Source organism: Saccopteryx bilineata, chromosome X, assembly GCF_036850765.1.
Source record: "Saccopteryx bilineata isolate mSacBil1 chromosome X, mSacBil1_pri_phased_curated, whole genome shotgun sequence".
NCBI classification, from domain to species: Eukaryota; Metazoa; Chordata; class Mammalia; order Chiroptera; family Emballonuridae; genus Saccopteryx; species Saccopteryx bilineata.
In genome coordinates, this window is record NC_089502.1 from 30,531,391 (window position 1) to 30,603,479 (window position 72,089).

The 72,089-nt window shown below is 42.7% G+C and overlaps 1 protein-coding gene across 1 annotated transcript; it reads right to left on the minus strand.

Annotated features, from left to right (window-relative positions):
• Positions 1–11,807: 11,807 nt before the first annotated feature.
• LONRF3 (LON peptidase N-terminal domain and ring finger 3) lies at positions 11,808–50,131 on the minus strand. The gene is made up of 11 exons (XM_066248938.1): positions 48,984–50,131; positions 46,163–46,281; positions 43,767–43,889; positions 36,153–36,399; positions 35,286–35,376; positions 24,158–24,272; positions 21,539–21,660; positions 18,094–18,252; positions 17,276–17,438; positions 16,146–16,295; positions 11,808–12,806 (listed from the first exon to the last, which is right to left on the minus strand). Exons 1-11 carry the CDS (start codon positions 49,789–49,791, stop codon positions 12,651–12,653), a joined length of 2,253 nt encoding a protein of 750 aa, XP_066105035.1. The 5' UTR covers positions 49,792–50,131; the 3' UTR covers positions 11,808–12,650.
• Between the last annotated feature and the right edge of the window lie 21,958 nt (positions 50,132–72,089).

Sequence of the window (72,089 nt, forward strand, 5' to 3'; positions counted from 1 at the left end):
CTGAGTGAAATAAGTCAGGCAGAGAAAGACAAATGCCTTATGATTTCACTTATGTGTGTAATCTAAAACACAAAATAAGCCAACAAGCAGAACAGAAAAACAGATTGGCTTCCCCATTTCTGAACACTTGACTCACTACTCAAAACATGTCCACACCCCAATCCCCACTTTTCTTCCTCTGGTCCAACCAGAGGTAGTGGTACTTAAGGCACTTCCTGGGCCCAGTACCAAGAGTCAGACTATGCCAAGAGGACTACCCTAGTGGCTACCCTATGAACCTGACTTGGTCAGTAAGCTGCTTCCTCACACACCAGCCCTCTCCCTGTCTCCCAGAAACTTGTTACACAGGTCTGCCCAGAGACCAACTGGTGGCTTTTTTTTTTTTTTTTTGGATAAAACAAATGTGAGAAATTGGGCCCTGTTTATCTGTCAGAGACTGCCATCCCTTGAGCCCTGTGCTCTGCCAGGCTGACTGCTCACAACATTCCCTACAACTGGCCAAGGCTCTCTCTATGGACCACCAGATTTTTTTTTTCATGTGTTGTTTCTGTCTGGCACGTTTTACTCTTCTTACATTTCAAAATTCAGCTCCTGTATTACCTCCTTCAGGAAGCCTTCTTTGAATACCTTCCCAAACTAGATAAAGTACCTTTCTTTTGAGATGCTACCATGTTCTCTAATGCTCTGTGTTTTCTTTCTTAGGCTGTAGGCTTCTCAAAGGAATAGTAGTGTTTTATTCCTCTGTGTAGCCCAATGCTAGCATACATGTGTGTTGTAAATATTTGTAAATAAGTGAATGAATTGGAGGTGTTAATCCCCTCATGGGGCCTGACTAGGACTTACCATTGCAACTGAATCTCTGTTTTCCTGGTAGTTCTTTTTCTTTTCTTTTTTTCCTGGTAGTTCTTATAAGGAGATACCCACCCTTCTGAACTTTGAGGTCGACGTAAGCACTAGAAGACTCCTTTCCCACTTTAGTTTTTGCACACATGTCAAACATTTTGTTCAACTCATTAATTAATGGGGAAACCAGTAAAATGTCACAACTTGTTTCAAGGAAAACCCTTTTCCACTTTAAAAATTCTTTCATATATGGATTTATAGTCATGATCTCATCTGGCCTTCAGCAGGAAAGATTGAGTTGATGGTTTCCTTTTCTTTGTGAAGTTGTATAACTAAGGGGCTTTAAAGACATTCAGGAGAGATGGAAACAGGCCACTCAATGGGGTTGTTGGACCTATGAACCAACCCTGAAATCTCTTGCTCCTGGTTTTCCTGCTAAACAAGATAATAAATGTCTATTTGTGTGTGTGGTGTGGGGGAGGGGATATAAAAAGCCTTTTGATGATCTTTCCCTTGGAAAGCAAGGCTGAATGTGTTTTGATGATCTGCTTGGAAAGAGCCATATTTTGACAAGTCAGAATGATGAGAAAAAGCCTGCGATCTAGCAGGTGACTAATGGTTGAGAAGCTAGCACTTATTGAGTGCTTGCTGTGAGCCAGAGTTTGAAAAGCCTGAATTTGTATAATCCGTGCAACAATTTTATAAGCTGTATAGTCTAATTAACATCATTATACACCTTTGGAAACTGGAATATAGAGACCTGAAGTAATTTCTTTAAAGTCACCTAGGTGATAAGTGGTGGGACCTAAAAAGTCTGACTTTAGAGTTTGTTCTCAACCACTACACTTTACAGACTAATATTTAATGGATAGCTAAATGAATTAATGTTGGAGGAAAGCACTGTGGGTTGCTGGGCTGTTTGTACTGGATCAGGATCCCAAAATCTAATTTTCTTCCTTACTGGGATGTAGATCTCAACTCTTTCCATGATTACCTGAATGATTGGGAGTGGAAGGGTGTCTCAGCTGCCAGACGTGATTCTCAAGGACCCCTCTTGCTCATCCTAAAGCAGCCTGCCTTAGACCTACTGAATCCAAACTTCTGGGGAGGGTGTAAAGTTCTCCCATGCAGCAAGTTGTGTGAGAGAAAATCTCCTTGAATAGAGAAGCAATTTAAATAGAAAAGGAGTAGGGTAGGGGAGTCAGAGAAAGAGTAGTTAAATTTGCTTACAAAGCTAAGCAGAAATAGGTAAAGATATACAGAGAAGCAAAGAATGGAGGTCATCATTGCAACCTATAATACTAGTCCTGTCTGAGAGAAAAATAAAAGTTTTTTTGTGAATGAAGAGCTTGAGAGCATCTAAAACTTCACTTCATCGTGTAACTCCAATGAAAGTCTCAGAGGTCTGATACCAAGGAGGCAGCTTGGTTATAACTTAGTAAAAATAACTGTAATCAACTGTATTATACATAAATGAAAAGAAAACCTATGAGCTAAAGCAGGAATATCAGCTTAGTCAATGGTTGACCAAGTAGAGTGCTTAAATCCATTTGGGTATAGGAAGAAAATGTTAAAATCTTTACTTTTACATAGAATTCTTACCAAATACTCAGCTGCTGATTAAAAAAAAATATTCTTCCCAATGAGAGCCCCATTTCTAAGACAGCCCATCAGAACATTCATGAAGTAAGGAAGGGGAAGCTGTCAGCCTCCTCTTGAGTGCAGAGTGTGCATCAAATATTAGGCTCTATGTTGGTCACCACTTCATGGAATAACCTTGAACACTGCACAACTACAGTTCTCTTATCTGAAGAATGAAAGAACAATAGCAGCCAAGAGCAGGAAGTTGGGCTTGATGATATCATAAGGCAGGGGTCCCCAAACTTTTTACACAGGGGGCCAGTTCACTGTCCCTCAGACCGTTGGAGGGCCAGACTATAAAAAAAAAAAAAAAAACAACTATGAACAAATCCCTATGCACACTGCACATATCTTATTTTAAAGTAAAAAAAACAGAACGGGAACAAATACAATATTTAAAATAAAGAAGTAAATTTAAATTAACAAACTGACCAGTATTTCAATGGGAACTATGGGCCTGCTTTTGGCTAATGAGATGGTCAATGTCTGGTTCCATATTTGTCACTGCTAGCCGTAACAAGTGATATGACGCTCTTCTGTAGCCATGACGCGTGCATCCCGTGTCACCGGAAGTAGTACTGTACGTGAACGATGCCTCACATACAGTGACCACCAATGAAAGAGGTGCCCCTTCCGGAAGTGCGGTGGGGGCTGGATAAATGGCCTCAGGGGGCCGTAGTTTGGGGACCCCTGTCATAAGGCCTCTTCCACCTCTGGGATGTATAACTGTAGAACTACAAAGTTGCAACATTCCAATATTCTTACACATTTTACACTTTGAATCGTCACAAGAATATTCAAAACAGCTCAGGGGAAGAGTGAGCTGGGCAAGCTGTTTTGACAATCATGAAGCCCCTGAGTTTGTATTTAAGGACAGAGGCCGTCATGGAGGAGGGCTCCAAAACTCAAAGAAGGGTAAGATTTTGGGGAACTTGAATGAGAAAAGATTATGTTAGAACACAGGAATCAAGGCCCAAGAAGTGAGGAAATTGGTGGGCTTCCTGAGAGTCTGTTTAACTTGCAGAGTAAGAATGACTGTGGGGCTTGACAGCCTGGATGCCAAGCCCAGCCTCCCTGCTTCCCGTCTATGTGGCCTTCCTTGCTTTGTTTTTGTGAGCTACAGCATCCTCTTCCATTCGAGCTGGGCAACAATAGCACCTACCTCAGTACTAATCAAGACCACGCTGAGCATAATGCCCAGCCTAGAGTTTACATTCACTAGGAGCTGCACTTGCTGCTCATTTGCTGTCATCATTCCTGGAAGTCTCTCACTGGCAATCTACGAGCTGATTTGTTCTCCTGGGTCTATGACACTGCAAGATGGGTAGCTCTAACAGCTATTAAGAGTGTGGGCTCTGGAATCAGACTGCCCATGTTTTAAATCCGCATGATCATAGGCAAGTAACAACCACCCTGTGCTGCAGTTTACTCACCTACAAAATGGAAATTGAGATCTACTTCATAGATTCATAGTGAGGGGCTAATGGGAAGCTAAATGTTATATATGGGTATTGATCTGACCCATATTTTCATTTAGTTACTATTATATTTTTTAGGTGAGAGGAGGGGAGATAGTGAGGCAGCCTCCTGCATGTGCTCTGACGGGGATCCACCTGGCAACCCCATCTGGGGCAGATGCTGCAATCAACCAAGATATTTTTGGCACCTGAGGCTGAGGCATTTGGACCAACCTAGCCATCTTCAGTACCCAGAAACACACTCGAACAAATCAAGCCACTGGCTGCAGGAGAGGAAGAAGAAGAGAAGGGGGAGAGGAGGGGGGAAGAAGCAAATGGTTGCTTCTCTTGTGTGCTCTGACTGGGAATCGAACCTGTGACATCCAGACTCTGGGCTGACAGTATCCATGAAGCCACTGACAGGGCCCATTTAGTTATTTTTTAATGATTCTTTTTTTATTGATTTTAGAAAGAGGGGATAGAGAGAGAGAAAGAAGTAGGGGGCAGGGAAGAGTGGGAAGCATCAACTCGCAATTGCTTCTCATGTGTGCCTTCACTGATACATATATATAGCTAGAAAAGAGCCTGGCACAGAGTGAACACTGAACGAACATTAGCTGGGCCTTTGGCTGTCTAAGAGTGCAAGAACATGATCCATATTTTCTGAAGACATGACTGCAGTCTTGATGTGAGCATAAGTAGCATTCACAATTGGAATGGAAGATCAAATCCAGTCAGGAAAGACGATGCATGGAGTTCTGCCCAGAAGGAGGTGAAAAGGATGCCACTTCGGTTGTCATGATTATCCATTTCCACAACTCTTGTCTTCCTTCTTCCTTCCCTCCAACTGGAATTATTCCCTGTAAACTGCTTAAACAGAAGAATTTAACTCCATTTGTGGACATAATGTTCCTTCGACCTTAACTACTGTTGCTCTGATAAAAGTGCTCATTTGGGCTTGTAGGAAGAGCACGTGGTCCTGAGAAAGTAGTTGCATGCTAGTGGCAATGGGCTTCCTGATGGACCAAAGGGTAGTGATCTCTCTGTTCCCATGACTGTGCTGAATACTCTCATGATGCACCTCCAAAATCCAAAGGAAGCAAGATTTTTAGAGCAAAACTGAACTTAGTGTAAGTGGGCTATTTTGAGATTTAATTTTGTTGCACTTGAGGCATCCAGAAATTGTTGCCATTGACTTACTGGAAAGAAGGTAGGCAGCATTCTTCCAGCAGGTTTAGAAGGGAGCATTTCAGTAAGTGGAGGAAAGGGTCTTTTAGGGCTCTCTAATGCAACAGTGACATTTGCTATTCCATGTGTATAAGTGGACAGTAAACACAGAAGGCCAGTCAATGTGAGCATAGGTTGAAAGGGGGAAACCAGTAACAGAAAACTGGAAAGATTTGATGGAGTGGGTTCAGAGATCTAGAGCCAGGGCTCTTTGGAGCCTGCACTATCTGCCTTGACCAGGGGCATGTGTCTACTGGGCTGACCACGGTCAAGTTTGGCTGGAAACTGTCTGAATTACCTGAAAGAAGTCAATATTGGGGATTATCACCACTAGTCCCTTCCCATCCCACCTTAGCTCCTCCTGGAAGTGGAGAAATCAAACATAAGAGAGGAAGGGAAAGTTTAAGTGTCTGGAAACCTGTAGGCCCAGGGCATTTTTCCTTCCCTTCTCTTGCACCTGTCTCATTTTGAGGTTGGCAGTTGTTTCTAGAGAGGCTTCTTCAGCCCTGGAGATCTCAAATTTGCCAGGTGGGTCCCAGAGGAGAGAAAAAAAGTGTTGGTTTTGGCTTTGTTCAAGGCCTAGGGGACAACTGCAACAAGCCCTACTTTTGGGATGATCTAGTTCAGTTCTCCAGAGAGTATTATGCCAGGATTCTGGGCAGGACTGCCTTGGATGGAAGATTGTGCCTTTGGACAGAGTGCGCTCTATCATACAAGAGCCAGAGTATGGCAGACTGGGCAGAGAAGGGCAACATTCAGCAGAGCCAAGCATTCCCTCTGGGGCCTAGTTGGGTTGGAGTTCTGATTTTTCTGTTACCAAAAAGTTCCTGTTACAAAGGACAAGGTCTGACTCAAGTAGAATTTTTTATGATTTCATTTTTTAATTGCCCCACTCCCATGTCATTTTTTTTTTCTTCAGTGGTAAAATAGAACTTGTGTAAAGTCATCGGTGACATGAAACTAAAACGGGTCCTGTAAATAAGATGAGTTGTTGCTGAAGCTCTCTTCCTGGAGTCAGCTTAGTCAATGTCATTCACTGTCACAGTTAGTGTTACCAATTTTTCTGTCAAAAGGTTCACGCTTTGGGCTTTAGCTTTAGCCTAGTGTTGAGAAATTGTTTAATTGAAATAAAAACATGTAATTTGCTTTCATGAACATTTTCTGATGCCAAAGAAAACAAAGTAAGTAATATGTTCTTCTTTGAGCAAACTCAATTTATGAAAGAATTTACAAATAATCTGAGAGTAGATTATTGGCGAAAAGCTTCAACATAATTCTTTAAACAACAACCTTTTCAAGTACTTTAATTTTTTCAATTAATTGTTATTTCAAAAAAATATTGATTTCCTAATTATTTTAGAAAGACAACTGGAGGTTATTTTAAGCATTAATTTAGTCCTGATCAGGCAGTGGTGCAGTGGATAGAGTGTCGAACTGGGATGTGGAAGACCTAGGTTCGAAACCTTGGGTCGCTGGCTTGAGCAAGGGGTTACTCGCTCTGCTGTAGCCCCCTGGCACACATGAGAAAGCAATCACTGAACAACTAAGGTGTCACAATGAAGACTTGATGCTTCTCATCTCTCTACCTTCTTGTCTGTCCCTATCTGTCATTCTCTCTGTCTCTCTCTGTCACAAAAAAAGCATTAATTTGCCTTGAAAAACTATTTCTTTTTGTGTGTGAATTATATTTTGTTTTTTAAAATTAAATTTATTGAGGTGACATTGGTTAAGGGGATCATATAGGTTTCAAGCATTCATTCCTGTGATACATGATCTGTATATTGCACTGTGTACCCACCACCCAAAGTCAGACTATCTTCTGTCACCACATATTTGGTCCCCTTTACCCCTATTACTCTCCATCCCCTTCCCTCTAGTAATCACCATATTGTTTTCTGTGTCTATGAGTCTCAGTTTTTTAGCCTACATATGAATGAAATCATATAGTTCCTAGCTTTTTCTGACTGACTTATTTGCATGAGCATGATATTCTCAAGGTCCATCCATGTTGTTGCAGATGGCAGTATTTCATCTTTTCATATGGATGAGTAGTATTCCATAGTATATATGTACCACATTTTTATCCAATCCTCTATTTAAGGACACTTTGGTTGTCTGGTAAATTTTTTATAATAATTATGGCTAGGTTTTCAGAACCCATGTTACACTAATCGGTTCACACCTGCTTCACTGTCACATAATATAAGAGCTTGCTGTCTGATGCAGGTCATCTTCCTTTAAACATCTTCTGGTCAAGAGTATTATATAACCAACAGGAACATGAACAAAATAGATGTCAATAGCATTCCTTTCTATTTGGCTTCCAACGAAATGATACTGCCAACAAAATGAAAGAATTTGGGCTATTCTTGCCCTAAAGTATATGTAAAACTGGGTTAGATACAAAATGAGACAATAGAAAACATTTTTTTTAATTAACAAACAGCTTTCACAGAGACTGTCTATATCACATTGTTATTATAACATAAATGAGCTGAAACTTTTCTTTATATAGATTTGAAGGAAAGAAAATCCTAAATAGAAATCAAGCATATAGAGGTAGTTGAATAGCAATATGAGGGGGAAAAAAGCACTACCTTAATTCCCTTTCAGTTCATTACAGTATGGGAGTAAATTGACTGCTTTACAAACAACTGGAATAACAAACAGACATATTTGCTGCTGTTTAAATGGTTTGCTTGATATTTTACTCCTGGCATTTGAGAGAACTGCATAATGTGATGGAACTAGTTTATCTAAGATAAGTCTGTACTGCCACATTGACTGATTTGCTCTCCTTTTATTTTGTTTATTGTTGTTGCTTTGACAATAGATGCATGTTAGAGCAACTTTTTAAATGATATATAAGCTACAGTGTTGCTTTGTAAACATCTGATAATCACATTTGCAGCGAAAAAATTTTAAAAAGCTACAAAGTCATGAAGCAGAGCTTTAAAATAACACCAAGAACAGAAATTACAGGCACTTCTCTCTCAAGGTTAACTTAGTGCATTTGCAAATACCTGTTTGAAAGTGAAAATTCCTTCATTTCACCTCTGGATATGTATAACCCAGGTTATTAAACAATTGAACAGCAGGAGCAATCATTCTAAGAAAAAGTGAATGCATATACTTTACATGGTTCCTTTTCCTTCTTCCTCTCTGCACTTAGGAAGGGCCACAAATTGCAGCCCATGCAGCCAGCTGCTTTTCAGAACTTTCTTTGATCATAAATCCAAATATCAATTTATAAGCTTGAGAATGCACAAAAAATATGTCCTTTCCCATCATTTTAGCTGCTTTCCATTTGCATCTTTATTACACACCTCTGCTATGACTCTGCCTTGGTAAACGGAAATAGATGCAAAGTCAACATGTTGGGAACTCAAGGAATGAGTCTCTGAATAAAACTCCATCTTGGAAATAGAGTCAGCATGGAGAAACATGGTCCCCAATGAATTCCAATCCATCAACATTATGTAATCTCTTGACAGTAAGAGACCTATGGGTGTTGTGAACCAGCCTCAAGAGCTCCACTGCTTCAATGATCAGTCACAGGGGATTATCTGAGCCAAGGCAAATATCACAAGCAGTGCTGGAAGTGCCACATGCATGGTGACTCGACTAGCCTCATGGGGCTATAAGTATTCAGAAAAGGCAAATTGTTGAAATAATCGGTGCCCTGTCCCCCGTTGGTCAGAAGCAAGCTTTTTTTTTTCTCCAAGTTGTCTACAGAAAATTTTTATCATTTTCCATTTTTTACACTTTGCTGGTTGTTAGCTAGCAGCAGTAGTACAGTACAAAGCAGAAAGGCATAATGTTTACTTTTTACCTAATACACACACACACACACACACGTGCACACACACACACACAAAATAATCTACTAGGAAAAGACTGGGTCCTGATAGACAAGAAAGGTAATGAAAACGATGGCACTGTCTACCAAGGAGGAGTCTTGCTGTTCTGGCCTAGATTTAGCTTTCTCTCCTCTTCATTCCCAAGCTTTGCTGTAAAAATCAACTCACAAGAGGTGAAAATGAAAATGGTCACATCTAACTGATTAGCCCATTCAAGTACATCCCAAAAAAAGCCAAGGCTTTGCCTTGCATCTTGCCTCTTGCCACTACTAAAACAAAAAAAAGCTTTCTCCAAAACCACTCAAATATATACCTAAGCTACTGAGAGCAAAGTGCTATTCTGCCTCACCAACATCTACATTTGCTGGAGTTAAGTACTCACTTAACATGAAGCAGTCTATGATGTGTTGGGTAATTTAATTTTACTTAACCTTCAACTTCCCATTGTGTTTTTTGGTGTGCTTTTGTGATTTGATTATCATGCCTATTTAATAAAATTATGTATAATGCAAACTATTTAAAATCTTTTTTTAAATCTGCAAAATAATGAGTTCAAAACAAGCTTGGCTACTTACTGACTGACTGTGTTCCTTAACCAAAGTACTAAACATTGCAAAGCCTCAGCTTTTTCGTCTGATAATATGGGAATAATAAGTGATCTCACAGGGTGGATGTGAGAAATAAAATGATTTACAGGCTCATGTATGTGAAATTGCTTGGCTCAGTAACTGATACATAGTAGGTTCGCTATAAATTTTTGTTGGGTCAACATAAAGAAATACTGTGAACTAGGTGCAAAAGTCATAGATTGTAAAATTTGCTCATCCTGGCAGGGCTTAGATTTTCAATGCATTTTGGAGGCAGGGAGTGACGAGTTGGAGCTAGAATTTAAGGCTTCTATTTTATCAGAAATTCTAGACCTCCAAACAACACTACTTTATAGCCCTATTGAAATAAGAAAAATTTGCTGACACAGAATTCTCCCTCACTTCTGACCCTTATTTGTTTTCCAGTCGTTTCACTTTCCCAAATGGAGTTGACTCCAAAAGGATTTATCTATCTATAAAGCATCAAGTTATGGTTGGAAACTCGGTGGTGTGGATTCCCCCAAACTAGTTTATAGGGGTTAAAAATGGGTATTGTGTGTAAAGGCAGCATTTTATGTAAGTGTAGGGCCCTGATATTCCATAACAATGCATAATCTAATCACAGTTATTATTTATTGAATGTCTCTTATATTTTAGGCACTGTGCTAAGTGATTTACATATATTATCTCATTTAATGTTCATAACAACCCTATATGTGGTATTTATCATACTATTTGCCAGATGAGGAACTAGGGCTCAGAAAAAAACAAATCACAAAAGTAACACATCTAGGAAGTGGAGACAATTATGACCCTTTTGCGGGGTTGTATTTACACTAGATAACAGAAAATTATTATACTAAGATTGTGTTATAACCACATGGTTTTGCACCAAGTCAGAGGGGGAGCCTGTGATTTCATGCTCCCTGAGTCTTACAGAGTTTGCTTGGGCAGTAACCATGCCTTTCCTTCCATTTTTCACCAGCTCAGTCTGGTTCCAAACAGCTAAGCTAGTAGTGATGCTCTGACAACAGCACCCATTAAGAAAGTGCAGATATGCCTGACCAGGCGGAGGTGCAGTGGATAGAGCGTCAGACTGGGATGTAGAGGACCCAGGTTCGAGACCTCGAGGTCACCAGCTTGAGCGTGGACTCATCTGGTTTGAGCAAAGCTCACCAGCTTGGACCCAAGGTCACTGGCTTGAGCAAGGCGTTACTCGGTCTGCTGTAGCCCCACGGTCAAGGCACATATAAGAAAGCAATCGATGAACAACTAAGGTGTTGCCATGAAAAACTAATAATTGATGCTTCTCATATCTCTCTGTTCTTGTCTGTCTGTCCCTATCTATCCTTCTCTTTGACTCTCTCTCTGTCTCTGAAAAAAAAAAAAAAAAGAAAGTGCAGATCATCTCATTCTGCCTTTTCTGTTTCTAGCCACAGGTGGTGATAGAAGAAGTTAAGAGTGATTATGAGGCACTAACCTCTAACCTTAAAAGAGTAGATGAACTTCAAGTAAATAACGCATTACAGCTGTCTAGTGTCACGGGGTGAACTGTGGGGGTCATTCGTGTAAAAGTATAAATGGCATGATTTGCTTCTTCCCTGCCCTATTTTTTTCACCCTGTCATTATAACACTGCCATACTCACTCTATTTTCAGGTTTGCCCGGCACTAAAGGAATACCACTAACTCTAAGCAAGCTAAACCAGAGCTCATTCTTACCTCCTTACCCACCATTCTTCCCCTATAATGAAATTGTTGGCCCACTTCAACTAGGAAGAAAGGCAGTGGTTAGATAAAATCATAGATTAGATTTATGGTTCTTTTAAAAATATTTAAAAGCCAAAATGATAGTTTTTTTTAAAGCATTCTACCTTTTGTACCAGCTTCTTTATATTTTTAATAGTAAACTGTCCTTCATCAAGAGTGCCCACACATGCTGGCCAGGCTATGATCCTCAGACCCTCGAGAAGAGTAGGGGATGGAGGCTAGTGTGATGTGCTAAGCTGAACAACATTCCCTCTGAAGGGTTAAATATTATCTTGCCTACAAATCCCATTCTTAACTAAACTGGGAAGAAATTAGAAACATTTAGAATTAGATTGCTGAGATAAATGCTTATAATAGATTGTAATAAAAGACACTCCTCTGATTCATTGCTTCATTTCAGGAAAATAATTCTTTCAGCCTTGCTCTGTATGATACATAGAGAATGGAACATTTTACTTTCTCATGGCTTATTATACAATCTGTGCCAAATCCCTTCAGTATTTTATATTGTTGAGTTCAAACTGAAAGCAAATGGAATCTGTGAGAATAGATTATCTTAAAGTTAGCATAATTCTGAAATACCTTTATGCATCCAATTGGATAGACACAAAAATGGTTCAAGAACTGGGATCACATGTAGTAAAAAATAGTTAAAAGCAAAAACAGCACATTTCTAGTATAGTTACTTCCCTCTAGTTACACGGTAAATTGCATCAATAAATAAAGCAACTGTCTTTAGTAATATACACTTAAATAGTTACAAACATACATGTAGAAAAAATGGATACAGTAGTGCAAAAAATAAATTATTAAAACAGAAAGAAGTATAAACATTATTTTACACAATGCTTTATAAAATCCAAACCATATGGTACAGGACCTCAAGTCTGAAATAATGCAGCAACATTATTAGTATCTTTGCTTCACATTTCAATCAGTCATTCACTGATGAAAGAAAACTAAAGCAAAACCACTTGAAACTTTCAGAAGATTTTATGTCAAAAGCATTTTTTTTTCTGGGCTCTTGAACACCTCTGCTGTGCGTGTAGTTCTGCAGTATGTCAAGAAGTATCTTAAGACAGAAAGTTTCTACCAGGTCACATTCTTTGGTCTTTCTACTCAATTTCTCTCTGTAATCTACAGCACAGTAATGCCTCTGTTTGATACTTCCTTCTGTTAAGATGTTATTGCAATTAGATATATTTACAAGACGACTCCCCTAGGCAGTGGGGAGGGTGGAAGTTCCTCTTCAGCAATCCACATTCACTAGTTTTGGTTTCGAGATATAAAGGCCAGGACGCGCCGAATACCGTTCAGCCTATCCTTTAAGGACCTCATTGCTAGGAAGGGGAGCTGAGCTCGGCTTTCCAACGGAAGAACTGCTAATGTCCACCAGCACCACGCTGGACCATTTGGGTTAATCTGCAACAGAGAAACAAAATGAGTTCATCCTATTCCCTTGGAAGTGATATCAGTGTGCAGGTTTAAAGTAGCAAGGTAAATATCCCAGGTGAAACTGCTTCTCTGTGTGACAGAGACTGGTATAATTGCCCCTGTATTTATTTTCCCTTATCTTAGCTGGGCATATAGCTACCAGGAAAAATAAGACTACATTTCTCAGCCTCCCTTGCAGCTAGGTGATGCCATGAGATAAAGTTCTACCTAATGAGATGAAAAAGGAAGTGATATGTGTGACTTCTGGGCCATGTCCTGGGAAGGGGGCACATGACCTCCACCTTCCTCTTTCTCTCCCTTTCCCCTAGCTAGAACGTGGACATGGTAATGATCAGCCTTCTTCAGGCAGGAGGGTGAGGGCAACATTCAAAGAATGGTAGAATTTTGTGAGGAAGGAACCTGGTGTCTGAATGATCTCATATCCTAGGCCTCTAGGAGATATATATATGGAGATTTTATATATATATATGCCTGCTATGTTATTTAAGCTAGTTATTTTTGGTAATAGTTGTTAAAGGATGCAAGCCAATATCCTAACAGATTCACTATACTTACTAGACAATATGATTTTAAAAGCCAGAATTATCCACTACCTCAGTCTCTCCCACTTCTAAGACTCTATTTAAAGCCCTTTGGACTGATACATACAACTTGTGGGCCTTCAATCCTCATGACCCCTTAGGCTTTGCATGTCCTTTAATTCTGTTTCTGTGCTTCTGGCTGAAGGCACTATAGTCCACATATACTACGTCGCTATATAGGGCCATAGCTAGCTTCTCCCTTGAAACCAAGCCCAGCCATCCCACTTTGCAAAAATTCCAATTAGAAAACACATTCACGTGAGAAATGTATCCCATCCATCCCCCCTCCTTTCACTAAAGAGCTCTTCCATCCCACACAAACTTTTCACCAAAACCTTTGTTTATCAGCAGCTTCCCAGGCACACATTTTAGACATTGGTGACTTATTTCCTAGTAAACCCGACATGAGCTTTCTGTGTCCAATTTTCTGAAGGTCGGTTTTAGGGCTATAGAGGATCACATTCTGGTTAAATCATCTACACATGAGATTATTTGCCTCATAATTCTGCTCCAAATCCCACGGCCCTCTTGGCTTCTGTGTCTACAACTTCATTTAGATTTGTTTTTGTCCCTCACTGCAATATGCAATATGCTCTTCTTCCTATTATCAGTTTTTGATATTAGATTGACATATTCTGAACTTTCTTTCCTGGGATAATTAACCAAGATGTTTAAGCTGATGTTAATATCTGTGGCTGTTTCTAAGAAGCCTCCTCCCGAGGCTTAGACCATGCTTATGAATGGGACCACTGGGGCTGCAGCACTGACTGGATCAAACTGGATAAATTTAGTTTGTTCGCTAGTGCTGCTGCTGCCAAAGCAACATGATAGCAGTCCTAATAAGAAAGGAAGTGAAATCCAAGTTTCGGCTTTTTGTTACTGAGCCCTTATGAATCACTCTGTGGCATCTGTGTTTTTCTTGTGCAAGATGCTGTTATCATTGCTGATCGCTGTTTTCTGCCTGACTGGGGAAGAATGTTTTCCAGAAGGTAAAGGGGAACATTAAAGCTTGATCCTGAGCTTGCTCAGAGCTCTGCTGTAGTCCTGTGTTGTGGACCGTTAATGGCAGGAAGCCATTATAGATTCAAGGCTTAGCAAAAGGCTAAGTTCTCCCCCCTCCATCTCCATATTTGGCTTTGATGCTAAGTGTTTGCACCCACTCCACTTCCTTCCTTGGGTTGCAGGAAGCAATATATATACCCTTCCTCTGACTCTGTTTGTTTCAGATGTTTGTAAATTTCACTAATGTATCCTGTTTTTGCCTTGGGAGAGTTCCTGTCTTAGCCTTTGATGTGCAACTTTGTATCAGGGTCCTTGATTTGCATAGGTCCATATAATAAAGCGAACTGGGGCTGTGAGGCACTCAGATGCTGCCAGGCAGTTTGAGGAGTCCTCCCGGTCCCATCGGTTTTGTTCTGACAAAGTGTGTTTCCTTAATTCCGCACTGTTATTTGGAAGCTGCGCTGGTCCGCGGCAGTCCTGAGTCATAGTGGCCCACACTATGGGAAGCAATAACTGGCCATTCTCCCTTCAACACTCACGATGCTTTTGTATGAGGAAAGGAGCTACTTTTGTGGTCTGGAGAAAGCAAGACATTTCAGCCCAGTAAGCACAGGCTGGTGTTTTAAGCTTCAGAATGTAAGAGGGAAAGGAGACTTTAGAGACTTTCTCATCTATCTGCCTCATTTGATAGATGGGAGAAAAGAGGAAAAAGGGGAAGGGACTTACCCAAGGTCACCGAGCTAGAGAGGTAAGCAGGGTCAGTCTTTGGGCAGGGAAATCAGAATATATATATATTCTATTTTACTGTTGTGACAGAGTCAGGAATGAGTGTAAGTGAAGAATCCAGAAAGTTCTGGAAGTGATGATGTAAGAGAGCCAGCTGAGAATGTGGGAAAGGTGATTGTGGGGACATATTTGGCCAGGGTATCTCCAGCCTTGTCCTAGAAAGAGAGTGTTCTCTGATTTATATCAGGCCAGCAAAGCTTGGTGAAACAACTCTCTACTTTCCTGGAGAGCTTCTGATCTGTAGCTTGATCTCTCAAAGGGATCTGTCTCCCTAAGAAGTAGACTGACCCAGTAGAACCCAATGAACTGTTTTCTAGTATAACTCATCCAACAGTAAATTTAACTATTATTGGGTCAGTTTCCTCAGGTTCTGCTCACCCCAGATGAGGACAGTGACAAGGATCTAGACCTACAGGACTAAGCACGGAGGGACCTGGGCATGAAAAGTACCTGTGGTTTTGCAGTTGATATCCTTTAAGGTAGCTGGCCCTATTTCCTAGCTCCTGTAGCAGTGGGGGAGAGAGTTATGAAGCTCCCTGGAAGTGGCGATCTTTGGTCTCAGCTTCCAGGATACCCATCTCTTAAACCTGGACTTTGTATGAATCTGATTACCATAACGTATTACCATGGTGTGAATCTGGACTCCCACTGAAGGTTCTCCTGTTGATAATGTCTGTGTTCTCATCTGTCACCTGACTTATGTTTCAAATCCTAGTTGGATCCAAGTTCTTATGACTGTACTTTAGTTCTCCCAGTTCTGACCTGGGGTCCTTTTGGACTTACCCCAGATGCCCACTTCCCAGCCATACAATAGCAGATTAGATCATTCTTGCTCTCTGCACTTGATTTGCTAGATGACTACGCATGTACCTAATCACAAGCCTTAGGCTCTCTCATCTGCTAGGGGCAACTGATTACAAAGAAACACTTTTTATACCTGAGGATCCGCATCCTTCTCTGGCATTGGACCAAAGTGATTGAGTATCCGGTTCTTCAGAGATGATTTGAGTGAATGAAACCACGATGACGCTTGCTCATAGACACAGTTATGTAATCCCATGAGCTCAGCACAATCTTCTCCTTGAACCTGAAAGTATCAAAGTGAAAGTGAAACAGTTTGTACTTTTTCCATCACTCCAAGAACCACTGTTGGTACCTGACTCTTTTGAGCACCTATCTTGTCCCCCTTTAAGAAGGCTCACCCACCCATCTTTCTCTTATGGTATGTGAATGGCTCCTCAGTCAGATGTTGGACTGTTGTAAATACTGCTGAGGGTGGAGGAAGGAGAAAGATTCAGCTGGGTGAATTAGCTAATACAGCAGCATATATAGAAAAACATAAATGCAAACTGGCCTGAGTGGAGGCATGCTCTTAAACCAGGCGTGCTGTTATGCTGGTTTATGCCCCTCTCCTTTTCATTTTTTACATCTATTTTCTCATTGATCACTGGGAAGTGAAGCACAAATATATCTGTTTTTCAATGTAAAACTCTATCTTCCAAGTTGAATACATTTTTTCATTGTTCAAATATTTATTAATAGTGTTCTATGTAGTGAACATAAATATAAGTGAGCATGGGATTATTTACCTACTCTTCTTCCTATTAGACAGGAAAAGAAAAGATTAACTGGATATGCCCTCTTTCTGCCTTGTGGGATGATGTATCTTGGCCAGGTTGCCCATTTAAAAATACAGATGCGTGTGTGACTCTCCAATTATCACACAAGAAAAAGTTTTAAAATGTAAATAAATCAATAAAAACTATATACATTGTAGATCCTGCTCCAGACCTAACTTGAAGTTGAATGGGTTGCAGTGTTGATCTGACTTGACATTTCTTATCCATGAATATAACTCAGCAACTATACATGGACAGCCAGAACAAGAGGCTTCTCAATGCTATGCCACAATCCAATAGCAATCGGCAGCATTCAATGTTGGTGGAACAATTTCATGAGAAATCCCAAGGCCCCCAATGGTACTGAGGAATATTTTTGCAACCATCTCTGTCTACCAAGCCACAGGAGTATTCCGGCTTTGGGATTCTTGGCACTAGTTACCCTTACCTTTTGGTCTTCAATGTATTCAATGTCGGCTGTGTTGTAACCATCCCGCTGGCCCTGATGGAGGACCTTGAAGCGCCTCTTGCCTATGCTGTCGACCACTGAGCGGCCATCGGCAAAGAATTGAACATTTCTGATCTCAAGGATGCAGCCATATTCTGCAAACCTGTTTATTGGGGGAAAAGTCAAGAAAGAGAAATCTTCATGAGTTGTTTCCCTGGCCTCAGCAGGCCATTTCTATAAGCATTTCTGTGCATGGAGACTTTGCCTATTCACCTGTCCTAGGATCTACAGCTACAGCTACATAGCAGGCAGTGCCTGTGTGAGCAAAAATATTGATGTATTAATATAACTGTTATCATTTATTGAACACATACTATGTGCTAAGTAGTGTGTTCAATGCTTTGTGTGCATTATTAACTCACCAATCTTACCAAGAAACCTAAAGATGTAGGTGTTCTTACTGTGCCCATTTACAAACAAGGAAACTGAGTCCCAAAAAGGTTAAATAACTTGCCCAAAGTCAAACTTTTTACAAGGCTGAAGTCAGAATATGAACTTAGGTAATTTGACTCCAGAGTTCACACTCTTATAGAAGAGTTTTATAGTATATACTACCTATTTAACAAAGGAATAACCATGGGGTTCCTTTAAGTAGGCAGCCTCTCACATGATAAACTAGGTGTTAGAGGGACCCTGATCCTCACAAATCTGGCTGGCTAAGTCTTATGGGCTGTGTCTCCAAACCTACTGAGAGAAGCTCAAGGTAAAACAAAAAGCTTCTCCACCCAAATCCCTTGACTCCATAGCTCCTCACTTACCTTTTGATGGGATCTCCAAGGCACATGCCAAACTGTCTCGTGCCTGTCTCAATGCATCTACGAATCATCAGACGGTAACAAGGCTCAAAGATGTGTAGGGGACAAGGAACGGTGGGATAAGCCATAGTACACACAAAAATAGGCACATTCTTATTTAAGCTGTCAAGAAGAGCAAATGAGATAGTTCTTAATGGAGTGGAATACAACACAAAAAGTTGGTCAAATGTCACCATGTGGTTTCCTCACAGGGAGACAATGAAACATCAAGTTTTTATGGGTGATAAAAAATAGAGGCTTGCATTTGCCTGGCCAGGTAGCTCAGTTGATTAGAGTATTATTCCGATATACCAAGGTTAACAGTTTTGATCCCTACAGGCCACATACAAGAATCAATCAACAGATGCATAAATATGTGGAACAAATCGATCTCTCTTTGTCTTTCTGCCTTCTTCTCTCTCTAAAAATCAGTGAATGAATAAAAACTTTTTAAAAATACTGAATTGCAACTGATAGTGTAGACTGAGTCCCATGATGGGGTTAGCCTCAGGGCTCAGAGATAAAAATTGACATTCTATGCAATCTAATTTGGCTAAGTTCTCTTGTACATTAACATAGAAGGTGACAGTTATATTTTGTATTTTTTTCTCTCTTTCATGCTCTCTACTCAAACAATCTCTCCAGGTGTCTTTCTGGCAGTATGGAGAAGGGTATAAGTGGTATAAGTAAACCTACTTATATCTCTAGAGCAGTGGTCCCCAACCTTTTTCGGGCCACGGACCGGTTTAATGTCAGAAAACATTTTTACGGACCGGCCTTTAGGGTGGGACGGATAAATGTATCACGTGACCGAGACAAGCGTCAAGAGTGAGTCTTAGACGGATGTAACAGAGGGAAACTGGCCATTTTAAAAACATAAAACATCGTTCAGACTTAAATATAAATAAAACGGAGATAATGTAAGTTATTTATTTTTTCTCTGCAGACCGGTACCAAATGGCCCATGGACCAGTACCGGTCCGCGGCCCGGGGTTTGGGGACCACTGCTCTAGAGGTATGGTGGGAAATTTTCTGCAGAGTCACCATAAGCACCTTAAATTTGCAAAGTCCCTAGAGGATCTGCATGGTGGATTCAGCTGGGAGGGAGAGGGAGCAATGGGGAGACAAGAGTAATTTGGACTAGTAATGTTCAAACATGCCTGTGCCATGCATCACCAAGGGCCCTTAAATCCAGACAATCAGGCCGCAACATCCCCAGTAACCTTAGTGCGTTAGCTTTGGAGTCAGGACCCCAGAATATGCCTTTAGCAACTGCCCAGGAAGATTCAGACACACAGACTGAGGGGGTGCCGCCAACGGGGCCAGCTCCTCATGGATCCCTATTTTCTGATTTGACTAGTAAATCCAATATAGGAACAGCTGAACCTATCAACAGATATTATACAATTTGCAAAAATCTCAAAATGATTAAGTTTAGGATTCCTTTAAATAGAAATCCCTCTAGCATATTCCAGTGTTTGTTAATTTGACATTAAATAATTATTTGAGAGGAGGGCTCAGAGAGATTCAAAGCAAACTTAAGAATCAGAAATAAAGCTAGCCCTGGCCGGTTGGCTCAGCGGTAGAGCGTCGGCCTAGCGTGCGGAGGACCCGGGTTCGATTCCCGGCCAGGGCACACAGGAGAAGCGCCCATTTGCTTCTCCACCCCTCCGCCGCGCTTTCCTCTCTGTCTCTCTCTTCCCCTCCCGCAGCCAGGGCTCCATTGGGGCAAAGATGGCCCGGGCGCTGGGGATGGCTCTGTGGCCTCTGCCCCAGGCGCTAGAGTGGCTCTGGTCGCAACATGGCGACCCCCAGGATGGGCAGAGCATCGCCCCCCTGGTGGGCAGAGCGTCGCCCCATGGTAGGCGTGCCGGGTGGATCCCGGTCGGGCGCATGCGGGAGTCTGTCTGACTGTCTCTCCCTGTTTCCAGCTTCAGAAAAATGAAGGAAAAAAAAAATTAAAAAATAAAAAAAAATAAAAAAAAAAAAGAAATAAAGCTAAAGACGCCCTGAGGATATCTAAGATAAGTCAACAGGAAAAAAGGGGGGAAGGGGTTCATTTCTAGCTTCCCAGGAAAACATATTGTTCAAAGTGAGAGAGACATTCAGAAAACTGGTGGCGATTTAGAAATGGTTCTCTACAGGGTGGGCATTAAACCAGAAAAGCTTTCGCCATTGGGAACTCGCTCCAGAATGCTGTGTGGATTCCCCTGGGGTTGAGATGGGAGGGCAGAAATTAGTAATTGCCTCCTGCTCTGTTTGCTAAGTGAGCTGTTCTTACAGCCAGGCAGAAAGCTTGGAGCCTTACTGGCATCCCCATCCCTACCCTTCACTTCTCACAATATCTGTGCATGGCAGAGGAAGCAGCATTCTTACCATTACCATTTATTAAATGCTTAATGGGTACTAGCTTATTTGATCTTCATAGCAAGTCCTTCAGGGAAGAACTATTATCATACCCAAACTACTGATGATGAAATTAAGGTCCGGAGAGGTGAAGTGACTTGACTAGGTTCATTGAAGTACATTTGTGGCAAAATACTGAATTGCAACTGATGGTGTGGCTGTCCCATGATGGGGTTAGCCTAAGGGCTCAGGTATAAAAATTGACATTCTACACAATTTAATTTGGCTAAGTTTTCTAGTACATTAACATGGTAGGTGACAGTTATACTTCACATTTTGTGATTCTGTGTCTTGGTGAAACCAGTTTGTGGGGGGTTTTGTTTGTTTTTTCTTCTAAATGAGATGAGAGGAGACAGAGAGACAGACTCCTGCATGTGCCCTGACTGGGATCCACTTGGCAACCGCTGTCTGGGGCCGATGCTTAAATCAGCCAAGCTATCATCAGTGCCCAGGGCTGACTCTCAAACCAATTGAGCTACTGGCTGTGAGAGAGGAAGAGAGAGAGGAGGAGGAGAGGGAAAGGAAGAGAAACAGACAGTTGCTTCTCATGTGTGCCTTGACTGGGGACTGAACCCAGGACGTCTGCACATCGGGCCAATGCTCTATCCACTGAGCTTGGCCAGTGCTTGACACCAAAGTTCTTAACCTCACAGCACATCCTTATGTATTTGAGAAGAGTCAACTGGACACTTCTGAACCTTTAAGCTCAACCAACTTACTCCTGCCAGCAACACCCAGTTACTAGTCTCAAGATCTAACTTGGTCGGTGGCTTGGCTTATAATTCTTCAATGCTATGCTGGTAAATGTTGAACAACTGAGTTTTTGGGGGAAGAATCCCTGGTTTATAGCGGTTTTCAATTTCCATGGTGTAAATACTCTTATCATGGCAAATTTCAAGCTACCAACATGAAATAACTGAACAAGGAGTTAGGAAAAAATGTGCACATTCAACTTTATGAGCTGGGTGAAACTGAAAATAGAAGCATGCATATATATATATACTTAGAAAGTTCTTCCATTTCCTCTTCATAAAGCCTCCTTCGTTCCTTAAGTTCTTCTGGAAGGAATTTAGCTATTAGCTCTTCCATTATGACATTTTTGCTATATTTTCTTGATGCCAAGCACTGTATAAGGAATGAGACAATTAGATATTATGCAGTCATCAGAAAAACACAAAGCACTTCTGATGCAATCAGTAGAATAGTCAATGACACATAGATTAGCTTAACATGGACTCACACATCAGCAGCTGATACTATTATAATGTCTTTATTCTTTGGATGTTACAGTTTTTTAGAAAAGCAGACAATAGTATGGTGATTACCAGAAGGAAAGGGAGATAGGAACAGGTAGAAGAGGGTAAATGGGGATAAACAGTGATGAAATGAGGCTTGACTTAGGATGGTGAACATATAATACAATATACAGATGATGTATTATAGAATTGTACACCTGTATAATTTTATTAACCAATGTCACCCCAATACATTCAATAAAAAGCTTTTTAAAAACATGCAATTGATTATTCTTATAATCAGAAAAGTCATTCTAACAAAGGGAAAGAACCTGCATTTATGGTTTAAAAATCTCATAGGTGTCTCAAAACAGTGAAATTGAGATCATGTTCTTGTCAAAAAAGGGGAGAAACCCTTCCCTTTCCCTTCTGTGATGATGTTTACAAGCTCACAGAAATGGTCTCCACCTGGGACATGCTGAATGTCTATCATGAAAAGGTGTAGGGACCTAAAAAGTAATTTTCAATCTTTGATCCTTTCCTGCCCTACCCCACCCCACCCCCACCCCATCTCAATGCTTGGATTCTGGATATTTCAAGTCTAAATATTTTTTCTTCTCTATGAAAGAAAGAAAGAAAGAAAGAAAGAAAGAAAGAAAGAAAGAAAGAAAGAAAGAAAGAAAGAAAGAGAGAGAGAGAGAGAGAGAGAGAGAGAGAGAGAGAGAAAGAAAGAAAGAAAGAAAGAAAGAAAGAAAGAAAGAAAGACACCTAAATACTGTTTCTGTGATTTTGTTTACTTGTTTCTTTAATATACTATCTAGGAATCACTGAAATATGTTATAAACCATGATTTCAGAACTGAACTCAGGCTCAATTGTCACTATTACTCTCCTTCTGAACACGCCTACCCCATGCATATCCAGTCATCTGCAAGTAAGGGACATTTAACTGTGTGGACCTGGCAATAAACCATCTGCGCAGAACTGCTTACTATGAAAGAAACCTACACAGGCCCAGTAGGAGGAGCTCCTTAGCATAAAATTGCTGGGTTCAAACAACTTTTCCTTTCTCTGTCTATTCTGCAGTGAATGATTGGAATAAGGTATTTATCTCTCTGGGAAATGGTTTAAGTGTGACCCTGTGTGAGTACAAAGAAATAGATGAGAATACCTGCTAGCCCCTAAGTCTGGGACCCCCTAGCATCTGCCTCCAGGATGGCAGGCTATCAGCCACTGCCATTGCATGGCTGCAGGAGAACCAACTGCTTTGCTCAATCTCAGTCTTGGAGAAGAACAATGACTCAGGGGTAGCCAGTCTAAGGAGGTAACTCATCAGCTGACACTGAAACAACCCAGGAAAGGCACATACTAAACTGTTAACGGCAGTTTTCTCCAGATGATGAGCATAATGGTAGACATTTTTTTTCCTGTTTATCTGAATGTTGCAGTGTTACCATATCACAAATTTATTATTTAAATATAAGGACTTCTTATTTACAATCAGGCCAGCAAATCTCACCCCTTTACCTAGGCAAGGTGTGACAATGACCAACCCCCCAACCCAACACACACCCTCAGGGTTATTTTGGATGATTATTTCACTCCATTCTTTTAGTTTAAATGTTGGGGTGTTGGGCAAGCTCAACATGTGATTCCTCTGGACCTGTGTTCACCTAGAGATAGTCTTGTGTCTCCAACCTCTCCTCAGGGATGGCTGTGGTCAAGTAACATTAATATTGATTGTAAAATTTGACATACAAGCCCCTGGAGGAGGGAAAAAAAAGATGGACTCCTGGGTCTTCTTGTGCTAAAACAAACTCTAGAAGGTCCACTGGAAAAACCAAGGTGGCAATTTGTGTGATTCATTTTAGGGGACCTGGAAGCTCTAGAGCTTTTCAAGTAGCCAAGGATCTGCTAATCAATAGATTGGCTTCTGATAGCCGGAACAAGGACCACATTGAAGGTCTGTGAGGTTTATGCAGCATTGGGAGTGACCTCTTCAAACCACAGAATAAACATTGACAATAAGGAGACATCAGAGCTTGTTTAGTCCAAGCCCAACGAGGACATAAGAGTCACCCAACATGTGAATCAGGTGCCATAATGGGATTAGAACCAGGATCCACATTTATCATCAATTTAATACTTTCGTTTCCAACTCAAATTAATTTCATTACCAACAGTTTATAAAAAGCTAGATGGTGTTTCATTTTTCTGAAGGATTTTGTGGAGACAGGAGTGGTAGCTATATGACAGGAGAAAGAGATAGATGTTCTGAGGGAGTATTTTGCCCTGGCACAGTGCAGGGGCTTGGGGTCCAATGGGAAACTCTCTTAAGTACCCAATTCCAAATAAGCTAACCCAATGAAGAAAGAAAGAATGTTTTACCTGTGAAAGACCATCTTTGCACAGTGGACACTTCGCGTTGTGATCTAGGCATCTTTCAAGGCATTTTAAGCAAAATGTGTGTCCACAAGGTGTTGTGACTGGCTCATAGAATAATCTAAAATTTAGGAATCAGAATAGAAGAAAACTGCAATAAGACCAAAAATAAAAGAGAGCTACTCAATGTTAAGGTTTTATAATATTATTTGGAAAATATTGTGTATTGGGGAAAATTCTGTTGTTGCTTTTTGTTGTTGTTGTTTGTTTCATCCATGCTGCTGTTGCACTTCAGAAAAGCATTTGCTTTTCATTTTTGAGCTGAATTGTAAAGTAATGCACTTATTCAAGTTTTGGACATAGTTAGATCATTCTGTAACATTAGTTATAGTCAGTCTCTTCTGGGGGAGCCAGATTTTTCTTTTTTTTTTTTTTTTTACTGTTTAAAGATTAATACCCAAAGTGTTCAAATAGATTCTATTTTAAAACATTATCTAACTTACCAACCTGATCATATGTAAACATACATATAAATAAACACACACATTCACACATTTACCAGTTCGAGTACTTTATACTAGTGTTTTTCAACTATTTTACTCCTGGGAACCAGTGAAAACAGAAGAGTTACTTGGGAGATCACTAAGGTAAAAATCACCCTAAGCATAAGTAAATTCAACTAAGATCATTAGGTCTATAATCTTTATACAACATCAGGGTGATTAACTCTTTTGTGAACCAGCACAAAATTTCCGGTGGCCATTCCCCAGACCAGCAGTTGAAAAACACTGCTTATGTCACTTTCCAATGAAAAAAGACTTAGCTTCTTTGTTAAACTTGACTTTATTTTTCATCTAAGCAGTGTTTACTCTTTGAAGGATCTTGAAATTGCACCTGTGATAAGCATATAACTGTCTTTTATACGGATGAATCATTTTCCTAGGGGCAGTAGAGTAGTATTCTTAATGTGCTTGTTGATAAATACATACATACCTATGTACATATATACATATATATACTTTGATTAAATGTTATTTTAATTGTTTTTGCAGGAGCTAGATATTTCCAAAAAAGTCTGGAGGTCTTTTAAAAGCTATTCTGTACATTGAGAGATTCATGGATTTACTCTACACCTGACCAGGCAGTGGCTCAGTGGATAGAGTATTGGACTGGGATGCGGAGGACCCAGGTTAGAAATCCCGAGGTCACCGGCTTGAGTGCGGGCTCATCCGGTTTGAGCATCTTGAGCGCAGGGTCGCTGGCTTGAGCATGGGATCATAGATGTGACCCCATGGTTGCTGGCTTGAGCCCAAAGGTCACTGGCTTGAAGCCCAAGGTCACTGGCTTGAGTCCAAGGTCACTGGCTTGAGCAAGGGGTCACTCACTCTGCTGTAGCCCCCTAGTCAAGGTACATATGAGAAATCAATCAATGAACAACTAAGGAGTTGTAATGAAGAATTGATGGTTCTCATCTCTCTCCCTTCTTGTCTGTTTGTCCCTATCTGTCCCTGTCTCTCTCTCTGTCCCTGTCCCCTGAAAGGAAGGAAGGAAGGAAGGAAGGAAGGAAGGAAGGAAGGAAGGAAGGAAGGAAGGGAGGGAGGGAGGGAGGGAGGGAGGGAGGGAGGGAGGGAGGGAGGGAGGGAGGAAGGAAGGAAGGAAGGAAGGAAGGAAGGAAGGAAGGAAGGAAGGGCTCACCTGCAGCAAAACCACTAGACTGGGCAGCTGAAAATGATGGTTCAGAAGTGGGGCCCCCATTCACCAAGAGGACAGAAAGAGGGGAAAGACCCTGACCAGACTATTTCGACCTCATAAGAGCGTCAGTTGAGAGCAAGAGGCAGGCAGCTGCACACCCCCCTCATGTGACTGTGGCCAGGAGGTACATCAGCAGCCTGGCCCGCACTGCCAGACTGAGCAGAAGAATCAAAGTGTCAGAGCTTAAAAGTACTTGAGAAAAAATTAAACCTATCAATCAGAATGAAAATGAGGTCTAGGAGGGATTGAGTTGATTATCTACATGTAAACAATGAAGAGTTGGCAGATAAAAGTTTCTCCACCTTGCACTTGCTATTAGAACAATGATTCTCAGCCATTGCTGTGTGTGAGAGTCACCTGGGAAGCCTTTTCATTAAACAGCTTCATTGATGTGTAATAAACTGCACATACTTATAGTGTACAGTTTGATAAGTTTTAATATACCGTGTTTCCCCATGTATAAGACACACCTTTTTCCAAAAAAATTGGGGTCCAGAAATTGAGTGTGTCTTATACAGTGGTTGTGACATTTCAAATGCCATAGGTGGAACTGAGGAGGAGGCAATATATGAAGACTGATTTGTCATCAGACACAGATGAGGACAACCTAATGGATGGGAGTTTTGACAGTGATGAGTGGTATGAATTTTATGATGAGTAAAACTTGAGTTCAATAACTTTATGTAATACTTTTCTTTTCAAATTTGGGCCCCAAAATTAATGTACATCTTATACATGAGAACGTCTTACACAAGGGGAAATACAGTATGTACATCTATGAAACCATCTCCACAATCAAGAGTGCGAAAATACCCATCACCCCCAAACATCTCCTCATGTCCCTTTATAAACCTTCCTTCCTGCTCCTCCCCACACACCCCCATCACCTGAGGGACTTCTAAAAACTACAGATGCCCGAGACCACACCTGCAGAGATCAGATTAGTTGACTAAGGATAAAGGCCAGGCATCAAGACCTTCCTCCTCGGGAAGTTTTAATGGGCAACAAGGGTTTAGAATCACTGTATTACACACTCTTACTAATATCTGCAGAGATGAATCTTCTGTATTCACCAAACCTAATTGTCAGTGTCACCTGTCTAGCTTTAAAGATACAGACATGGCGAAGCCCCACTGGATAAAGCTTGTCATTCAGCAGGTCAAGGGGAGAGGCAGAGATTTGATATTTTTAACAAGTCAATGAAGGTCTGAAGTAGGAGAGATATTTTTCATATATTCATTTATTTTACTTTTTGAATGTTTTAATCCTGTTTTTAAAATAGTTAACAGAATTAATGCATTTTAATTATTAAATTGGCCAAAAATAAAATTAATTTTTTTAAAAAAGCTCTATGATGGAGATCCTTAACCAGTTGACTAAAGCAAGAAAATTAAATAAAAGTTTGAGGATTGGGAAGGAAAAAAAAAACCCCAAAACTGTCAGTATTCACAATGGTGTGATGGTGAACTTAGAAAATCTAAAAGAACCTACATAATAATTATTAGAGTTAATAAAAATTGATAGAATTAGCAAGTATGCTAGATAAATACACACAACTGTGTTCTATATATCAACAACAAACATGAGAAAATAGATTTTTTAAAAATGACATTTACAATTGCTTTTAAAAGACAAGTACCCAAGAATAAATCTAACAAAAGTTCTACGAGACTTATATTGGAAAAACAAACAAACAAAAAATATGTAAACACCTCACTGAAAGAAAGTAAAGATCTTAAAAAACACCAATACCCAACAGATTATTTCACTAGTTCGTTTGCTTTTGTGGAACTTGACAAGCTGACTTCTACACTTTAGAAGGCAAGGCAAAGGGCCAAAAAGAGCCAAAACATTTCTGAAGAGCAGCAATGTGGGAGGGCCTTGCTTTAACAGACGTCAGAACTTATAAAGCTGTAGTGATTAAAGCAGTATAGGGCTAGCTCAAGGACACATAGATCTGTGCGGTAAAATAGAAATCCCAGAAATAGACCCAGACACAGATTTTTTTTTTTCATGACACATGGGGCATTTCAAAACAGAAGGGAGATTTTCAGTACACAAATAGCATTCTCAATAAATGGATAGTTGATTATCCATGGGGAATTTAAATTAAACCATCTCTCACACCATACACAAAAATCAATTCCATGTGGTTGTTAAAACAAGTGTGAAAGGCAAACAGTAAAGTTTTTTAGAAGACCAACAAAATGATTTCGTGATCTCAGGTAAAAAAAAATTCTTAAACAAGACACGTACAAAGAAAAACCCCATTATAACTAAAAAGATAATTTTTAATTCATTAAAATTAAGAATTTTTAAGCTCATCAAAAGATGCCATTAAGAAAGCAAAAAAGGTGCCTGACCTGTGGTGGCAAAGTGCATAAAGCATCCATGTAAGACGCTGAGATCCCAGGTTTGAAACCCCGAGATCGCAGCCTTGAGCATGGGATCATCGACATGATCCCATGGTCACTGGCTTGAGCAAGGGGTCACTGGCTGGACTGGAGCCCCCAGGTCAAGGCACATATGGGAAGCTCTTAATGAACAACTAAAGTGACACAACTACAAGTTGATGCTTCTCATATCTCTCTCTCTCTCCTTCTCTCTCTCTCTCAAGGAAAAAAAAAAGCAAAAAGGCAAGCCACAGAATGGGAGAGGCAAGCTACAGCACACATGACTAACAAAGGACTTGTACCTAGAACATACATAGAGTACCTAAACAGAGAGAACCCAATCTCAAATAGGCAAAGGCATATATGCACCAGTATACATAAAAACTGGTCATAGCAATGTTCTTCATAATAGCCCCAAACTAGAAACTACCCAAATAGCCATCTATAATAAAACTAATAAATTGTGGCAAATTGACACAATGGCACATATGTACACTAACTAATGAAAATGAACAAATTTTACCCAACTGCAGTAACATGGATAAATCTTAATACTGAGGGAAAAAAGCCACACACACACAAAAATAACGTATTCTGGATAATTTCATTTGCATAAAGGTTTTTTTAAAAAATAAATAGGCAGGCCCTGGCTGGCTAGCTCAGTAGTAGAGCATCGGACTGACGTGTGGAAGTGCTGGGTTCAATTCCTGGCCAGGGCACAAAGGAGAAGCACCCATCTGCTTCTCCACCCCTCCCCCTCTCCTTCCTCTCTGTCTCTCTCTTCCCCTCCTACAGCCAAGGCCCCATTGGAGCAAAGTTGGCCCAGGCTCTGAGGATGGCTCCATGACCTCCAACTCAGGTGCTAGAATGGCTCCAGTTGCAGCAGAGCAACGCCCCAGGTGGGCAGAGCATTGCCCCCTGGTGGGCATGCCGGGTGGATCCTGGTTGGGCGCATGCGGGAGTCTGTCTCTGCTGCCCCGCTTCTAACTTTGGAAAAATAAATAAATAAATAAATAAATAAATAAATAAATAAATAAATAAAATAGGCAAAACTAAATTATACTGTTTAGAGATGCATAGATGGGTGGTAAAACATTTTTTAAGAAGAGAACAAAGTCAAGATAGTGGTTTCAGGAGGTGGGTGAAGGAGTTGTGATTTGGAAGTGGCATGTGGGTAGTTTCTAAGGTTCTGACAGCTTTATTTCTTGAACTGAGAGGGGTTGCATGGTATCCTCTTTACAATATTTTGTTAAAATAATATATTTATAATGCTGAGGTCACCATTTTGTTAAATTAATATATTTATAATGCTGAGGTCACCATTTCAAAACCCTGGGCTTGCCCGGTCAAGGCACATATGGAAGTTGATGCTTCCTGCTCCTTCCCCTTCTTTCTTTCCTCTCTCTCTCTCTCTGTCTCTCTCTCTCTCTCTCTCTCTCTCTTTAAAATGAATAAATAAAATCTTTAAAAAAACAAAAGAATAGGCCCTGGCTGGTTGGCTCAGAGGTAGAGCGTGGACCCTGCATGTGGAAGTCCCAGGTTCGATTCCCAGCCAGGGCACACAGGAGAAGTACCCATCTACTTCTCCACCCTTCCCCCTCTCCTTTCTCTCTATCTCTCTCTTCTCCTCCTGCAGTTAAGGCTTCAGTGGAGCAAAAGTTGGCCCAGGCGCTGAGGAAGGTTCCATGGCCTCCCCATCAGGTGCTAGAATGGCTCCAATTGCAGCAGAGCAATGCCCCAGAGAGGCCAAGCATCACCCCCTGGTGGGCATGCCACGTGGATCCCGGTCAGGCACATGCAGGAGTCTGTCTGTCTACCTCCCCGTCCCCACTTCGCTGGCTTCTTACTTTGGAAAAATACAAAAAAAAAGGAATATATTTATACTTTGTGTATTTTTCCTACTGTGTATACTTCACAATTAAAATGTTCTTCAAAAGTATGATTTGCAGGCTGATTGGGGAACCACCCTGTGATCTAACTACTAGAGCAGAGGTCCCCAAACTTTTTACGTAGGGGCCCAGTTCACTGTTCCTCAGACTGTTGGAGGGCCGGACTATAAAAAAAACTATGAACAAATCCCTATGCACACTGCACATATCTTATTTTTAAAAAGGGGGGAAACAAATACAATATTTAAAATAAAGAACAAGTAAATTTAAATCAAACTGACCAGTATTTCAATGGGAACTATGGGCCTGCTTTTGGCTAATGAGATGGTCAATGTCCAGTTCCATATTTGTCACTGCTAGCCATAATAAGTGATATGATGCGCTTCCAGAGCCGTGACACGTGCTTCCCACGTCACCAGAAGTAGTACTATACGTGAGCAACGCCGCACTTTGCGGCGCTGCCACATACAGTACTCCAGGAGCACAGGATGTGGATGCATCCTGTGTTCCTCTCACTGACCACCAGTGAAAGAGGTGCCCCTTCCGGAAGTGTGGCGGGAGCCGGATAAATGGCCTCAGGGGGCCGCATGCGGCCTGTGGGCCATAGTTTGGCGACCCCTGTACTACAGCAACCAAACCAGAATATCCTATTTCCTCAGTAATGTTAGTCTCATGAATCTGAATGCTTTTTATATGTTATTCAGTTACGCTAATAATGGAGATGATTGATGAATTTATATCTGCAAACTTACTTTTCCTGAGATTTTCAAAATTGAGCTTTTAATTCATTTAACAATGTAATCCACATAAAATATCAATATAGCTGGTTAATTCACTGCAATAAATACTGACACCGAATGAGCAGATGACTGAAACAGACACAAAAAAGATATGGCAACTCTTTGTAAGAACTATAATTAAAATGCCCCCGAGTGGTCACAAACAAAAGTGCTACCACAGATGGTGCGTAATTATTGCTTTGAAATAATTCAAGGTTTAAATACTTAGAATATACCACTTTCCAATACTTAAGTCACTTCTGTATTTTGGATGGCTCTAGTGCAAAGGCTGACTGAGTAAAGTGATTAGGAACCAATGGAATATATTTCTCTTGCTATTCTGTGTACTACTGTTTTCAAAATAAATTAAGTTTATATATTAATCAGCAGTAATTATGATTAGTTCCATTTTACTACTGAGAACATTAAGACTGAGACAGGTCAAATAAATTGCCAAAGGTCACGCTGCTGGCTAGGGCTTGGATCTGAAGACACATCTGATTCCCAAGCCCATCTTCCTTCGCTATTATATGACGCGGCCACAACTGTATGTGCATCTATATCTAGAACAGACAGCATCCATGTGTGTATAGAAGCACACACTCATACACACACTTTTCTCCCTTCTTCTCTCTCAGTGTTTCTCCCTCCCCTCTACCCTCACAAGAGAACTGTCAACTAGATAGACAGACAGGTAGAGCTAGATATAGATATATATTCAAATTCCTCTCCTTTTTATTTATCACTTTTGAAAGTGATTTCAGAAAACACTTCAGGAAAACATTTATAAATCAGAGTAGGACTGGATTTTTTCATAAGAAAGCATCTTTCATTGTCACATGAAGGATTCAACAATAGTAACAATGAATGTTTTCAGTTAGATGTCGGCCTGGATAAAATGTTTGGCTTATCTGAAAATAGCTATCTTGTCCCACCAGTTACATCCTTGTATTGTGTTATTTTGCTGCTATCAAATGAGAGCAAAGAGAGACTGAGAAGAAGGGTGACAGATGAAGAGAGAATGGAGTAGAGTGGAGTGGAATGGAATAGAATGAACTGATTCTCTAACTCCCAAGTAGTTCAGTAGCTAAACCTAGGTTAAATATAAAACTTTTTGTTTCAATTGACAAAGAGGTCATTGGGCCATTAAGCAACTGGTTCAAATATCAATCATTCTTGCTCCATGTCTCAAAATATTCTTGTTACCCCAAAGCTGCTTCTCCACAGCAGCCCCAGAGGTGGCCCCCAATGGCTAGGGTGGGAATCCATACCAGGTAAATCTCCAGGGGAGAATTTCGGTCACTAAAGATTGAGGAGCAGAGTTCTGTGATGTTGGAATTAGAAAGAAACCTCCCTCAGCAGAGCTCCAATTCAGGAGAGTTGGAACCTGGAAAGTTCTTCATGAATGCAGCCACCAATTATTGCTCCATTCACTCTTTCCATCCTTTACCGTGGAATTTATAAGCTGCTCCCTATTTTCTCCTTAGAATCAGAATAGATAAATTCACACTCTAACTTATCTTCTACCAATGCAGCACCATAGGACTGGAGTTCATTCTAGAAACTTGCAGAGGAAATACAAATGTCCAGTTTATGACTCAGTAGCTTGTTTAAAATTATCTATACCCTTAGACTCTCTCTTCCAAAGACACATGAAAGTCATAATAGAACCTAATAATAATCCTAACAATAAAAAAAATCACTAAAGAGAAATGAAAACAGGAACTTTTTCAAATGCAATAATTCAAGCTAAAGCATGTATATCAGTGGTCCCCAACCTTTTTTTGGCCACGGACCGTTTAATGTCAGAAAATATTTTCACGGACCCGGGGTGGGACAGATAAATGTATCACGTGACCAAGACAAGCATCAAGAGTGAGTCTTAGATGGATGTAACAGAGGGAATCTGGTCATTTTTTTTAAAATAAAACATCATTCAGACTTAAATATAAATAAAACAGAAATAATGTAAGTTATTTATTCTTTCTCTGTGGACTGGTACCAAATGGCCCACGGACCAGTACCGGTCTGCGGCCCGGAGGTTGGGGACCAGTGATGTATATGAAATAGCCTTTATCATCATCTGATTTATGACTTAGAAACAAACTTGTTGGAAGAGGAACTACATCCTTCTGACCAAGAATTACAACTTTAAGAGTCTTGACATCAGAAATACCCTCTGGACTTAGTAGATTTCTTTTTTGTCATAAAGCAGCTAGAGTCTCCCTATAACTTCCCGAACTATACAATAGCAAATCCAGGCAAAGATGGCTTTTCGTTTTGAAGTCTCGATTAGAACAGAGGGGCAGGATAGGGAAATAATGGCTTTTTAAAGTCAAAGCAAGCAAATAAAAGGGGTCTTATCCGCTTGGTATTTATTTCTTGGACCAGATTTCTAACCCTTCTCTGAAGCCCCCTGTTGAGATCAGGGACAAACAAGATGAAAGGGAGAAAGAAGAGGAAAGGGAACAAAAGAACTTCAACCTCAGGATTTTTAGTCCATAGGGAAAACACAAACAGGATGAGTCTGTGTGTTTGATTTTGCATCCCCTGGATGTCGGGAAGAGTGATAAGTACACCAAGGAGCTGGGCTTTCTGAGCAAGCTGTATCAAGTCTCTCAAAGTTTGACATCTGAGAGACCACAACTCACATCACAGGATTAGAACCACCATGACATTACCTGTGGAGGCGCACTTCTCTGCTTGGAAGCAGAGTCTGACTATCCCATACTGTGGCTCTGATATGACCCAACTTCCACTTTGTTGTGGAGGAGAGGGAAATGGTAAAAGGAAACAAACTCCTGACTGTCTGTGAGTGCTTCTACATTCCATCTGTCGAACTGTTCGTTACCACAGTTGTCCAAGTTTATGAGCAAATCCTCCAACTCTGATTTTTTTTTTGAGAGAAAGAAAAAGTACATGTTCAGGTAATGGCTGCTTTACTCATTTTTATTCAGATGACAAGTCATTCTGAATACAAATGCATGTGATTCATAAGGAAGGCATATGTGCTTGGAAAGGGCAAGAAAACATCTGAGGATCCTCTGCTAGCCAGATCCCACTGTGTGGTGAACCAAAAGATTGTTATTTGACATCTCTTCTCTTGGCTCAACCACCTGAATAACTTTTGTGCAAATATATCAGACTCCTTTTAATGCTGTTTTGGAAAAAAAAAAGACACATTTGAAAATCTGCTGAAAGCTGTGGACCTTGTCTTGGAAACACACAAGTACACACACATACTTTGACATGAAACTTTAGGGAATTCATAGATCTATCAGAATGTATACAGGGAATATTTTCATGGACTTAAAGTAAAGAACCTCTGGACTAGGAGAAAAAAATGAACATTCATTGAGTACTTACTGTATGAGAGACACTATTTTAAGTGTTTTAAGTAGAATTTATCAATCAATCATAACCACCCCTCAGGGCAGGAACTATGGTTCTCTATTTTACTAATGAGAAAACAGTGGCAGAGAAAGTCACTTGCTCCAGGTCAAACAACCCATAAGAGGCAGATCCAGGGTTCAAACCCAGGCCATCTGGTTTTGGAACTCCTCCTCTTAGCCACAAAATCATAGCTGTGAAATCAAACAAATGAAAGTAATATTTTCACATAGACCATGATTGTAGCAGCTTCCTTTTTTTGGCAGGGGTGGGTAGGGGTGGAGGGAGGCATATGGATAATTTGCCTCTCTAGAGATCTGAGCAAGTAGAGATGATAAAACATTAGGTGAAGGAAAGATGTTTGGCTAAGTAGTACAGGCTCACTAGTAATCTTCATGACACAAAACAAGCACTAGGCAGGCCTTCTGCTTTGCTTCTGAAGAACAGACCTATGGCACTGACCTGTGGCCTTGAGCTTTGAGATCTTGATCTAGTAGTTGACATTAATTTTAGTGTCACCAACTAGATTCCTACAAAGGCCAGAAAAGTGATGCAAATGTGAGATGCAGGCTAATGTAAGACAGTGGGGAGGGGGGTTGACCAACTGGAGAGTGTGTGTCCTGTCTCAAGGTATTCACATTTAACAACAAAAAATCCCATGAAGTCCAAACACAAGACATTCAGCCTGTGGGCCATCAGTTTGTGACTTCTGAGTAGACTGTTTCCTTCCCACTAAGTATTTCCAAGTCAGGGTAAAGGGTATGCAATCTGCAAACAGGGACACAAGCTAGCCCGTGTGGCAAAATAATTTCCACTTTGGTAGAACAGTGTTTTTATGTGCTGATCAACGGAGCAGTTAGGCCACTAGCAGAAAGATCCACACACCAGAAAGGGGCTGTTCAGGCAGTAAGTGACAGCACACATGACATACCTCATACATAGGGAGCATTCAAGGTCAGATGCGTCAAAAGATGCAAGGGGAACACTGAGAGCAGATTTGGCCCCCAGATCTGCAGGAGAATCTGTAATTTAGAAAACAGTAAGTCAGAGCTGGACCAACCTTGGTTTTGCAGACAGTAGTTCGAGGCAAAATAACCCAATTAATTTTTCAGGTTGCCACTCTCACCCCCTTCCAGAGAGTAGATACAGTGGCCACCTGACCCATGGAGAACAGGATACCCTGCAGTAGACTCCTGAGGTGTCTAGCACCCCCACATAGAGAGAAGTGCAAATCAGGGGATGTCCAGGAGCCGAAGAATGCATTCAAGTGCAACAGGCACCTCATGCAGTAGGAGCAGCAGCAGCAACACCATGGACTGAGCCAGGTTTTCAAAGCTGACACTGAATGTTGACACTGCCTACTTACTTGGAAAGCTATCGAGTTGCAGCTGCTGCTTCTCAGATGCCTACCTACAGAAACACAACTGGGAATGAGCAGAGGGTGGCCTGATCCCACGGCTCCGGTCCTCCATTCCTGGAATAGGGGTGTGGGTAGGGAGAAGTTGGCCTGGCAGGAAGTGACACCATCAAGGGCATTGGTTATCATTACTTGAGACTGTGCTTGACCTTATGCCTTGGCTTTCCATTATAATTATTCTTGAGCACTGGCAGTACACTGGGAAATATGCATGCTCTCACGGAAACTTCACAGCAACCCCTGAGGTGCCACAATTAAGTGCCAGAGCTGGGCCACACACCCAGAGTCTGAGGAGCCCTCATCTGGAGAGTGAGTGACCTGCATATACCGGGGAACCCAGGCATCTCCTCCAAGTCCCCTCCCCCTGGGTAGAGTCGGTACCTGGCTTAAAGGCTTTATTAGGCACCTCTGGATCTTGGGGTTCAACTTGACAATGTTTCCTTTTCTTTTCCTGGCATTTGCCAGTCTTGATGGAGGCAGTATTCCCCTTCTCCTCTTCTCTCTCTCGGTCTTTCATGTTGCCTTGTTGCCCATCCCCCCTTGCTTCTGCTGGGTTTTTCAGGCTGTTGTAGTCCCCGGTGGCTGCAGCTTCCTCTTGACTAGAACAATGTGGCAGCTCTGGATTTTCCTGGAGGAAGAAAGAGCCAAACATCAGAATCTACTAAGGACTAACACTGTTCTCTGGTGTTCCTACCACAGGGAACAAAGAGAGAACTGCACAACCCTGATCATTTAGTGGACACATAGCTTAACTTGGGGGGCAGTCTTAAGGCATGTTTCCCGCTTCTGTCTGCACAGAATCAGTGACAAAGGCATGCCCAGCTTGGGCAGAGTGGGTGGGGGCTTCCCTAGGAAAGCACAGAAAGGCTTGTGGGGAAAGATAATACCTGGGCAGTGATAAAGAGGGACAATGTAAGATGTGGCATCAACCCCCACTCTTATCCAGAGCATTCCTCAGTTACTACATGAGGGAAATCAAGGCACGCCATGAGGGTAAATCCTATCACTCAGTGCTTCCTCTCATTTGACCTGCCATTCTAGGCCAGCTGTAAGCCCCACAGCCCCGCCCCAGGTGTATCCATAGACCTGCAGAGCTACCTCTTGCTCCAGAGCTCTATGTTATACTGGACTGGTCAAATGAACCAAGGCCAAACTAATCTCTTTACTAGATTTTTGGGGGAAAGTCTGAAAAAGAGAAAATCATTTGGCAAAAATGATCAATAATGCTTCTAGCCTTCTAAAGAATGTTTGTCCAGGAGAGGGATATTTGAAAATGGATCCAGAAATAGATCCAATGACAAGGTGTTCATGCAGATTTACCTGGAGAACTCCTCTCTATTCTAAATCCCCAGTCTACAGGTCAAGGTGACCATGTTCTTGTTTCCCCTCCAAACCCTACCAAAGAATTGGCAGACAAATGAAAAAGGAAAGCCATACAATTGGGAGAAAACAATGAGGCGAGGAGAAAAAAAGATGTGGGTTTTCTCAGTATCTAACTTGGGGAGTTAGAGGTGTTCGTTTGTTTCCAGCACCATAACAACACTGTGTCCTCAACTTTCCATGAGCCCCAGGCATTGTCTACAGAGAAGTGCATTGCTTTGCAAAGCAAAGTTTGGGTAGAAACTCCAACCCAGTTCCCCAGCTAGCTTTCACTGGAAAGCCAGGAGTGTTCTTTTCTTCATTTTGAATTCAGCTGCAATTAGAAGTCACTCCAGGCACTTTGGTTCAGTGTTACTCTTCTCAATCATGTAAACATGATCTCAAACAATTATTGAAATGCGCTAGGGGTTCTCTGATTTCAGAAGATACTCTGAGCTCTGCCTTCACCCTCAAGTTTGGGGCTGGACACACCTGCATTTTATTCCTTCTCCTGAGTGGGGAGAGAAGCTGGAAAAATGTAAGGTTTCCACCTGCCAGAGAATCCAAGAGGCCAGGGACGCCCCAGGACTTACGTACAGGGAAGAACACAGGGCACAGATGGAGCGGGGACTACGGCCTCAAGCAGCCACATTAGTCAGCGCCAAACTCTGCCTTCCGGTTTGGACTTCTGAAGCCCAGCGGCTGCCCATTTGCCCTCTGCTGCGAAAGCCAGGGCCTGGAGCCCATCTCTCCATGGTTCTGTTCCCTTGTTTGCAAAGAAAGGCACAAATATCTGTCTTCCTTCCAGGAACGTAACCCTTCCCATATCGCTTCCCTCAGCCTCAAATACGTGCCAGAAGTCCACTTATGTGTAAGACATGGTGCAGGACTAGAAAATTACCTCCACTTGGGCATCAAATGGAGTTGTCTTTACGCACGAAATTGAGACGGTGCTCAAGAACTTGGAACAAACAAAAAGCAGGAAAGGAGGAGCTGTCAGGCCCTCTTCCCAGGCTCCACCCCTAGGCTGATAAAGCCACCTCATTGGATGGCTCCAGGGGAAGTGGGCCAATTCCTTTCTAGTTCTGTCAAATCTCTCTCAGCTGGATCTGGCCAAGAACTGAAAAATGAATGGAACAAATCATAAACCCTGGGACCACGCCCCAAATCCAGTTTTCTCTTTAAGAAATAATGTTCTAGCAAAGAACAAACCACTGGCAACTCCGTATCTTCTATCTCAGGAACTGAAGTGGGAGAGGTAGGGTGCACTCCCCAGGTTTACCCACAAAACAGCCAAACAAAGCGTCACAAACGAGCTTGGTGAGTTCCATTTTACCTGTGACAACTTTGGTAGATTATGGCTGGTGCCTTCAGTAGCCATTGACTCTACGTGTTCCTTTAATCTAGGGTGAGGTGCCAACAGCTTCAGGATATCGGGAGAATGTTCCTGAGAATCCCCCGGGACTGATGGTGAAAAGAGACTAAGGAGAAGCTGTGACATAAAACAGAAGACTTCACTACTTGAGTTTCTACAAGTGCTCAGGTGAAGGGGGGGGAGGAAGGGCAGGGGACAAAGTTTGCAAGGCAAAGCTCCAGGGAGGAAGCCTTGGGCCAGAGAGACCAAGGCGGACCACAGCAGGGAACCTTACTTCAACATGCATTAGAATCACCCAGGATCTTATTTAAAAATCCAGGTTCCTAGATCTCATGTCTGGCTCCCCAGGTCTGAAGTGTGGCCCAGGAATCCGCATTTTGAAAAGGTATCACAGATGCCTCTGTCACCCTAGTCAAACTTAAAAACTATCACTCCAGTGCTACCATTCCATAGAAATGTGTGCAGTAGGATTTAAAAACCTACCTAGGAGGAAAGAGATACAGAGGTGAGGGCAGAAGACAAACATCTGCTGGGGGACCTGGAGTCATGTCCATACCCCCCCCCAGTGGGCAGAAGTCTACAGTTATCTTCTAGGGTCCCATATTTCTGTCCTCTGCCTGCTCATTTTGTTCCCTCTTTCCCCAACCATCACTCTTGGATCTTTAATCCCTTCTACACTGAAGTGTTAGAATAAGCAGAAACCAACCTTCCTCCCTCTTTTCCCAACCTCTCCTCTCCCATTCTGACCTTCATTGTCCAGAGAAAGTCAAGTAATTTCAAGTACTAGTACTGACACAGATAGGTTTCAGTGTATGGCTGGTTCCCTCGCAATTGGACAAGCTGGTTGAATGGAAGATTCAGGAGGGACTGGTTGTCAATGATGGGTGTCCTAGTGCAGGCTGCACCATTGGCTGCCCACATTCATGCCTCAATTCACCCAGGCCAGCAGGGACTGTGAATACACGTGTGTGTATATTGTATGTAATATGTTACACGGGGCAGGTCACGTGGCTTTTTATAATTTTTTTTTATTTATTCATTTTTAGAGAGGAGAGAGAGAGGGCGAGAGAGAGACAGAGAGAGAGAGAGGGAGAGAAGGGGGGAGGAGCTGGAAGCATCAACTCCCATATGTGCCTTGACCAGGCAAGCCCAAGGTTTCGAACCGGCGACCTCAGCATTTCCAGGTCGACACTTTATCCACTGCGCCACCACAGGTCAGGCCACTTGGCTTTTAAAACATATTAAAGTGTTTACCAGTGAGAGGCCTCTGCACTGTTTGGAGATCCACTAAAGGATGCTCCACCCGCTTGCTCAGTCAGGGTACGCAGTCAAGAGAATCTGAAGGAAACTGACCAAACTCTCTGCAGTTTGATTTGTTCCCTTGCTGCCCTTCCCTCGCAGTTCATGATGTTCCTTCAGATGTCAGCACTTGCCTCATAGCCAAACCCTGCTCAGCCTTCAAGGCTCAGCTCCAGTGCTGCCTTCACCTACTACCGCAGCCTCCCTGAGGTCACCCGTCCTTTCATGTTCTCCACTGCATGATGAGATAACACCCTACAACAGTGGGCCTCAACCTTTTTTGGGCCACGGACCGGTTTAATGTCAGAAAATATTTTCACGGACCGGCCTTTAGGGTGGGACAGATAAATGCACAAAATAAAATTATGCAACCGGCGTAAAAAACTGTGGTATTTTCAAATATAATTGTCGAACTTACGAGACAAGTGTCAAGAGTGAGTCTTAGATGTAACAGAGGGAATCTGGTCATTTTTTAAAAATAAAACATCGTTCAAACTTAAATATAAATAAAACGGAAATAATGTAAGTTATTTATTCTTTCTCTGTGGACCAGTACCAAATGGCCCATGGACTGGTACCAGTCCGCAGCTCAAGGGTTGGGGACCACTGCCCTACACAACACAGTCTTGTGTTAGCCTCAAATTTTATCATAGATGTAAGCTTTTCTCTCTAACCAGATGGCCAGCTTCTGGAAGGCACATTACAGATGTCCAACAGATACTCATCACAGTGGATATAATTGAATTAAGACCCTTATCCATTCTAGGGCCCTGGGAGAGGCCTTGGGTTCAGGCCCAGAGTCCTCAGACAGATCCCTGTTTCCTTCTATTTCTGGGACACCCTCTTCCCAGAGCTAAGTTGGTAAACAGTGAAATGGGGAGTCAGTCAGTATGTAGGGTCATGAATGCCAGCTTTCACTTTGTGTGTGTGTGTGTGTGTGTGTGTGTGTGTGTGTAAGAGAGAGAGAGAGAGAGAGAGAGAGAGAGATGAGAAGCATCAGTTCTTCGTTGCGGCACCTTAGATGTTCATTGGTTGCTTTCTCATATATATACTTTGACCAGGGGTCTACAGCAGAGCGAGTTACCCTTTGCTCAAGCCAGCAACCTTGTGCTCAAGCCAGCAACCTTGGGCTTCGTGCCAGTGACCACTGGACTCAAGCCAGCGACCAGAGGGTCATGTCTATGACCCCTGTGCTCAAGCTGGTGAGCCTGCACTCAAGCTGGATGAGCCTGTGCTCAAACCGGTGACCTTGGGGTTTCAAACCTGGGTCCCTTGTGTCCCAGTCTGATGCTTTATCCACTGTGCCACTGCCTGGTCAGGAAATGGCAGCTTTCAAGGGCTCTCCTTTACCGAAGTCAAAATTTGCTCTCAGAAGCCCTCCTGAATGGCTCAACAACGCCAACCCATTTCTGAAGCCATCTCCCTCGCATTCTCCCCCAAACAGTGTGGTACCCTTCTGTGGCAGTCACACAGCATCCTAAAGTATGAAGATAAGAGGGTGGTGGGAGGGAGCAGAGGCAGAAAAGGGAAAATTGAAAGAAACAAGGCAGAAACAGCAGCAGCACTTTGCTTCTCTCCTTTACTTCCCAAGGTCTCATTCTAGGCCTTCCCAGTGACTTTGGAAAACAAAAGCTGGGCTCAACTGTCAATGAGAATAATCATTCCACATAAATGAAAATCAAATGCACTTCAGTATCAGCTTTAAAAAGGCCCAAATGGAGCCTGACCTGTGGTGGCATAGTGGATAAAGCATCAACCTGGGAACACTGAGATCGCTGGTTCAAAACCCTGCACTGTCTGGTCAAGGCACATATGGGAGTTGATGCTTCCTGCCCCTCCCCCCTTCTCTCTCTCTCCTCTCTAAAATGAATAAATAATAAATAAATAAATTTATTTTTTTTAAAAAAAGGCCCAAATGGGTCAGGGGGAGGGGCATCTGAGGTCTGAGAGTGTCTGAGGTAACTAATTTAATGCCAAGTGAACATGGACTATCTCTGTCAAATCTGAAAATGGCACAATCCAGTCACTCAGGACTGCCAAGGGCCCCCCGCATTTAAATGGCTGCCATACCCTTGTCACACTCAGTGGAAATTTGCCTCTAAATTCTTGCCCCAACCTGAGAATTTCCGAACATTCATTAGAAATGTGCTCATATTGTCTGGCATTTATATTGCATTGTGTAACACACGCAGGACTGTAAGGTCCTTGAGGACTGACACTGTGGCATATGCACAATGCCTTGCTCCATTTAGTTAGGCAGCTGCTACAGAAGCAGCTGGAAAGACAGGTCAACCCAACTGTTGACACCAGGGCCTCTCAAACCACCTGGAAAATGAGCAAACAGGAATGAAGAAATCATTCATCCTTGAACCTGACACCTGCCTCTGTTGGCCTTTACACACTCTATCCCCAAATTCAGTGTTATAACTCATATTGTCCATTCAAGTCCAGAACTGGACGGTCTTATTGCTACTTTCCACCAAGACCCAGCAATGAATACTAAGCGAGACTCCTGGCATGTCCTCCAAGGACAGCAAGATGGTGAAATGGCTAGAAGGCAAAATCTGAAAGTAGGTGGAGTGGAGTTTGAATGCTCTTCCACCAGTCACTAGCTGCATGACCTCTGGAAAGTCACTATGCCTCAGCATCCTCATTCGTCTCATCTGTAACACGGGGAATAACAATACCTAGCCCCATAGAAATACTGTGGGAATTAAATTATACCTTCCACAGAGAGCCTTAGCACAGTGCTTGGTACTTAGGAAATTCTTAGTAAATGTTAGCTATAATCATTATCCACACCAGGGGTCCCCAAACGTTTTACTCAGGCGACCAGTTTACTGTCCCTCAGACCGTTGGAGGGCCGCCACATTCAGTGCTCCTTTCACTGACCACCAATGAAAGAGGTGCCCTTTCCAGAAGTGGGGGGGGGGAGGCGGATAAATGCGGCCCACAGGCCGCAGTTTGGGGACGCCTGATCCATACCATGCACTACGTTTAGATTCATTAAGCAGAATCCCTCAAGCTCCGCTTCGCCTAGTTCATTGATTTTGCTAAGGATTCACTTCTAAAGCTTTCAAAAACAGTCCTGTCTCTTACTCCCTTTCTTAATCTGCTGCTCCGCCAAACCACACTGTAACAAAAGCACTTGGGGTGTGGTGGTAAGTTGAGGTGACCCCAAGGAGAGCAGAGACCACACTACTGACTGTTGGCACCCAACTTCAGACCAATTAACCAGACACACTGAGAGCACATTGCAGAAGAAGAAAGCTTGAGTCTTCATTAATACTCTCAGCATTTCATGCAGCTTTTTAAAATAACCACATTCCCCTGGGACTCAAGAGTTAGAATGACTGTTCAGATTATATTTTAATGGCCCCTGACTTACATTTGTGAGACAGTGTATGTGTTTTATTTCTAGCAAAAAAGCTGAGAGTTGGAGTTGTGCATATGGTGAGGGAGAGTGGGAACCAGCATCCTTTCTGAGGATCTGGCTTCCCTATTTGGCTGGTGAAGAAGTGATTCAGTCAAAACAAAGTTCTACAACTGCAAGCAGCCTCCCCCCACATCCTTGACCTCTTCTCAACAACCAGAATCTCCTCAGTGAGCCTCCATCCCTATGTTAATATGTTTAAATTAATTTGTCTTGTTTTTTTGTTTTGTTTGTTTGTTTGTTTTTGTGCCACTAACAACCCAGACCCTGAGTCAAAGAAGCAAGAAAATTCCTCACAGGTGCTTACAGAATGCAGCAACTGCTCAATCTGATTGTACACACCAAGAAGACAGTGATTCAAGGGGGTAATCAATTGGCACCTGTATCTCCCTTATGTAACCTCAACCCAGGGAGCCACCCACTCAAAACCTCAAATGCCCTGGAAGGCACTTCCCTCACTACCCCTTCTGGTGAAGACAGTGAGATGGGAGCCCATTGAGCAGCTGGACCTGATGGCATCTCAACTTACCCTTTGGGCTTCAGATCTTGCTCTTTTGTTCTTTCCATCCAGGGACACACAGTATAGAAACTCCCTTAGTGCTTCCTCCACCTTGCCTAGGGTGGCTAAGGCTTGTGCTTTCCTGAAGTGTGCCTGGAAGAAAACGTTAGCATTCAGCCCCACTCTTATTCACCTTCTTGACACTGCTCTTATTAACACTAGCTAAAGACTTAATGGGTAGTTACTAGTGTCTCAGGCATTTCAAAGTATTATCTTTTATACAGCCCTATAATGTAGGCAAGTGTTTTGAAACCCATTTTTTTTAAAAAGGACAGAACTAAGAGCCAGAAAAGTGACTTGCCCAAAGTAACACAGCTGATAAATTCTGGAATCAGGGTTGGAGTTTGGGACTAAGTGAAACCAAAGTCCAAATTCTTTACCACTGCGTAGTACTATCACCTTCACCCCACCCCCATCATTGTATTGGCGGGATCACCAAGTAGCAAGAACGTCCATTGGAACATACACTAACCAGCTTTCTGGACCCACCTAGATATGCCTTCCTACTAACTAGTCTGTCAAAGAGGCCTAGTCCACATTACTGGCTTAAGTGACCACCTATACTTACTGATTATTTTTCAGAAGACATCCAATGAAAGGGATAGACTTCTCCCAGACCATGACAGCAAAGCTAGAACTAGAACTGTGGTCTAGGACCCCCAGAAAGTTCTTCCCCACAAAGCAGATTGGCCTTCAGAGGGCCAACCAAGGGTGGAGACGTAAGCCTGTCCACTTACTTGTAGGGAATTAAAACCCCCGTTTAATATTTCCATCAACTCTTCCTTCACTGAGGAAGTCACTTTTTCTATTTCATCCAAAAGTGTCCACTGCTTACTCAGCCCTGTTTACCACTGCATTGTCAAGGCACCCACCCTTAGGCCCTAGGTTAAGGGTGGGAACAGAAAAGTTGCAAGAAAAGTCCTCTCACCCGGGGGAAGCTCCCTGACTGGCACTGCTACAAGGTCTGAAATGCTCCCACTGGAGCTCCTTTGGGTTAAGACATTGGTGACTTTTTAGTAAACTGTAAATTGTCCCTTGGAAAAGAGAACATAATAATCTGTCATCACCCCTGAAAAATCTTCCCATGAAAGAATATACAAAATTCACTTAGACAGCAGTGGTCCAGTACACAGGTCTACAAGGTTTTATCTGAAGTTCCCAAAACCAAAAATGTCTGATAATACGATATTTTCCTAAGCTTGATATTAAAAGTCACAAGGTGGCAAAACCTGACTTAAAATAATATAAAGTATAATATATCCTCCATCCCACTTAGTGTACATTTTCATGTAATATTCTGGAGAAATATGAGTGTGTTTGATTATAGAGACCTGTCTAAAACTCACTGAGAATGTTACTTCATATAAGGTCTTTCTGAAATTGGAAACACTCTGGATTCTGAACACATCAGGCAGGCACCATGAAATTAATAAAGGGGTCATGGCCCTGGACTTGGATAAGATGAGTGTCTGAAGAAGCCATCCTGGGGTTGTGTAGAGAGAGCACCACACCAGTACTCAAGTGTTATAGCTGACAAAATGACCCTTTGGCTATGCTCACCTGTGAGCCTCCCTGCGTCGCCTCTGTGGCAATTAGGACAGATAGCAATAGTTTCATTTTGCAAACAAGGACACTTGGGGTCCAGAAAGTGAAGCGACTTCCCCATGGTCACTTAGTTGGCAAGTAGTAGATCCCAAGCTCAAATCTAATCTTCTAAATCAAATATTGACATGTGGCTGAGGGCCAGACCTGAGGCCAGATACAGATACAAAAAGTGACACTTTGCATTCTGGCATCCCGAGAGATACTAACCTATCTTTCTCCCCACCCTTCCATGTGACCTAAATGTTTGTGGATATTGGCAGGCTGACCGGGTATATTAAGGACTCGACATGGCACAACCAGACAGCAGTACTTCTCTTACCCTCCTCTTTCTATTGCTCCTGGAACTTAATGGCGATAACGATGACAGCAAACACACAATGCTACTATGTGCCAGGCATTGTAAGCATCTTACATGTTTTAGCTGATGTAATCTCCACAACAAACTCTGTTAAGTAGGTGCTTTGAATATCCCCATTTTATAGATAAGAAGATGAGGCACAGACAGGCTAAGTACTTGCTCAAGATCGCACAGCTTATAAAAGTAGTAAAGCTGGGGCATAAACTCAGGCATTTAGGCTCCAAGTCCATGTCTGGAGTCACAGTCTGCTTCCACTTCCCTTGAAGACCCTAAATCAACCTTTGTCAAGGGACTCCCAGGTCCTTTGCAAAGCCTTCTGCTGGCTCTGCTTGACCGCTAGTGCCCTGACCCCCAGGGTGGCAGCCCTTCCTGCCAATTCCTATCCCTCCCATCCCACACTCACCTTAAAACCCATTGGACGGAGCTTACATGCTATTTCTGCATCATGCAGTGCATCTTCGTGAGACTCCAAGGTGAAGTAAATTTGAGATCGGTTGCTATAAAGCAAGTGGTCATTTGGAGCTGCCAAAAAGAGAGGGGGGAAAAAAAACCTCATTAGTGGCCCCCAGCCAAGATAGGTGTCTGAGGATGGATCTTGGGAAGACGATAAGTTTTCTGGGACTTTTCTACTGGGGATCCAAAAGGTTAAGCAATTTCTAGCTCTAATATTGTCCTGTCGACCCACACCCCCATCCCCAGCCACTCTGGATTTGAGATGAACCAGCTATAAAGAAGTAAGTTTTACCCCTTTTCTCAAGGAGTTCCTTAGAAGGCCTGTGGTGTCAGTGGTGCATCAGTGACTTTGACATAGAGAAAACCCTGCTTCATAGCTATGCGGGGTTAGCAACTGGCAGCTTGGCCACTGAGTGAGGTATCAACCACAAGGAAACAGGCCAGGGAACGGGCAGAGGGAGGTGGCCAGATGTGAACCCCATCCTGGCCACCAGAAAGACAAGTTCAAGTTAGTTTTCTGGTGGTAACAGCAACATCTCTGTCTAGAAACTCAGCACATCTGAAGTTTGTCCGAGAAAATGGAAATGTATTTGCAAGGCTCCATCTCCTCACTACAGATGGCCAAATGTGAATGAACTCAGACAGGGCTTCTGAGAATAAAGGGAGGCTGGCTCTCACTAACACTCTGAATCACTAGATGTCAAGGCTGGACAGGCCTTTAGAAATCACCTGGCTCTACAAACCCATTCTTCAAGTGAGGAGAATCAAGCCTACAGCGAAGAAGGCACCTGGTGATAGTTACACAGCTAGGGGGCCAGAGGCATTGCTAACTGGCCGTACTTCGAATCTGGGCTATGGAGACAGGTTTATTTTTTCTGAAGGGGGGTACGATATTTAAGATAATGAGAAGGAGAGCCTGGCCATCTTCCAGCACAAGGATACTCCTTGTTGGGGAAGCGCTTTTCCTCCTAGAAGGGTAAAGTGGTCTTGACATTTTCACTCTGACAATGAAAAAAAAAAAAAAAAGACCAGGGCAAAGTGCCCTCCCCATGGCTGAAATGAATGGAACTACGGACCTTCCCTCGGAGAACTGGACTTAAGTAGCTCCCACCTGTCTCCTTCCTGCTGTCCTGCTCTTCCCCAGGGACTGGGCTTCAGCTTCTGGTGAGGGAACAGGCTTTGTTTTTCTGTTTGTTTGGTTTGGGGATTTTATTCCCTTGAGGGTGTGCTGAGAGATTGCTTGGGTGCCCACTACTTGCTCTTAAGATATTAGCAGAGTTTACAGTCCTCTCTGTCCCTTCTTTTTGCAACATGTGCCAGCCCAAGGGCAGCTCACAGTGTGTTTGTGCAAGCAAAGTGTGTGTGTGTGTGTGTGTGTGTGTGTGTGTGGGCAGTCCCCATCTCCCTCAGATGCCAGTCTTGTCCAGTCAGCCCTAGTTCCTCTCCTTCCTCCTATACCTGTTGTCAGTGCTGGTGGAGGTTCAACACGTGGAGGCTCAAACCCACCCCCTCCTCTCCACCCATAGGAGTCCGGCTCAGCGCACCGTAGAATCACAGAGCCCTGTCTGCCAGCCCTGAGGCCTCCTCCCTCCACAGCGGGCAGCACGCTTCACCGAACACCGCGCCCACAGTCCTCCTACCTCCTGGCAGCCGGCCGAGCCAGGCAGCACTGGCCCGAGGCACAGCAGCCACTTCCTGGGCCCAGATGTTGGGAGAGGAGAGCTGCTGGAGCCTCTCCCCGTGGGAACTCTGGCGCCCTAGTCGGGCCTCAGGAGTGGGGTTGCCCACGTTGTCCTTGAACCCACAGATCCCACCCATCGGTCTATAGATAGCACGGGAAAGCGGGACAGAGACGTGTCCTCTTCGCAGCTGCCCCACAGCCCCAGGGATCCCTGAGCAGTCGTTGGGCCGGTTGCCTCCCCGGCTGGGGAGGTTAGGGTTCCAGGCGAGGGCACAGGCAATGGGCTGAAGCGGGGGACATCTATTTCGGCTGAGGACCGTGTGATAGGAAGCAGTGACAATGAGTCACAGGGCAGCGGGGCGCGATTGCTGCCCCCCCCCCCCGCGGGCTCACGGGACGGTTTCCGAGGCTAGCGTGGCCCACTTCGGTTACACAATCCCGCCCGCCCGCCTGCCCGCCCGCGCGAAGGAGGGGCCGCCCGGCCCGGGCCGCTCGCAGCCCTTATGCAACCAGTGCTCTCCTGACCCAATTCCACGCCGGACCCACCCCACCCGGAGCCGCGGCCCCAGAAGGGACACCTCCTCGCCCAGCGGCGCCGCGGGCCAGACGGGACAGCAGACGCAGGCGCCTAGCGAACACCTCGGGCTGGCGGGAACCCAACGGAACAGGCGAGAGGGTGGGAAGGGTGCGAAGTTCCCCTCCAGGCAGTGAAGGTGTAGGAAGGTGTAAGAGGGGGACCAGGCGTGCGGAGTCAGAGAGGAGGAGACACAGAGAAACAGTTGGTGACACCAAGCTACAAACAGAATGACAAAAGGCGAAAGACAGAGAAAAAGAGAGAAACAGTGTCACAAAGATGCAGAAACACAGAAGTTAACAGGAGAAACAGAAAAAGAGAAAGAGCAACAGAGACAAAGAGACAGGGAGACACAGAAAGAAAGAGAAGATGATAGGGACGGAGAAAAAGTCAGACCGAACTCCAGAAAGCCTCCCCCACTCCGGCCCGGTCCGTCCCACGATCCCCCTAGCGGCCCTCCGCGCCGGCCCTTCCCCGGACCCTGCGGGCTCAATGCGGGAGGCGCGGCGGGCTCACCCAGTCTAACCGCCTCGTTGTACTTGAGCAGCGCCGCCTCCACCTGGCGCTCGCGGTACAGCCGGTTGCCCTCGTGCCGGAGTTGCGACGCCCGTGCGGGACCCGGGAACAACTTGCCGAGGAGACCGCTGAGCACCACGTTGACCCGCAGCGGCGGCGACGCCTGCTGCCCGGCCCGCCGGGCTCCGCACGCCCGCCCGGTGGCCACCAGCAGCGCGGAGAGCTTGACCCCGCACAGCGCACAGCGCCGGTCGGCCGCCCGCCCGCGTTCCAGGCACAGTTTACAAAAGGTGTGGCCGCACGACAAGGACACGGGGTCTGAGAGAAATCCATGGCACTTCCGGCACTTGAAGCCGTCCCACACCTCGGCGGCCTCGGCGGCCCTGGCCGCCCCTGCCTCCGCCGCCGCCAGCACCGCGCCGCCCCCATCCGCGGGCGCCCGCGCCGGCGCCCCTCCTCGCGGGACGCTCTCGGCCAGGCAGCGCACCAGCTGCTCCAGCTGCTCGGCCACCAGCTGCTGCCGCTCCGACAGCTGTTTGTACACCTCGAGGGCCTCGCGGAGGCGCCCCCCGGACGCCAGGGCGTCGGCCTGCATGAGCAGGACTTTGCACTCCGGCGTCGAGGCCGTTGGGGACTGCTCCCGCTCCGGCTCCCGCGTCGGTGCGAGTGCGGGGCCTTCTGAAGCCGTCTCCGGGTGGGGGCCAGTGTCTACGCGGGTCACTGAGGCCGCCGGCCCCGCCAGCTCTAAGTTGTTGCTGCCGAGCTCGGCGGACAACCTCAGCATCTGTCCAGTCTGTAATGAATCCATAGAGGGGAGGACACTTGCGGGAAGGGGCGTCTAGGGGCTGGGGACCCGGAGCAGGGAGCGGCGGCGGGAGGAGAGTGGGGCTGCCGCCGCGGCCGCGCGGACACACGCCGGTCCCTGCCGCGCCTCCGCGAGCTCCATGCCCGCCACCCCGCGCCTCCTAATAACTGTCTTGTCTCAGCAAAGTGTTATATAAAACGGCACCACGTGACGCACCGTCACGCTGCTCATTGGCCAGCGGCGGGGAAATTGTTACAAAACCAGACAGTTTTGTAACAGTGTTCGCTTGCTTCTTTTGGCTTCGCTTTTCTTGGCTTCTTTTTGAGGTTGTTTGTGTTTACACTCCTTATTTGCCCCTGTAATGTGGTTCCTTTTCGGACGAGTGGGACTAGATAAAAAACAAAACAAAACAGTGTCTTCTTTCGGGCTCTTCTGTCTCCAAACCCTACTCCATTCCACTTCCAAACGGGCCAGCAAACAGGTCCGTCCCCTCTGCCAGCGTTCGCTAACGGACCTCTCCCCGTCCCCCCCCCCCCCAAGCCGGTACCTCGACGAGCACAGTCGGCCAGGTCTTTCAGGACGCCCAAGGCTCATCCCTCCGGGGGTGACCACTGCTGTAAGCTAAGGAGAGCACTTTGGGAGGGTCTCCAAGAAGCCCCCCACTCTGGTCCCAGTCTCTGCCCGCGAACCCTGGAAGCCCCGCCCCAGCTCCTCATACTTGGGGGCTCCGACCACCTTCCCCGGGGTGTTCTCCAAAAGTGGTAAATGCAGTTCTCCGAGGGCGCTTGGTCTAACGTTCTGGGAGCGACAAGGAGTAGTATCCCGGCGGGTGTAGAAGTGGGGCGGCGCGAGCTGAGCGGTAGGGGACGCGCTGAGAAGATGAGCCGGCCAGCTCCGGCCCGGGGGAGGCACCCCGTAAGCCCGGGTTTTCACCTCTCCCTCCCCCAACGCCGGAACCTGCGCTGGGACTGGCTACGCACTGCAGACACGCCCGGCCAGATGGTCGTGGCCACGAGAACTCGGTCTGCGGGGGTTACCGGGTACTCTGGGGGCCATGGGAGAAGGACAAGCGAGAAGGACGTGAGAGCGCTACTCCGGAGAAAGTCCGCGAATCCTGGCGCTCTTCAGCTACGGGCCAAGCTGCCTTCAGGTTCACGGATGCAGAGCCCTGAGTTCAGACATCCTCGCGTCACAGTCAGGGGTTTCCCGCAAGGGGTAGGGTTGCGCTCAAGCTGAGGGGGCTTGGCTTACAAACGCTAGGAGCCTTCGAGGGTGTCCCGATTACTTCCAGAAGGCCAGTGTGAACCACCCACACTGTCTCATTCCAACTCCCACACTTCAGACGGGAGCCACAGGCACAAATAGGCAGGCAGTGTTTAGAGACCTAAAGAAATAACGCACTTCCCCCATCGTCACGCTGCTCGAAGCAGGGAGGCGGGGTCTGGGCTTGCCTGTGGCTAAGAGGGCTTCCAGACCTGCGCGCTCTGGGCAGTGCCTGGAGCAGTACACGTGCACAACACTGCCCCTGGGGCTGAGAACCTATAGTTGGCAACTGCTGTGGCCACTCCTTAGCCGAGTGACCTTGGGCAAGTGACCTGAATTCTAGGAGCCATCATTGGGGTTCTGAACCAATGTCATAGATTATCTTAATAGGGACCAGGTCATGCTTCAGAGCTGGAGACTATAGGCTCCCTCAGGGCTCTGTGCTGCTTTAAGTGGGTCACAGAGAATAGGTGCTGTGCAGCAAGCCCTAGAACCTCCCACTGGTGAGACCAGAAGACTGGGGGGGGGGCGTAAGAGGGGAGAAGGAAAGCTGGCACACAGGGGAAGGAAACCAGGAGAATAGAGGAACTCAGGATGTAGCCAGGAAGGCATAAGGCACACATAGGAAAACTTGGCTCCTCGCCCTATTTTTTTCATAACCTTCGGTAAGACCATTAGTTTCGCCTAATCTCCAAGTTTTTCTCCAGCCCTAACTTTGAGTGGCTTCTATCCTAAGACCAGGTTTAATGATACCAGCTCAGCTGCTTAGGTACATAAGGCTGGATACTGCGGGTGAGGACTTGGACAGGGCATGAAGTCTGAAGTAGCGATAGAAGGGTAGGGGTCGACAGACGTCTATCAGGCCTGAGCTAGATTTTGAAGATAAGGAAGTCATGGGATTGGCCAAGAGGTGGAAGGTGGCTGAGCTACTGGTGACTCGCTGTCTAAAGTGAGCCCTTTCATCCTTCAGTTTCCTCTGCTGTTGAATGTGGTGTCTTAGTCCATTCAGGCTGCTTTAACAAAATACCATAGACTGGATGGCTTGTAAAAAACAGAAACTTATTTCTCATAAAAATTTATTTCTGGAAGCTGGGATGTTCAAGACCAAAATTCTGGCAGATTCAGTGTCCCGTCTGAACTTGAAACTGGAAAAATGATCCCCAGGTCCGGCTGCCTGCTGCTGTGAAAACCAATGATACGACACAAGTGTTGGTGCAAAGGAGAGAGGTTTACTCAAGTGCAGGCCACCTGAGAAGATGGGGGGTCCTGTCCTCATCCTATCTCCCATTCTGGTGAAGGCAGGGGATTTTATAAGGAGGGAGGAGAAGGGGGGAGGAAAGGAGAATAAGCAAAACAAGAACAAAGGAATCAAAAGGAGGGGTTTGAGAATTCTTCGTTGGGGGGGCTAGTGCAAACTAACTCAGAGTTTCCAGGTAACAGACTGAAGGCCACATATCTTCTGGAGCTAGCATATTTGAAAATTGGAGTGTATTCCCTCTTTTGGTTGTTACAGGAATTGAAGCTAGCAAGTAACTTATAAATTAGGATGTTTGTTTCATATAACAAGTTTCCACAGATTCCCACAGTCAAGCTGTCCTCTTTGGCCGTGAGTAAGGAGGAGAATCAAAACTGCAAACCCCAGTATAGTGAGAGTGAGGAGAAGTGGTTTTTCTTCTTGCTCTGATATTAACTCTTGATGTGTGTCAGCTTGAGGAGAACAGGCCTTAACTGTAATGAGAACTTGGCCAGAGATGAAAGTACAGGATTGATTTGTTACAGAATACATAATTGTGACTACCAAACTAGTAACATCGAATCATGGTTATAAGAGCCACAAACTGGGCATAACATTTTACAGGAATCCTTTTATGAACTTACTTTGCTAGTACATTCTTATTTACCTCCATTTTATGGCTAGTCGGGCTGATATGAATAAATCAGTAATACAGCATATTTAGTCCTGGTTACAAACTTGTATCTTGATTCATATATGGCTGTCTTTGCTATAACTTCACATGGAAGAAAGGGGCAAAGGAACTCTCTCGGGACTCTTTTATAAGGACACAAATGTCATTTGTGAGGGAGCTCCCATAAAGTAATCATCTCCCAAAAGTCTCACCTCTAAATATTATCACATTGGGGATTATCTTTCAATTTGTAAATTTTGAGGGGACATGTTCAATCTATAGCTGCATATCTCCAGCATTATCTGTCTGCCTCTTCAGGCACATGTATGGAGGGACAGTCTTTGGTGCAGGTAAAGATATTTATATGAAAGGGCCATGAGATGGAAAATAATGAAAACTTCTTAATTCAAGATATTAAAAAAAGCAAAAACAAAAATGTTAGCCAAAACTCTTTCATTTGCTGATCTGGGAGGTGCCTTCCTACCTGATCACCTTGACAAGTGTGCACCCCCTAGGTTGATTTTCCTCCCTTGCTGGTCAGGGGTGGACAGGCAAGGAGAAGGCCAAGGTGGGCGTTAGGTCACAGTCCTGCAGGCATGGAATAAGGTATCTCTCACCCGGTAGCCCCTCTCACAGCTGCATGTGCCCAATTTGACTGTGAACTTGGTCAGAAATGTTAGTAGCTGCCAGGGTGACGCAGGGTGCACTGTGCAGAAGGCAGCAGCATCTATTCCCTGAATAGAGTTCAATAGAGTTTTACATTGCACTTTCAAATCAGGACTGCTTGTAAGACAGCACCAAATGGGTTTCTATTGAACACGGGAATCCATTACCACAGTGGTTTTCTTTCCTTCTTTATTTAAAGTAAACAAACATGACATTGATACATTTGCAGACCAACTCAGGAGTCTCTTATTCCACACTGCCTCCCATCTGCCCTTACTACCTAATTGGAGCTCCCTAGAAGGAGAAATGGACAGCACTTTTTCAGATACAAACATTCCCTTTGAAGGGTGAGGTTCTTCAAACCTTCACCTATTTTGCTAAGGTTAACCAGGGGAAAAGAGCAAGTTGATTTTCGGTTCCTTTCCAACTGACGGCAGTGACTAGGCCCTGTATAACCTCTGGAGCCCAGAGTAGACCTGAGCAGGAAGGACTCAACCCTTCTCCTCTTACAGGGCAGCCGTATAGCCACCTGTCTCATTGACATAAAGCTTTCCCTTTCTTAAACTAAAAAAAAAAAGGAAAAACATGGCCATTCTCACCTACTTTGATGTATTTGTTGAGCATCTTCTATGTATCAGGCACTGTTTTAGGTACTAAAGATGTATCAAAGCATTTGACTCCCAGGTCCTCCCTTACATATAGGTTAGCACGATTTTCCTCACACATACTTGTCCCCACTTCCCAGGCAGCCTAGAAGTGCCATGACGGTAGCGATTAGTGTCTTGTGTCTTTTATCTCCACAGAGGACAGTATTTAAACAGATCATACTGGACATGGCAGTGGACATTTGGCAAAGGATGGGCATGTGCAGAGACACAAGGGGAAACCCAACTAGAATGTCATGTCTTTGCCTTGTGTCGTTCACAGAGAGTGGGCATGCATATAATTAAGGATTGACAGTCTTATGCTAAACAGCTCTGGGATGGAAGAATCCAGTCAAAGCTAGGGGCCTGGGGTGAGGAGTGAGCAACCCGTGCCCCCCCCACACACGCACATGCACACATGCACACATGCTATGCATGGAAGCTTGGCCATAGCAGTTATTTCCTCTTCAGTTTCTCATTTTATATCCTGGAGGTGACCTATCAACTAGGCAGTCTTTACAGGAAAAAACATCATTGTGGGCATTAATAACACTGACATGAAAAAGGCTGTCCCTTCCTATCTAGAGTAGCTTAAACCAAGTAGTGAAGAGCTAAAAGAAACTTCACAGATCAACCCTGGTTTCACAAATTAAGAAATTGACGGCAAGAGAAGGCGAATGATCGCAGGTCACAATGGCAGTTTGTGACATAGCCAGGATTGGAAACCAAAGCTCTGTGTCTTTGTTTAAAGTTCTTTCTATATGACGAAAGAGCTTCCAAAAAACATAGAACACTTCCCCTAATAAGTAAGAAATTATTCCAGATTTCCTAATCACAAGATTTACAAGTCAACAAATATTCATTAAACATATATTATGGGCTAGTGGAGCTGGCATTGTAGGGGCAATAAGAGAAGGGTATGACATAGTTCCTTTCCTCAAATAGCTAACTGAAGACAAAAGAGGCAAAGCTTTGAAAGAGTTAAGTAAAAATAACAAGGAGTATGTGAGAAGTGCCAAAATTAGGGAACAGTGAGTCCAAGGGAGAGCTCGAAGGAGACAGACTGCAATACTTACCATCTCATAGAGAAGGTGCCTTTAAACCAGGTTGGAGAGGATGAATATTTCTTTAGGTAGAATAAAGGTGTACATTTAATAGCAAAGAAAAGGAAAGAAAGAAAGAAAGAAAGAAAGAAAGAAAGAAAGAAAGAAAGAAAGAAAGAAAGAAAGAAAAGAGAGGGGGAAGGAGGGAGGGAGGGAAGGAGGAAAGAAAGAAGGAAGAAATGAAGGAAGAAAGAAAAGTTAAAGACTACTTTACTTCATCAATTCAAGGACTTCCCTTCACATTGGCAGCCATGCGGCTGGGAGAATGGAGGAGTTCAAGTAAGCTGGGCTGGACGAGGCCCAGGAATTTGTATTTTTAAAGGCTACCCATATTATAATGATGTTCTGCCAGGTTTGGGGTTTACCTGTGTGAAAGATAATGCAGAATAGATTGGATAAGTGCATTCTGATCCTTCTGTCCCTCACTCATTCACAGTTTCTCTGGGGGTGGGCATCTATAATCCTTGTTTTCATTTTATTGAACAGAATACTGATCCAGAGACTTTCAATCATGTGTTCAAGGTCATTCAGCAAGAAGTGGGGAATCTGGTTTCCTGCCAATCTGTAGAAACAAAAAGATCAGAAGATAGCATCCCAAGGAAGATTTTGCTTTATTTCTCTGCAAGACAAGTCAGAATCGTTTGGTTAGCCAGAGAGTTTGTTGCCCAGAGTAAAAAAAAAAAAAAAAAAAATCAAGTCTGCCAGGTGAGTGGGACAGAACCCAGGGTGAGGTTAGTTACTGGGAGCTTGGAGTTCTAACTTTGCTGTGTGACTCAGCCCAAGCCACTTCCCCTCTCTTTTTGTCTGTCCTTAGCCTATTAATAACGATGTCCAACGTCACTGTTGGGATTAGCTACCAGTGATGGAAAATGCACAGTGCAATTAGTTCTGACGCGATTCCTGTGAACAGAAGGGATTCATGGCCATCTGCCGACTTTTGTGAGTAAAATATGTGCTGGCTGCCTTTGGAGAAGAGGCAGTTTCTTCCCAGGAGGAGAATGAGCTGGAGCCTGAGGCTGGGTCCTGCCCTTGTCAGGGGCACTGGCCAATGTGGACGCTCTAGAGAGCCTGGCACAGTCTAGTCTTAGGGAGAAAAGGAAGAAAAAGCAGGTTATGTGGAGGGAAAGCAGCAAACTTTCATCAGAACAAATTATTTGAAGACTTTGGCAGGACTGGGAAATGGTTAAAATCTTCGATCTTTAATCAACTGTGATTTTAAAAAATGACATAAAATTTACCATTTTAACCATTTTTAGGTGTACAGTTTAGTGATATTAAGTATATTCATATTATTATGCAACTATTACCACCATCCATCTCCACAACTTTTTTTTCATTTTGCAAAACCAAAACTCTGCACCCACACAACAACAACTCCCTATTTCTCTTTCCCCTCAGCCCCTGGCTACTGCCATTCTACTTTCTGCCTGTATGAATTTGACAACTCTAGCTACCTCAAGTAAGTTGAATTATACAGGATTTCTTTTGGGGGGACTTATTTCACTTAGTATAATGTCTTCAATGTTCATTCATGTTGTATCATGTGTCAGAATATTTTTCCTTTAAAAGGCTGAATAATATTTCATTCTAGAGGATATATATACATTTTGCTTTTACATTCACCCATTAATGGACACTTGAGTTGCTTCCATATTTTGGCTATTGTAAATAACACTGCTGTAAACATGAGTACAAATAACTCTTCTAGACCATGCTTTCACTTCCTTTGGGTATACACCCAGAAGTGGAATTGTTGGATTATACTGTAATTTTAATTTTAATGTTTTTAAGGAACTACCAAACTGTTTTCCCCAGCCAGCTGCACTATTTTGCATTCCTACTAACAATGCATAAGGGTTCCAATTTCTCCATATCATTGCAACACTTGTTATTTTCTGTTGTTTTCTTTCTATCATTGTCATCTTAGTTGGTATGAAGTGGTTTTGATTTGCATTTCCCTAATGATTAGTGATGTTGGACATCTTTTCATGTGCATATTCGCTATTTGTATATCATCTTTTGGAGAAATGTCTATTCAAGTCCTCTGCTCATTTTAAAAATCAGGTTGTTTGGCTTTTCTTGTGTGTAACAGAGACAGAAAGAGACAGAGAGACGGACAGATAAGGACAGAAAGACAGGAAGGGAGAGAGATGAGAAGCATCAAGTCTTCGTTCCAGCAACTTAGTTGCTCATTGATTGCTTTCTCATATGTGCCTTGACTGGGAACTACAGAAGAGCCAGTGACCCCTTGTTCAAGCCAGAGACCTTGGGCTTGAGCTGGTGAGCCTTGCTCAAACCAGATGAGCCAGCGCTCAATCTGGCAACCTTGGGGTCTCTAGCCTGGGTCCTCTGCATCCTTGTCCGATGCCCTATCCACTGTACCACTGCCTGATCAGGCAGGTTGTTTGAGTTTTGTAGTTGCGTTTTAAGAGTTCTTTATATATGCTGGATATTAATCCTTTTTTAGATATGTGATTTGCAAATACTTTTTCCCATTCTGGAGGTTACTATTCACTTTGTTAATAGTGTCCTTATCTGAAGACTGGCAAAACTGGGAGATGGGTAGAATCAAGGTTTGGATCTTGATTCAAAATTTAGCTATTTGACCTTGACCAGATTGGTCAGCGGGTAGAGTATTGCTGGAGCACTTAGGTCGCAAGTTTGATCCCCAGTCAGAACACATACGAGAAGCAATAAGTGCACAACTAAATGGAACAACAAATTGATGTTTCTCTCCCCTTCCCCAAATCAATGGAAAAACTAAAATCATCGTCATCATTATCTGATGTTGGCTATTTGATGTTGGACAAACTAGTTAATCTCTTCGAGCTTGCCTTAGTTTTTTCATCTGAAAAAGTAGAGATGATGCTTATAATAAGACCTAGCTCATAAGATTGCCATGATCATAACTAAATGAGATCATATGCCTAAAATCTTACCACAAAACCTAGCACAGTTCAAATGTTCAGTAAATGATCATCTTTATTAGTATTGGGCTTAAGAGGGAACCAGAATGATATAATTGAAATGTGATGTTAGTTATCAAATGGATGAGTAGACCAACAACATTTACTAACCAACTGGAACACAGTAAGATTATACAGTACTTAACACTTGGGTAGCAAGTTGCAGTTTACAAAGCATTTAAACATTCATCATTCATTAAATATAAATAAGACACAGTCCTACAAAACTAAGTGGGAGAAACCAAAAAAGAAGAACGCAGTATTAATCAGGGTGATGAGTACTAAAAAGACAGAAGCAGCCTGACTTGTGGTGGTGCAGTGGATAGAGCATCGACTTGGAACACTGAGGTAGCTGGTTTGAAACACCAGGCTTGTCTGGTCAAGGCACATAAGAAAAGCAACTATGAATCGATGCTTCTCACTCCACCTCTCCACCCCTCTCTCTTCACTCTAAAAATCAGTAAATAAAATCTTAAAAAAAGAAGACAGAAACATAAGGTATTGGAAGGGGGTTGGGCACAGAGGAGGAGCAGTTTATACTGAGGGATAACTTCTCAAGTGGTAATGTAGATAAAGAATTCTGCAGGATTACAGGGTTAGGGGATGAAAGGGGGTGTTGGAAAAGGCTGAGTGTTCTAGGTAGAGGAACAAGCTACTTACTGCAAAGGCTGGAGGCAAGAGAGGTTGGCTTGCTGGGAAATGACTTAAGAGTTTATTATGGCTGTAGCCTAGAACTTGAGAGGAGCCATGTGAGATAAGCCTAGAGAGGTAGACAGATACTGACCACGCGGGGCTGGTAGACCAAGATAAAAAGTTGAGGTTGTATTCTGAGAGTAATAAGAAGCTATTGAAGGGTTTTAAGCAGATTTGTGATGTGATCAGGTTTACCTTTCAGAAAGATCTCTTTGAACGTATAGAATAGAATGAAAAGAACACAGCCTAGGGTAGACCAGGAGGAAAGATGAACTAAAGAAAGAAGAGTAAGGATAAAGAAAATTGGAGGGTTCAAAAGACATTTAGGATAAAATGGAGCAGATATGGGAACTGATTGGATGATGTCAATTGACTCTGGGAAAAACTCAGGTATATGCAACATTCTATCATTTGGGATGAGCAATGGAGACTGAAGAAGATTAAATGATTTGTTCAAGGTCCCAGAGCCAGAAAGAATCCAACCAGGAATCTGGCTTTCCACCTTGACATCTCCTGTTCACTCCTCCACAATATGCTGTTAGATGAGTCTCTAGATCTTTATGTGTAAATCCTCTTTAAGAAACTGAAGTTCTGTTTCCCCTCGACTGCTTTGCAGCATATAGTCTTTTCAGAGGTACTTTATCTCACTTTTTACTTGGTTGTTAAGATACTATGCTTAGCAGCCTTGATGTTCAAGACATTCTTCTCCTTCCTTTCTACTTAGTGTTTAATGAATAGCCTAGATGCATACCCTTCCATCACAGGGAGGCTCAAATGATGAGTCCAGGGCTCAGAAGTCCAAGTCCTAGCCTTGGCACAGAGCTAACTGTGGGATAGAATGAGTCTCTTTCTTTCTATAAACTCCTATCTGAAAACCCAGAGAAATAAAACAAATACATACTCCAATTCAGTAACTTTATGAACATCTTTTAAAATAAGTATACAGTACTTTCATGATCTGTTTGGTAAATTGGGTTTCTGATCCTGTAATACACTCATAGATGTTAGGGATTTTCCCTGAAACTCTACTGTTGTCTCACTGGAGAGTATGTTCTTGCTCTGTAATTGCTGAGTGTGGTGTTATCAAACTTAAACTGTCAACCGAGATGCATGGGTATGTTTTGTTTTGTTTTTTTTCTCAGACACTTGTACTGCTAAGGCTTTTTTTTTTTGGTGGGGGGATTGCAATTCACTGAGTTATAAAATCAGCAGGAAAAATGAAGGAAGAAGTTGAATTTATAATTTATGAACAACTTATGTAATATGGCTATCCAGAGGTATCAATGAGATGATGGGAAGTGTCTCTGTGGATGCCAAGGTCCTGCACAAGCTGAGGGTGATATAGCAATATTATTCTTGCTTTAAATGCCAAAAGCGAGGCAAGCCTGTGAGTGCAAAGGGGTCTTTGTTGGTATCAACGCACCTGGGACAAGGGCCCAGCCGGGCTGCAGTTCCTGCTTAATAGGAAGGATAGAGCCCTGATGTTGCACCTCACTCCCAGGGGTTGGACTCCAGGTCACAGGGCCTGTGCAGTGACCCCTTGAGACAAGGGAGGCAAAGTCAAGTCCTGACAGATGGCCTTTTCTCCCTCCCATGGCTTCCACAAACAGCAGGAGATGCTCAGCTAGAAGACCCTATGTTTTTACCCCAGGGCTTTTGGCTCCTGGAGGGAGATGGCACTCCTATATGGATGCTTCTCTTTGGAAATCACCCACTGCCCAGCTAGCAAGAAGTCTAGTCACTCCTCATGGTGGTGAGGCAGGGTAAGAGTCTCAGGGTGCGGGGGTTGGTGCAATCCTACATCATCCCAGGCATCCCTGCACTGAAAACATCACAACTGGTCACAAGAGCAAAAACCTCATAGGAGGTCATGCACAATATTCGAAATGAAAAAGGATGAGGAGAATGGGAAGGCCTTTGTAGACAGTCTGCCCTAGGCAGGCAGAAGAGAAACACCAGGTCTGGCTGTCCTGCCTGTAAGCCTGTGCGCTTTCACAGGGGAAAGCACACATATCACTGTAACACAGGAAGGCCTTTGGGGGCTGAGGAGCAGATACAGAAAAGAAGGCTTCCCAGAGATGTTGAATTGGGCATCAGGTTATAAAGGAAAGTTCTGAATTAATCTTTGGGGAATGTGCTCTGCCATGCTGACATTCAATGAAAACCCTCTTCAAGTTGTGGTGACCTTGCACCCTTTCCTTTGTCCCGCCCTGACCCTGATAATAGGTCTACAAAGAAAAAGTACTTAGCCACTTCTGTTGACCGACAGAGGGAGTGGAGAGGGGAAAAGCCCTATGGAAATCTGCCATCATTGCTCAAGTATCTCCCGTCTAGACCAAGAAATAAGGCAAGCCACAAGTCTTAGGTAGCTTTGAATCCCCAGCCCCTAACACAACTCCCAGTATATAATAAGGTCTCAATACATTCTCAGTATACAATGGGGGTTGAATAGATGCTCAGTGAATGAATGAATGAATGAATGAATGGTTATTAGGGTTTGAAATATTTATTCTGTAATTTCAAATTGAAAACCCACCTTTTCATAAACTGGGAAGACAGTAGTTTTCTTATTTAAAAATATCTGCTTAGGAGCATTTTATTTTGCAGTGTGAAAGGCACTGCCTTCATAGCCATCCCCTCACCACAGGATTCTCATCAAATCCCGAAGGTCTGCCCTCTGGCCAGGACAACATCCCCTTTCTTCCCCCACCACAAAGCTCAGGCTTTTTCTTATAGAAAAGGGCCCCTCTGAGGCCTTGTGTGCATTTTAACACTTGCTTTGTGGACACAATGTCCTGCCTTTCCTACTCTACCCAGTTAGGGGGGTGCTGCCATCTTTTGAAGCCCCAGTTCTCCTTCCTCAGAAGCCTTTCTTGAAAAAAGCCAACATGCTATGACCCCTCTTGGCCCTCTGGGCTGGACAGTTAAGTCAGTCATCCATTATACTACAGTTAACATGCTTAAGTCACACAGATGTTCCATGCACAGCCTTTTCTAACAAATAGATGGTGAGCTCCTTGTTGCCAAAGATGGTAGCACTCACTTCCCTGTCCCGAGGGATGTCTCCCAAAAGGCATTGCACGTAGGTGTAGCAAATACTTACTGAAAGAGGGGAAGCTGGAGAACTGATCAGGACCTTTCAGGGATCCTCAAGTCATAGAAATTTACTTTGTCTATGATGGGTTAATTAACCTCCTGCTAGCAAGTTGCTTCAGAAGTGGGACAGAGAAGAAGCAATCCTGCCTCAACTTCAGAAAATCTTGTTATTATTCCTGTCTCTGCCACCAACTATCATGAACTTTGATAAGCCAGGTAACTGCCTTTTGCCTCGCTTTCCCCAATTAAAAAATTGGAAGATTGCTACTTCTGGTTAAGATGGAGTAGTAATAGGATTTGTATTTACCCTCCTGCATGAAACAACCCAAAAAACAAAAACAAAAAACAATATGAAGCAACAGTATTCAAGACACTACATACTGGGCAACAAAGACAGTGATCCAGAAAGATGGAAAGCAAACAAGATGAGCTTTGTCAATGCCCCAGATTTTTTTTTGAGAAGAGGGGGGATAGTGAGACAGACTCCCACATGCACCTCGATGAGGATCCGCCTGGCAATCCCCATCTTGGACTAATGCTAAAATCAATGGAACTATTCTCAGTGCCTGGGGCTGACACTTGAACCAATCGAGCCACTGGCTGTGGAAGGGGAAGAGAGAGAGAAGGAGGAGAGGATGGAGAAAAGAAGCAGATATTCACTTCTCATCTGTGCCCTGATCAGAGATTGAACCTGGACCAACACTCTATCCACTGAGACAACCGGCAAGAGCCCCTGGCTTATTGTTTTTTAACAGTTTTACTGAGATATAATTCACATACCAAACAATTTACACATTTAAAGGGTACAATCCAATCGTTTTTAGTGTATTCACAGAGATGTGCTGTGATCACCAATTTTAGAACGTTTTTATCACCTCAAAAAGAAATCCCATACCTTTTAGTTATCTATTCTTTATTCCCTCTAGCCTTAAGCAACTACTAATCTACCTTCTGTCTATAGATGTCCCTATTCTGGATATTTCAAATAAATAGATTACATTATATATGGTTTTTTGCAACTGGCTTCTTTCACTCAGTATAATATTTTCTTTTTTTTTAATAATAATTTTATTTTTTTAATGGGGTGACATCAATAAATCAGGATACATATATTCAAAGATAACAAGTCCAGGGTATCTTGTCGTTCAATTATATTGCATACCCATCACCCAAAGTCAGATTGTCCTCTGTCACCTTCTATCTTGTTTTCTTTGTGCCCCTCCCCCTCCCCCTTTCCCTCTCCCATTCCCCCCTCCCCCCCGTAACCACCACACTCTTATCAATGTCTCTTAGTTTCACTTTTATGTCCCACCTACGTATGGAATAATGCAGTTCCTGGTTTTTTCTGATTTACTTATTTCACTTCGTATCATGTTATCAAGATCCCACCATTTTGCTGTAAATGTTCCGATGTCATCATTTCTTATGGCTGAGTAGTATTCCATAGTGTATATGTGCCACATCTTCTTTATCCAGTCATCTATTGACGGGATTTTTGGTTGTTTCCATGTCCTGGCCACTGTGAACAATGCTGCAATAAACATGGGGCTGCATGTGTCTTTACATATCAATGTTTCTGAGTTTTGGGGGTATATACCCAGTAGAGGTATTGCTGGGTCATAAGGTACTTCTATTTTCAGTTTTTTGAGGAACCATCATACTTTCTTCCATAATGGTTGTACTACTTTACATTCCCACCAACAGTGGATGAGGGTTCCTTTTTCTCCACAGCCTCTCCAACATTTGCTATTACCTGTCTTGCTAATAATAGCTAATCGAACAGGTGTGAGGTGGTATCTCATTGCCGTTTAGATTTGCATTTCTCTAATAGCTAAAGAAGATGAGCATCTTTTCATATATCTGTTGGCCATTTGTATTTCTTCCTGGGAGAAGTGTCTGTTCATATCCTCTTCCCATTTTTTATGGGATTGTTTGTTTGTTTGTTGTTGAGTTTTATGAGTTCTTTGTATATTTTGGATATTAGGCCCTTATCTGAGCTGTTGTTTGAAAATATCATTTCCCATTTAGTTGGCTTTCTGTTTATTTTGTTATCAGTTTCTCTTGCTGAGCAAAAACTTCTTAGTCTGATGTAGTCCCATTCATTAATTTTTGCCTTCACTTCTCTTGCCTGTGGAGTCAAATTCATAAAACGCTCTTTAAAACCCAGGTCCATGAGTTGAGTACCTATGTCTTCTTCTATGTACTTAATTGTTTCAGGTCTTATGTTTAGATCTTTGATCCATTTTGAGTTAATTTTTGTACAGGGGGAGAGACTGTAGTCCAGTTTCATTCTTTTGCATGTGGCTTTCCAGTTTTCCCAGCACCATTTATTGAAGAGGCTTTCTTTTCTCCATTGTGTGTTCTTGGCCACTTTATCAAAAATTATTTGACTATATATATGTGGTTTTATTTCTGGACTTTCTATTCTGTTCCATTGGTCTGAGTGTCTATTTTTCTGCCAATACCATGCTGTTTTGATTGTCGTGGTCCTATAATATAGTTTGAAGTCAGGTATTGTAATGCCCCCAGCTTCATTCTTTTTCTTTAGGATTGCTTTGGCTATTCGGGGGTTTTTATAGTTCCATATAAATCTGATGATTTTTTGCTCTATTTCTTTAAAAAACGTCATTGGAAGTTTGATGGGAATTGCATTGAATTTGTATATTGCTTTGGGTAATATAGCCATCTTGATTATATTTATTCTTCCTAGCCAAGAACAAGGTATATTCTTCCATCTCATTATATCTTTTTCGATTTCCCTTAAAAATGGTTTATAGTTTTCATTATATAAGTCCTTTACATTCTTTGTTATGTTTATTCCTAAGTATTTTATTTTTTTTGTTGCAATCATGAAGGGGATTATTCTTTTGAGTTCGTTCTCAATTGTTTCATTGTTGGCATATAGAAAGGCTATTGACTTCTGTATGTTAATTTTGTATCCTGCGACCTTACTGTATTGGCTTATTGTTTCTAGTAGTCTTTTTGTGGATTCTTTGGGGTTTGCGATGTATAGGATCATATCATCTGCAAAAACTGATACCTTTACTTCTTCTTTTCCGATATGGATGCCTTTTATTTCTTTGTCTTGTCTGATTGCTCTGGCTACAACCTCTAGTACCACATTAAATAGAGTGGAGAGAGTGGACAACCCTATCTTGTTCTTGATTTAAGGGGGAAAGCCTTCAGTTTAGTGCCATTTAATATGATGTTAGCTGATAGTTTATCATATATGGCCTTTATCATGTTGAGATATTTTCCTTCTATACCCATTTTGTTGAGAGTCTTAAACATAAAATTGTGTTGTATTTTATCAAAAGCCTTTTCTGCGTCTATTGATAAGATCATGTGGTTTTTGTTCTTTGTTTTGTTGATATGGTGTATTACGTTAACCGTTTTACGCATGTTGAACCATCCTTGAGATTCTGGGATGAATCCCACTTGATCATGATGTATTATTTTTTTAATATGTTGTTGTATTCGATTTGCTAGTATTTTGTTTAGTATTTTAGCATCTGTATTCATTAGAGATATTGGTCTGTAGTTTTCTTTTTTTGTGCCATCCTTGCCTGGTTTTGGTATGAGGGTTATGTTGGCCTCATAAAATGTGTTTGGAAGTATTGCTTCTTCTTCAATTTTTTGGAAGACTTTGAGTAGAATAGGAACCAAGTCTTCTTTGAATGTTTGATAAAATTCGCTGGTATAGCCGTCAGGGCCTGGACTTTTATTTTGGGGGAGGTTTTTAATGGTTTTTTCTATTTCTTCTCTACTGATAGGTCTGTTTAGGCTTTCTGTTTCTTCTTGACTCAGTCTAGGAAGGTTGTATTGTTCTAGGAATTTATCCATTTCTTCTAGGTTGTTGAATTTAGTGGCATAAAGTTTCTCATAGTATTCTACAATAATTCTTTGTATACCTACGGTGTCCGTGGTGATTTCTCCTCTTTCATTTTGGATTTTGTTTATATGAGTTCTTTCTCTTTTTTCCTTGGTAAGTCTTGCCAAGGGTTTGTCAATTTTGTTGATCTTTTCAAAGAACCAGCTCCTTGTTCTATTAATTTTTTCTATAATTTTTCTGTTCTCTAATTCATTTATTTCTGCTCTGATTTTTATTATCTCCTTTCTTTGGCTAGTTTTGGGTTGTCTTTGTTCTTCTTTTTCTAGTTCCTTAAGGTGTGAAGTTAAGTGGTTCACTTGGGCTCTCTCTTGTTTGTTCATATATGCCTGAAGTGATATGAACTTCCCTCTTATCACTGCTTTTGCTGCATCCCATAGATTCTGATATGTCATATTGTCAATTTCATTAGTCTGTACATATCTTTTGATCTCTGCACTTATTTCTTCTTTGACCCATTCATTTTTTAAAAGTATGTTGTTTAGTTTCCACATTTTTGTGGGATTTTTTTCCTCTTTTTTGCAGTTGAATTCTAGTTTCAAGGCTTTATGATCAGAAAATATGCTTGGTACAACTTCAATTTTTCTGAATTTGCTGATGTTGTTTTTGTGGCCCAACATATGGTCAATTCTTGAGAATGATCCATGTACACTGGGGAAAAATATATACTCAGTCACTTTGGGATGAAATGTCCTCTAGATGTCTATCATATCCAGGTGCTCTAGTGTTTTGTTTAAGGCCACTATGTCTTTGTTGATTCTCTGTTTGGATGACCGATCTAGAGCCGTCAGCGGTGTATTGAGGTCTCCAAGTATAATTGAATTTTTGTCAGTTTTTGTTTTAAGATCAATAAGTAGCTGTCTTATATATTTTGGTGCTCCTTGGTTTGGTGCATATATATTAAGAATTGTTATGTCTTCTTGATTCAGTGTCCCCTTAGCCATTATGAAATGGCCATTTTTGTCTCTGAGTACTTTTACTGTCTTGTAGTCAGCATTATCCGATATGAGTATTGCTACACCTGCTTTTTTTTTGGATGTTATTTTCTTGGAGTATTGTTTTCCAGCCTTTCACTTTGAATTTGTTTTTATCCTTGTTACTTAGATGAGTTTCCTGTAGGCAGCATACAGTTGGATTTTCTTTTTTAATCCATTCTGCTACTCTGTGCCTTTTTATTGGTGAGTTTAATCCGTTTATATTTAGTGTAATTATTGATACTTGTGAGTTCCCTATTGCCATTTTATAGATTGCTTTCTGTTAGTTTTGTGTCTTGTTTGATCCTTCTCTTTCGTTTTTCTATCTTTTGTTTTTATTTGGTTGTATTCCATACATCTTTCCTCTGTTGCTATCTTTTTTATTTTATGTGCTTCTGTGGTGGTTTTTTCAATGGTGGTTACCTTTGAGTAATGAAAAGGGTCCCTACCCTGTTCATTGTAGCAAACTATTTTGTGAGTACTTTTGCACTCCATCGTCCTTTGCTACTGTTAATCTCCATCTTCTCCCCCTCTTTCTTTTTGTTGTTGTTACAGTTTAAATTTGGTTTTATTGTGTTCTTCTTGGAGCTTTTACTTGTGGCTCTGTTTTTTTTTTTGTTCTTTGTATCTGATTGGAAAACCCCCTTTAGTAATTCCTGGAGTGGGGGTTTTCTGATGATAAATTCCCTCATCTTTTCTGTATCTGTGAATATTTTTATTTCTCCTTCATATTTGAAGGATAGCTTTGATGGGTATAGTATTCGTGGCTGAAAGTTCCTCTCTTTCAGGACTTTAAATATTGGGGTCCACTCTCTTCTAGCTTGTAGAGTTTCTGCTGAGAAATCTGATGATAATCTAATGGGCCTTCCTTTATATGTTGTATTCTTCTTTTCCCTGGCTGCCTTGAGAATTTTTTCTTTGCTGTTGGTTTGTGTCAATTTCATTATAATATGCCTTGGAGTAGGTTTGTTGGGGTTAAGAAAACTCGGTGTTCTGTTTGCTTCTTGAATTTGAGGCTTTAGTTCTTTCCACAGGCTTGGGAAGTTCTCATCTATTATTTGTTTGAGTATGTTCTCCATTCCATTTTCTCCCTCTTCTTCCTCTGATATACCTATTATTCTTATGTTATTCTTTTTGATGGAGTCAGATAATTCTTGTAGGGCTATCTCATTTTTTTTAATTTTTGAGTCTCTTTCTTCTTCTCTCTGTTGTGCCTCAAGTTGCTTGTCTTCTATTTCACTAATCCTCTCTTCTATCTGACCTGTTCTATTAGCTAAGCTTGTTACTTCGTTTTTCAGCTCGTGAATTGAGTTTTTCATCTCTGTTTGATTTGTTTTTATAGTTTCAATTTCCTTGGACATATATTCTTTGTGTTCATTGAGTTGTTTTCTGAGCTCCCTAAATTGCCTTTCTGTGTTTTCTTGTATATATCAGAGGATTTTTAGGATTTCTATCTTGAATTCTCTGTCATTTAGCTCCAAGGTTTCCAATATATTAAATTTTTTCTCCATAGATTTTTCCTCATCTAGCTGTGTTACCTCTCTTTCTTTTTTATCCATGATATTCGATTTTCTCTTCCTTAATGGCATCTGAGGGTGGTTTTGTTGATAGTATTAATGAGATTTAATAAAGAATAAAAAGTTAAAAAAATAAAAATAAAAAAGAGTTTTTTAAAAAAAAATAATAATGAAATAAAGAAAAATAAAATAACATAAAATTTTTTTAAAAAAAAGGAAATTGAGGATGACGTCAGAGTAATGGCAGATTAGGAAGCGATACCGATAAATCTCCCCCAAAACTCAACAAGATCTTCAACCAGAAACAGAAAAACCTATACTTGGAGCCTCCAGATGCTTCACAATACACCCGAAGGTATGGTCGAGTGAAAAATTGGCTAAATATATAACCAAATCCTGAAGGAAATAGGGAGTAAGAAATGCTCCGCCTTCCTCACTAACCTAAACAGGGCGGCTTTCTCTGGTAACTGTGAATATAGAAACTGAGGCGGGCAAAGGGGGTGAATACATCCAGGCCCCGCACAAAAGGCCGAACCAGGCTGTGGCACAGAGATCCTAGTGGAGGAAAAATGGTTCCTGTGGCAAGCCGGGCAATACAAGCTAACACTCGCGCCAAACCCAAAAAAAGAAAGACAAGCGGAGGGGCCATTTTACCCGTTCTCCTGGTTGGTGCGCAGTTAGTGGGCGAGAGATGTCTTCCTAAGCCCCAGAAGTGGGTGTCCGTGTTGCCCCACAGAGAGGCAGGGTCAGAGGCCTTTCTGTGGGCCGAAAGCAGAATCTCTGGGCAGCCCCAGCACCCTGGGAAAGCCGCGCACGGGAGGGAGCGAGAACTAATTACAACGGTGGAAATTTTCCATGCTGGTGAGGGTTTCACTCAGGGAAACGCGGCCGGCCTCATATCCTGGTGTGCGCGCGCCGATAGGTAGTGAGCGATTCCTCCGAGTGCCTCGGCAGGGCGCGCCCGTGTTATCGCACAGAGGGGCAGAGTCAGGGGCCTTTGTGTGGGCAAAAGCGGAATCTCGGGCCGCCCCAGCGCCTTGCAAAAGCCGCGCACGGGGACGGAGCAAGAGCGAATTCCAGCGCTGCAAATTTCCATGCGGTTGGGGGTTTCACTCAGAGCGTGAGACTACTGGCCGGATATCCTGGTCTGCGCGCACAGATAGTGAATGACAGTTTCCTCCAAACACCCCAGAAGTGGGTGCCCGCCTGTGTTACCGGACAGAGTGGCAGAGCCAGAGGTCTTTGAGTGGGCAGAAAGCCCGCCTGATTATGCTAGCAGCTCTGACTGACTGAGCCTTACCCAGAGCCCTGTGCTGAGTGGAAATAGAGTGGGGAGTTGCCAGCTCTTTGAACCTCTTACTATCCAGGCAGAGGCAGCAACAACCCCATAGCTGGATTATCAGGCTACTAATTGAGGAAGGAAAGACTAGGAGAAAGGCTCCAGGAACACAGACTCTCTCACTATCGGAGCCTATGAAAGCTAATGAGCCTTGACTCCCAACGAGACTAAAGCACAATACATGACATTGCCATAGAGACTTATCAACTGCAAACCTCTACCTGAGCGTGCCAAAGGGGCAGAACCTGGGGTACAGAGTCACCGACCAGGAAGAGGGAGAGAAAAGAAAAAACAAGAATATAACCTCTCAAAATCAAGAATAATCTGCAGACTTTATAACCTATCCCATTTTATTATATTTGTTCGTTTGTTTCTCTTATCTTCATTCGTGATACTTTCTTTCCTCCTCCAATTTGGTCGATTAACCCTCTGCCGGTCTTACTCTCTCCTCTCCTTGAACTACATTACCCATAAGTGTTACATCTCCCATTATCTTTTTTCTCCTCTTCCTTTCTCTCTATGAGGGTTGCACTCCAAAACCCTTAACTCTCTCTCTCTCCTTTCTTTTTTCTTCTTTTACTGGTTCCCTCTTTTTTTCTCTCTCTCTTTCTTTTCTCCCTCTATATTAGTTTCTTCCTTTCTCCTTTACATCTCCTCTCATTCAAACCTCAATAACAAACAAATTCTCTTATCTGGGACTCAAACTTATGTTTGTGGCATTTTGGGGTTTTTTTACTTCACCTTTTTAACTCACTAGCAGTGCTCCCATCCCTGGCTCTCCATTTTATCTAGTTCTTGTTCCACTAAATACAATAGTATTTTTTTAATTTGGCCCCCCATTTTTCTGTTCTCTTATTCCTCTCATCATAACTCTTAGACAACACCAACACCTAAAAGCAAATCATTTTATTCTTGACCCAAATTTTTTCCTTATTTGCTTTTTGTGGGTCCATACCGCCCCCCCTTTTTTTTTCCTTTTTTTTTCTTTTTTTTTTTTGCCCCTTTATTACTTTTCCCCAATTCAGGACCTCCATCACAGGCATTGTTTGTTATAATTCACAGTTCACCACAAGATTTTCTCAAGAAAAAGGGGAGAAGAGAGGAAAAAAGGAGGGGGGAAATAATTTCCTTTTTTAAAAAATTATTATTTTATTTTTCTTTATTTCATTATTAATTTTTTTTTAAAAAAAAACAACTCTTTTTGATTTTTTATTTAACTTTTTATTCTTTATTAAATCTCATTAATACTATCAACAAAACCACCCTCAGATGCCATTAAGGAAGAGAAAATCGAATATCATGGATACAAAAGAAAGAGAGGTAACACAGCTAGATGAGGAAAAATTTATGGAGAAAAAATTTAATATATTGGAAACCTTGGAGCTAAATGACAGAGAATTCAAGATAGAAATCCTAAAAATCCTCCGAGATATACAAGAAAACACAGAAAGGCAATTTAGGGAGCTCAGAAAACAACTCAATGAACACAAAGAATATATGTCCAAAGAAATTGAAACTATAAAAACAAATCAAACAGAGATGAAAAACTCAATTCACGAGCTGAAAAACGAAGTAACAAGCTTAGCTAATAGAACAGGTCAGATAGAAGAGAGGATTAGTGAAATAGAAGACAAGCAACTTGAGGCACAACAGAGAGAAGAAGAAAGAGACTCAAAAATTAAAAAAAATGAGATAGCCCTACAAGAATTATCTGACTCCATCAAAAAGAATAACATAAGAATAATAGGTATATCAGAGGGAGAAGAGAGAGAAAATGGAATGGAGAACATACTCAAACAAATAATAGATGAGAACTTCCCAAGCCTGTGGAAAGAACTAAAGCCTCAAATTCAAGAAGCAAACAGAACACCGAGTTTTCTTAACCCCAACAAACCTACTCCAAGGCATATCATAATGAAATTGACACAAACCAACAGCAAAGAAAAAATTCTCAAGGCAGCCAGGGAAAAGAAGAATACAACATATAAAGGAAGGCCCATTAGATTATCATCAGATTTCTCAGCAGAAACTCTACAAGCTAGAAGAGAGCGGACCCCAATATTTGAAGTCCTGAAAGAGAGAAACTTTCAGCCACGAATACTATACCTATCAAAGCTATCCTTCAAATATGAAGGAGTAATAAAAACATTCACAGATACAGAAAAGATGAGGGAATTTATCATCAGAAAACCCCCACTCCAGGAATTAATAAAGGGGGTTCTCCAATCAGATACAAAGAACAAA

Coding starts and splice junctions, on each gene's coding strand:
- LONRF3 (XM_066248938.1), bottom strand. CDS start 49,791: ATGGATTCATTACAGACTGGACAGATGCTGAGGTTGTCCGCCGAGCTC. Junction 35,377..36,152: donor TAATAAAGCCTTTAAGCCAG/GTACCGACTCTA, acceptor TCTAAATTACAG/ATTCTCCTGCAGATCTGGGG. Junction 24,273..35,285: donor GAATGCTCCCTATGTATGAG/GTATGTCATGTG, acceptor CCTAAATTTTAG/ATTATTCTATGAGCCAGTCA.